The sequence below is a fragment of the Pempheris klunzingeri genome, chromosome 22 (assembly GCF_042242105.1).
Source record: "Pempheris klunzingeri isolate RE-2024b chromosome 22, fPemKlu1.hap1, whole genome shotgun sequence".
NCBI classification, from domain to species: domain Eukaryota; kingdom Metazoa; phylum Chordata; class Actinopteri; order Acropomatiformes; family Pempheridae; genus Pempheris; species Pempheris klunzingeri.
In genome coordinates this window covers 7,860,462-7,931,991 of record NC_092033.1, presented here as the reverse complement: position 1 = coordinate 7,931,991, position 71,530 = coordinate 7,860,462, and the positions used below count along the sequence as shown (strand labels likewise).

At 40.7% G+C, this 71,530-nt stretch overlaps 3 protein-coding genes across 5 annotated transcripts in view; 2 read left to right on the top strand and 1 right to left on the bottom strand.

Annotated features, from left to right (window-relative positions):
* Positions 1 to 13,895, top strand: part of wnt5b (wingless-type MMTV integration site family, member 5b) — a 37,141-nt gene extending 23,246 nt beyond the window's left edge. Inside the window, exons 2-7 of one of the 2 annotated variants that reach the window (XM_070854142.1) lie at positions 1,345 to 1,508; positions 2,696 to 2,783; positions 3,048 to 3,207; positions 6,158 to 6,450; positions 11,624 to 11,782; positions 11,883 to 13,895. In XM_070854142.1, the coding sequence (XP_070710243.1) occupies positions 1,393 to 1,508; positions 2,696 to 2,783; positions 3,048 to 3,207; positions 6,158 to 6,450; positions 11,624 to 11,782; positions 11,883 to 12,182 (1,116 nt within the window). In that variant the 5' untranslated portion in view covers positions 1,345 to 1,392 and the 3' untranslated portion in view covers positions 12,183 to 13,895. Of the gene's footprint in view, positions 1 to 790; positions 1,509 to 2,695; positions 2,784 to 3,047; positions 3,208 to 6,157; positions 6,451 to 11,623; positions 11,783 to 11,882 lie in introns of those variants that run through there. The other variant, XM_070854141.1, reaches the window with a different exon arrangement.
* A 7,103-nt stretch (positions 13,896 to 20,998) lies between these two features.
* adipor2 (adiponectin receptor 2) lies at positions 20,999 to 48,375 on the top strand. The gene is made up of 9 exons (XM_070853722.1): positions 20,999 to 21,104; positions 33,749 to 33,820; positions 33,910 to 34,176; positions 42,498 to 42,677; positions 43,867 to 44,038; positions 45,104 to 45,290; positions 45,382 to 45,569; positions 45,994 to 46,187; positions 46,302 to 48,375. The coding sequence occupies exons 3-9, from the start codon at positions 34,090 to 34,092 to the stop codon at positions 46,428 to 46,430; spliced, it is 1,137 nt and encodes a 378-aa protein (XP_070709823.1). The 5' UTR covers positions 20,999 to 21,104; positions 33,749 to 33,820; positions 33,910 to 34,089; the 3' UTR covers positions 46,431 to 48,375.
* A 2,991-nt stretch (positions 48,376 to 51,366) lies between these two features.
* The window catches only part of LOC139221743 (protein PHTF2-like), a 40,610-nt gene continuing 20,446 nt past the window's right edge, over positions 51,367 to 71,530 (bottom strand). Inside the window, exons 4-21 of one of the 2 annotated variants that reach the window (XM_070853667.1) lie at positions 68,317 to 68,373; positions 63,340 to 63,409; positions 62,562 to 62,720; positions 61,667 to 61,832; positions 59,406 to 59,567; positions 57,984 to 58,212; positions 57,717 to 57,863; positions 57,447 to 57,603; positions 57,274 to 57,344; positions 56,848 to 56,976; positions 56,634 to 56,719; positions 56,351 to 56,543; positions 55,371 to 55,502; positions 55,115 to 55,201; positions 54,491 to 54,646; positions 54,274 to 54,369; positions 54,032 to 54,157; positions 51,367 to 53,726 (exon numbers count right to left, since the gene is read on the bottom strand). In XM_070853667.1, the coding sequence (XP_070709768.1) occupies positions 53,706 to 53,726; positions 54,032 to 54,157; positions 54,274 to 54,369; positions 54,491 to 54,646; positions 55,115 to 55,201; positions 55,371 to 55,502; positions 56,351 to 56,543; positions 56,634 to 56,719; positions 56,848 to 56,976; positions 57,274 to 57,344; positions 57,447 to 57,603; positions 57,717 to 57,863; positions 57,984 to 58,212; positions 59,406 to 59,567; positions 61,667 to 61,832; positions 62,562 to 62,720; positions 63,340 to 63,409; positions 68,317 to 68,373 (2,244 nt within the window). In that variant the 3' untranslated portion in view covers positions 51,367 to 53,705. The remainder of the gene's footprint in view (positions 53,727 to 54,031; positions 54,158 to 54,273; positions 54,370 to 54,490; positions 54,647 to 55,114; positions 55,202 to 55,370; positions 55,503 to 56,350; positions 56,544 to 56,633; positions 56,720 to 56,847; positions 56,977 to 57,273; positions 57,345 to 57,446; positions 57,604 to 57,716; positions 57,864 to 57,983; positions 58,213 to 59,405; positions 59,568 to 61,666; positions 61,833 to 62,561; positions 62,721 to 63,339; positions 63,410 to 68,316; positions 68,374 to 71,530) is intronic. The other variant, XM_070853668.1, reaches the window with a different exon arrangement.

Sequence of the window (71,530 nt, the reverse complement as noted above, 5' to 3'; positions counted from 1 at the left end):
GATATGAATTGAGGAGAGCTCGCTTCAACACGCCTTTTCTTTACTCCAGGACTTTTCAGGACTCCTGACCATGTGTGTGTGTGTGTGTGTGTGTGTCGGTGCGTAAATGTGTGTTGCCTTTTATTTTACGCAGACCAAAGAAGAGGGGATTAGACGATGTTGAAGCACACCTTTTATTCAAACAAATCATTCACTTCAGCTAATAAAAGGAATTTCACCCCCCATCGGTCAACTCTCAGTGTCTCTCGTCTCTCTATGTGGCCCAAACTCATTCCTCTACACGATTATATTTTGCTCTTTCCTACTATAAAACACTATCCTGTCCAGATTCTTCCAACTTTAGTGATTGTTTGTTTAAACAGTAATATAATACAGAAATCTTTCTTTTAAGAGGATCTCTAGTGATCACTGGTCAGATAGAAATGATGAAGAACGTTTTGTTTAGAAAGCTTTTATCAGATGCAGTAATCTGAGAGTAAAAACTACAAAAAATACAGTGAGTAATTTCCCATCATCCACCACGTCTTAATTGCTTGTTGCCCACTTCGTTCATGTCCAAAACATCTGAACGCAGCATCACAGGTGCTTCCAGTCAGCATTCAAAGCTGACTGTGCGTCCAGTACCCAATGCATGGCCAAGGAGGAGTGGGCATGAGGGACGGGGGTGGGGGTGGGATAGGGTGGGGGTCTGAGGTGAAGTGGGGGTGAGAGGAGGAGGAGTGTAGACGAGAGAGAGAGAGAGGGAGAGAGATGTGGAGTGACTGTGAGGGGACAAGAGGGGAAAGGAACAGTCGCTTTTCCGTTCAATTAGCGTTTTAATCTCCTTGTTAATCTTTCCTCAAAACAACAGCGAGACCACACTCTTCACATTTGTTTCATTTATCTCCTTTCAGAGTCAAAGGTAGAGGGAGAGATCGCCTCGCACTTTCCGTAAAACTGATACCAAACCATTTTACGCACGACTTTGAATTGGAGTTTTAACCAGTAAACTGGATTCACATTATTTGTCAGGCAGACTTTTTGGGAAAATGCTGCTGTAATTTCAGATCAGCTATCGACTCTCATTCAGAGAGAAACTGCCAGGAAACTACATTTTCATGGTTGACTTTTTTTCAGCATATTTTTGAATGGCAGATTTGTTTCATACTTCTAAGTGCTAGAGGCTGGAAGGAAAGGGGAGGGAGAGGTTAGAGGACAAGTGGACTAAGAAAACAGATTAGGAAAACTGGACCAAAGCCCAGGACACGCGTGAGTTGGACTCGAGCTCAGGGGTTTGCGTCCAGACCCACAGACCCAACAGGACTGAGCAGGAGCTCTCCTCATTTTCTGCCCATGTCTCGACAGCAGAGCACTTTCCCCAGCAGCGGCTGTGTGGCGGTGACGCGGCGGACCATGGACAACAGGCCTGTCCGGAGACGGCGCACCGGTGCCTTGCGACATCTGCTGCTGGCAGCCGCCTTCCTCGCCTGCAGCTCCCAACTGCTGCTGGTGGATGCCAACTCGTGGTGGTGAGTAGCTGAATGATGGTGGTGTGTTGCATTTCGAAAGATGTGTTCAGGGGTTTGGTGGCGGATGAAAAGTATGAACTCCATTAACTGGGAGAGCAGCTGTCCTACACCACTGTTGACAGATTTTTTTCTTTTTAAAGTTTTAGAGGTTATGGTCTACCTTTTGTATCTGACCCTTAAAAGTCTTTCCAGAAGTCAACTTTCTCATCATATCTTTTTGCTATTTAAGAGATGGCAAATGGGGAAAAAAATGTGAACTAGACTTTGTGTTGCCTCTTGTGTCCATGTGTGTGTTTTGGGGGGTGATGCTCCGGTCTTGAGCACTAACGGTGAATGGAACAAATGTGAGGTCTCTGTCACAATATTTACCCTGGCTGAGCCCCAAATGGCACTGCATGGAGGCCTGCTGCTGTGTCTATAGGACCGTCAATTAGCCACACTTGTTCTTGACTTACAGGACTACTCTGCCACAGTGCTGTGGCAGAGGGTATGTGCAGGTTAGTGGATGCTCGAGGAGGTCAGTCAGTTTATGTAGAATCTGGATAGGATTTGAGTTTGTAGTGCAGTTAAGTGTTATGATAATATTCTCTGCTGCAAAGTCAGTTAGTACAATCAACACTAAAAAAATACAACCAAACTGTGAAATAGGAATGTTTACTTTTTACTTTCACCTATATTTATATATATATATATATATTTGTATTTATTCCTCCAGCGTAAATACCCCTACCCCCCGTGCACTATTGCACTATTTTCATCTTTGCACATTCTGTCTTTTTGCACCTTTTCGTTGTTTTTGCACTGTCCATGAGAGCTGCTGTTTTTATTTCAATTTCGTTGTGCTTCGTGCTCAATGACAAGTAAAAGAATTCTGATTCTGATTCTGAATTCTGATTCTGAAAGGGTTAAGAGTCAGAGTCATGTTTAGTGTGTGTGTGGGCACACACAACAGGGAGAGTGGCTGCAGTGATGAACAGCAGGAGAGTCTAGAAGATCATTTATCTACACTTTATAGGCCAGTTGGACTAATAAACTTGTGTCTGAACTTTGTCCTCTGCAGCACCAACCTCCTCTCAGAGAGACAGAATCGTAGATCACAGAAACCCTGTCTGTGCCAGTTATCTTTAAGACTAACAGATAGAGTTTATTGGTTTAAATTTAGACTTAATATGGCCTCTGTTGCCCAGGTCACTGGCTCTGACCCCGATCCAGCGGCCAGAGATGTACATCATTGGAGCTCAACCTCTCTGCAGCCAGCTGTCTGGTCTCTCCCAGGTAAGTTCCTGTCTGCCTGCTATACACTTATTTTCATACATTACAAATGTGTTAAACATATCTCTAATTCATTCTCCGATTCAGTTATGGTAAGAGTGAGAGTAGGACCTTATTTTTTATTTCTTTTATTTGTGATCTTTCGACAAGTTCCTCTTCAGACTCACAGGAAACAGGCAAATAAAGGAGAATTTCCCCACAGGGACCATTAAAGCATCAACCCGTTAATGTGCTCGTCTCTGCTAATCTCTCCTGTGCGGTCTGCAGGGCCAGAGGAAGCTGTGCCAGCTGTACCAGGACCACATGATCTACATCGGAGACGGAGCCAAGACAGGCATCAAGGAGTGCCAGTACCAGTTCAGACAGAGGAGGTGGAACTGCAGCACCGTGGACAACACATCAGTGTTTGGTCGGGTCATGCAGATTGGTGAGTTTGCTTCTGTCTTAAACTTTCTGTCAATCGATTTGAGAGTGTCGGCAGGCTCCGGACCTGTGTTTTGAAGGTTTTTTTTGTGCCTTTAAGAGGACTTTTCCCTCCAATTCTATGTGTGATAGCAGACAGTTCCATATCCTGCAGTAGTTTTACTATGATTGCACTGTGATTATTAACACAAGTGTACGGACAGCTTAGGCAGATCAGGGTGTTGAATATTTGACAGAACAGAAGGGGTCATTTGAGGTCAGTTAAATAACAGGCTGAAATAATAATACTGTAGCACTGAATCATTGTTTACACAAGAATATAAACTGAACAGTAGCCCAAAATCAAAAGTATAACAGAGTATTGGTTGAGACACTCTTGGTCCAATAAATGAAGGTTCAGGGTGATCATGCTTGTTTTTTTTTGACAAGGTCGTGAAAAGATCTTTCGTGTTTTTCCCCTTAAAGCCCATCATTACTATATTCAGGGTGCCTATGTGGTCTAAGCATGATCCAACATTTCCCTGCTGTGTGTTAGGTATAGTTTGTACAGTTTAAAGTATTGTTATTTATGGGTACTTTTGGTATTTAGTAACTTTTTTTCTATAGTTTTTCCAAGTATGCGAAACTCTTCACACCACCCATTAGTCTATAGGATTAGGTAAAGGAAACAAATACCTCACGATGACTACAACATTTCTTATTATTCTTATTCACTGTAGCATTCATAAGATGTCAGGTGTTAATTTTTCTCTAAACGTTACCAAGAAAAGTGGCTTTGCTTTGCGAAGAGACGCGCAGTCTTTACGCCTGAAACCAACCCACTCCTCGCTTTACGCATGCGCAACGACAGGGAGAAGTTTCTCAAACAGTGAGCAGCACAGAGAGGCGAAGCAGTCATCAAGAGCAAAAAAAAAAAAAAAAATCTATATGCAGTAATTTCAGTAAGGCTCAGATCCTGGATCAGTTTCATGCGCGTCTAATGCCCAGCAGGCGATGTGGGAAACCGCTCATCAACAAGTAAGTGTCAAATCCGCTGCGGGCAGCCAGACGAGGTGTTTGCTGGCCTTTCTCTGTCTCCGTCCCTCTCTGCCTGTCTCTCTATTGACAGTCAGTCTATCTCCGCGTTTATACGGAGGTGTTAGTCGGTCCATTGTCCTGCGGCTCCTCTTTTGAAATGCGCTGATGAGCTGACACCGAGCCGGCAGATCCGGACCTGCTATTTGAAGTCTGGGCTCCGCAGTCTCATAAACCACTCGGCCTCTCTCTCTCTCTCTGTCTCTGTGCCCTGCTGCATAATGTACGAGCATCCTGACCGGGACTCCGCTCCTAAAACTGAATAAAGAGCTCACACGCCTCGGCTTTGTATGCATACCTGCCTGCCTGTCTGACTGGAAGGTGTTGATTCCACACTGAAGTCATCCTATGATATACTATAGAGCGACACTACAGGCTACAAATAACACGGCAAAGCACCATTTATGTTAGATGTAGATTTCAATCCCCTAACTTTGTAATATTACTGGCCACCTATAAGATGAAACCAGTACAACCCAAGTACAGTAATATATCAAAAAATTAAGTATAACATGCTCTAAGAAATACATAAATAGGAACAGTAGCATAAAATAATAAGGATGACAGTATTTATTCATTTGTCATCAAGTTATTTGAACATTAATGAACAGAAAGAAAACATATTCATCTGTTGTCCCTGGCTAGATGTTTAAAAACCACTAAAGAATAGAATAAAACAATGCACTAGCCTGACACATGTGACAAAGTACCTTTAAATCTGATGAAAATATCATCAGTCAGCAGAGACTCACTGGTGACAAGGTGCTGTTACAGAAATATTAAAGTGACAAAGTTAAAAAATATGAGGACATGGCCTCTATAATGTCAATATTTAAAATTAACAGTTTTCTCTTGTGGCATTACAGGATGATCAGAATAGAGATAGAAGATATGATTATGAATAAGGACATTTAAGGAGACATTTCAGCCTATATAAAGTTAAAAGCTTGAGTTTACTAAAATCTCACTGAGGTCTTTGTAAATTCAGTCGCAACCAGAAATACAATGACGCTCTTTGCTGTTCACATGTAAATGTTCAGTTTCAGAGCACTTAACCTCCTACCTGTCAGGCCATCGTCACCGGCCTTTTTTCTTCTGAATGGTTTGTGTATTAATGCGGAGGATAGACATGCAGGCTGTGTTGCGTATTCCACTAAGAAAAAAACATTTTTACTTTTTTACTATTAATAATTCAGCTTTCATCAGTTTTAATAGGGACAGATAAGTTGGTAGAAAGTAGTTCCCAAAAGAACTGTTGACACAGAGTAGCATTAGCATTATTTCTGGAAACTGTTGCTGGATTTTTCAAACGAGTGAGAAAATGTGTTTTTTAATTCTAATCTAACCCTTTAACTTTAGGGTTGAGTAGCCAGAAAACCTGGGTACTGGGACCGAAAGGCCAAATAATACATGCTATGTTTACTTCAGTGAATGCTGCACATGTATCATGGATCACTGGGCTGGTATTTAAGGTTGTTGAGTTTAACCAGGTACAGAGTTAGAGCCTAAAATCACAGCTATTGTCTATTGTTAGGTCAAGTGGGTGTGGGGCTGTGTGTGTGTGTGTGTGTGTGTGTGTGTGTGTGTGTGTGTGTGTGTGTGTGTGTGTGTGTGTGTGTGTGTGTGTGTGTGTGTGTGTGTGTGTGTGTGTGTGTGTGTGTGTGTGTGTTGGGGGGGTTAACCTGAGTAGTTACCATGTTTCCTGTCAGTGAACACACACCCTAAATAAAAAACATGATGACCACGATGACAAAACATAGCACAATGTGAGTGTTCAGTGCTATCTATGAGCTTTAGATATCAGTGGATACACTAGTCTAAGTGTCTCCTAATATGTACATTTATTTAATGCTGAAATCTGTCTCTATTCTGTCCGTCAGGCTCCAGGGAAACAGCCTTCACTTACTCCATAAGCGCGGCCGGAGTGGTCAACGCCATCAGCCGGGCGTGCCGCGAGGGCGAGCTCTCCACCTGTGGCTGCAGCCGTGCCGCTCGTCCCCGAGACCTGCCGCGCGATTGGCTGTGGGGCGGCTGTGGCGACAATGTGCACTATGGCTACCGATTTGCCCGGGAGTTTGTGGACGCCAGGGAGAGAGAGAAGAATTACCCACGTGGTTCTGCTGAGCACGCCCGAACACTGATGAACTTGCAGAATAATGAAGCAGGGAGACAGGTACAGGAGACCAAGTGTGTTGTTGATAAAGATTCAGAATGAAACGTGTATCTATTCCTCTTAACCCCACTCTCTTCTCTATATATATATCCATGAGTCTGGAAGGAATGTGTGTGTGAGTCAAGGTGGCCCCCGATTGCCTGACCTGGTAGTATTTGTGAGTGTGTGTGCCTAAGTTATTTATTGGGAGGGTCCAAATGGTATAACTGCTAACGCCCTTGGAGTCTGGCTAGGTCGCCAGGTCAATGCACATTCCAGTGAAGTAACACACTCACAAACACACAGACACACAGAAGCTCATACACACATATGTATACACATGCATACAATAGACAATAACACACGTAATGATTAAAATGATTAGATTTCAAAGGTGAATGTTAGTAAAAGTGTACAAGAAGAAGAAATAGGCCGACAGATGGACGGACGGATGGATTGATAAATGATTGATGAATGAATCTGGTATATTTTGTCAAACTAGTGTGCTCGTGTTTCACAGGTTTTTTTGCTCACTCTGATCTGGTATCAGAGCTGAAGTTATTTCGAAATGCTTTCAGGTGGGGAGAAAAAAATGCACTTTAAGAAACCTTTCATCTTCAACTGGGCCGCACATGCACATACACGCACATACACACACATACACGCACATACACACACATACACACACATACACGCACATACACACACATACACGCACATACACACACATACACACCTTCCTCGTAAAAGGTCCATTTGCCCATTCTAGTACACTCTGGATCAGGAGAATGTGTTTATCTTCAGTTAGAGGAGCTTTGTTTAAGCTGTTTGTAAGACAAAGACGCTGTGTGTGTGTGTGTGTGTGTGTGTGTGTGTGTGTGTGTGTGAGTATGAGAGTCTGTGTGTGTGTGTGTGTGAGTGTGAGAGTCTGTGTGTGTGTGTGTGTCCTCGTCTCTGCTCCATTTGATTTGTGTGAGAGACAGTGAGCCTGGTTTTGTACGAGTGTATCAGGGGTCAAAGGTGAGGGTCTGGAGAGGTTGTGTTTCTGCTGAGGGTCCCATTGGGGCTATAGGAGAGTGTATGAGGGAGATTGTATTAACACACACAAACACACACAGTTCCTCTGCCTTTCTGTAACATACACACTCTTTTGAATGACTTTTCCTCCTCTCCACTGTTTGATCCCTGGCTTTCATTGTTGTCTGTCCATCGAAACGGAAGAGAGGAGAAGAGAGAGATGAAAAGGAGGACAGCGAGCGAGAGGAAGACAGTTTCTCTCGTCCTCTTTATCCCGTCTTCTCTCTTTTTCTCTCTTCTTTCTTTCGTGGACACGCTGGTTTGTCCTAAGCGGGATTTGTCTTGCTTGGTTGAACAAGGCAAACCGCAGGGCTTTTGTAGAGGTGACAGGGGTGTGCTGCTCGCTGTGTGTGTGTGTGTGTGTGTGTGTGTGTGTGTGTGTGTGTGTGTGTGTGTGTATGTGTGTGTGTGTGTGTGTGTGTGTGTGTGTGTGTGTGTGTGTGTGCGCGCGCACAAGCTCAGCTTCATTTCATTTGTGTGGAAGGCGGATAACGTGGTCGTCTGTGTGAGTCTGTGTGTACAAACGTCTGGAGACAGAGACGCAGGGTGAGGGATGGATCTCCGTCACACTCCCCCGACTCTCAAAGACCTACACACACACGCGCGCGCACACACACAGCCACCTAGGTCCACTGTCTCCGTTCCACACAAATCAAACGAGGCAGGCCTTGTCACATAGAGACCAAAACAACTAAATGTTCATTCCCTGTCTAAAGGCAATAACAGGCCACTGTGGTGCCACCTCTGCTCAGAAAACCAAAGTAAACTTTCAAATGTATCTGTTAACTCTCAATCGATTGTAAAATACGTCATAACAAAAGAGAGACATTTTATGTATGTTTGGATCCAAAGAAAAAAACAAGAATGTGTCACTGTGAGCACTTATCTCTGCTTTGGTCCTCAGTACTGAAATATCAGTACTGTTTTAAACCCAAACATTGTGCAAGCACACTCACATTTTTAATTCTGATCAAGAATAAATGCACAAAACATACTATAGGTCTATGTTGTAATAGTATAGCTTCAATTAATCATGGCTCAAGCACACAGGCTATTTATAAAGCAATGTCATACGCTGTGCGACATCCATTTGCTTCCTCTTTCAAGCTAATTAAAAGGATGTTAAAGAGAAACATCTAATCAGCAGTTTGTTCCAATGCAGTGCTGTCATGCAGCTTTCATTTGATTTACAATCAGATGCAGGTCTGTACAAAACCAAAAAAGTTTCAGTCAACACACCACAACAAATAGTCTTTCTTTAGTCTTTCTCTGTAATGCAGTCGGCTGACAAAGTGTTATCACATGTCCTCATAAGGACAGAGGAACTGTAAGAGAATATCAAAGCCATGTCAATTTAATCTGTAGAGCCCAAAGTCACAAATTTGCCTCAAAGGGTTTCACAGTCTGCGCAGGGTACGGACCCACAGTTCAGATAATTAAAAACTCCCAAAAGAATTCTTTAACAGAAAACTCAGGGAGAGCAACAGAGGAGGGACAAGCGATATATGTTGTGCATATAGAGTAGAAAGAAATAACCAAGTAAAATGACAACATGGAGAAGTGGTATGAGATTTTAAGGCAGACAGATTTAAAAATGAGTTCCTTTGTTTGTGTGGATGTTGCTGAAAAGTTCAACACCTGCATTTACCACACTGAAGCTGCACTAATGAACAACAGTAGAGCACTAGCTGGACAAATAAACAGCAATTTATTTATTTGTATTTATTTGTAACAACAAGAGGATCAGGCAGGAAAGTGTGTCCTTGCTATCTCTCTATCTTTACGCATTCGCTCATTCAATGCTTATCCTCTCACAAAGGGTGGGCTATTTTCTCTATTTCTGCCCCAGTCTTACACCAACTCCACACACACACACACACACACACACACACACACACGGCTCCTAACCCCTAACCCTGTCTGAGCAGGACCTATTGTGCCTGACACAGAGACCGTATCTCCACCACGGATGACTGGCCGTGTGTGTGTGTGTGTGTCAGTATGTGTGTGTGTGTGTGTGTGTGTGTGTGTGTCAGTATGTGTGTGTGTGTGTGTGTGTGTGTGTGTGTCTCAGTGTGTTTTCATCAGGTCCAGTGTCACTGCGCCCAGTAGGCACGACCCACCAAATAGCTCAGCATGATGCTGGACACACACAGACAGATACCGTATATGCACGTTTTGATTTGGCAGCTTGTAGTGATGATAATAACAATAATCATTATCATCGTCATCATAATGAGCTGCTGGCATGTGTTGTAAATTAAAAATAAAGGTACGGAAACCATAAGTAAGTCCAGGACTTTTAACAAGACCAGTTAAAAGTTAAGAAAAGTTAAGAAATAGATCTGCATCAGGCTGTTGTCTTCCCCTGATTTCCCAGCAAGGAGTCATAAAATATAAGGATGTCATCCTGGTGATGTATCTATGAAACTAATCCTGAACTTCCCACTAACTCCTCTCTCACAATAGAGAGGTACAAATAGAAATACACTGCTAAAGAGCAGTTTAAGGATTTCAGAAAGCTACACTTTTTATTTTCCATTTTACTCCACCACAAACCCTCAAAATAAGGCTGCTGCCTTCACAAAATGTCATTGTCCCCTGCTCTCCGTATGAGGGGGTCACGGGGGTCGAATGACAGGATTGGAGGGTGCCGAGTGCTATGCCTGCTGGGTAGTAAAGTAGAGGACAGGAGAGCAGGAGGGCGGAGGTTGGGGTCAGGGGTGTTTGGGATGCAGGGGTTAACAGAGGTGAGAAGGTAATTGAGATCAGGCTACATGAGGACACAGGGCGGTGGGCTTCATTTGTGTGAGGAGAAAAATAGGAATCACATATAATGAATGTGTTGATCGTTTATAACATGAAGCATCACACAACTTAGCAGCATGTGGTATGATTTATGGGTGTTTGGAGGAAGGGTGTGCTATGTGACTAGTTTATTGAATGCTGCTGAACTGACCTCCATGGGTGAAGGGCTCCCCCTAAAGTTCACTGCTGCTACGACCATAAATCTTGTACTTCCTGTTCTTGAAAAACAATCTACGTTATGTTGAGACGTAGCCAAACAATTTGCAAATTCATTTTGCAAAGAAACTGTGAAAATGCATGAAGATAATGGGGCTAAGACCCGACTATATAGAGATACAAATAGTATTTTGTCAGAAAATTATTGCAAGATTTTGCAGCATCTATACCAGGGAATTATGTTTACATTCATATTTTTAGACATTTAGCCAACACTCTGTGATTCCACTGTTAAACTAAACTGTTAATCTGTCGTCTCATAGTTTTCTCACACCTATTCTTCAAAATGACTTCTTTCAAAGTAGGAACTGTGTGGGAAACTGGATTTACAATAGAGCCACGTTTCCTCTGGTTAGTAGTAGACCCTCTATTCTCAGTCAGCTGTTTGTTTTAGTTTGGTGGAGTAGTACTGACAGCAGTCTTTTCTTTGTTTGTCTTTGCTTTGCGTTTTTTCCCTTTTGGTGATGTACATTTTAACAGGAGGACAAAACGCCCTCCTGTTAAAATAATGACAGATGACGCAAGACAGGAATATCTCTGGATTTATTGCTGTTTAAAGCTAATTTTGGAGAAACGGCCCTCAGGAGTTGCAGCAGTGCGTGGATAAGTGCACAGCTGGCAGATGTGGATCTATATGTAGTGCCCTTTCCATTTAAATTTGCAGCAGTAGCCTTAACTATAAGTTTATAAATCTATATTAAATCCTTTATGTTAAATCTAAGCATATATCTTTCATTCTGTACCACTTGGCTAAGAAGTTGATAGGAGGGAGTGTTTGCACATGTTCACCACTAGATGGTAGCAGCATAGTAACAAATATAGTAGCTCTTCAGCACAACATGCAAGTTTCAGACTGTAAAAGAGGTCTTGAGCTACCAGCCCAGAGGTCTACCATTTTATATTTCTAGTCTTTTTACTTTTCAATAATCATTTGAAAATTGAAGCAAAAAGTTTTTATTTCATATGTAACATTCAGCAAGCTAAACCAAACACTTAAGCTAACACTAAAACATCTCTTTCTAAACTGAAATTGAGTGTAAGTAAACCACATCTCTCTAACGTCTCTGTATTTCTCTCTCTCTCTCTCCACCAGGCGGTCTACAACCTCGCAAACGTAGCCTGCAAGTGCCACGGCGTCTCAGGTTCTTGCAGCCTGAAGACCTGTTGGCTCCAGCTGGCCGATTTCAGGCGTGTTGGAGAGTTCCTGAAGGAGAAATATGACAGTGCAGCTGCAATGCGCATCGGACGCAAGGTATTGAACTCAGATCCATCTTGTCTGCGGTGTCAGGAAGAAAACAGTGATTACAAGAATAATCCTAACTCTTACACCAACTGACTCTCTCCACTTTCAGGGCAAGCTGGAGCTGGTAGACAAGCGCTTCAACACACCAACCCCGGGCGACCTGGTCTACATCGACCCCAGCCCGGACTACTGCCTCCGTAATGAGACCACAGGCTCACTGGGCACGCAGGGCCGCCTCTGCAACAAAACCTCAGAGGGCATGGACGGCTGCGAGCTCATGTGCTGCGGCAGAGGATACGACCAGTTCAAGACCTACAAGCACGAGCGCTGCCACTGCAAGTTCCACTGGTGCTGTTACGTCAAGTGCAAGCGCTGTACGACGCTCGTGGACCAGTTTGTGTGTAAATAGCATGCTGATGGATGAAAGGGGGTGATAAAGGAGGAGAGGTAGAGAAGATAAAGAGGGAGGAGGTGACGGGGAGTTGGAGAGTGAAGGATGGACGTGAGCAAGGTGAATTTTCAGGGTTCTGTTCAGGATGAGATAAGACACACAAGTTCCATTTTCTGACCAGCTTCCTTCTCTCCTCCATCAACAAATCAGCTTTTCACAATGGTGCGGCCATTTTTCAGCACAACTATGGATAGATAGATGTCGAGGAAGAACGGATGGAAGGGAAGATAGGAAGCAAAGAGGAATGGGATTTCTTGCATGCTTCTTCAGAGAACTCTGACTTTCATTTTTCAACGGAGATTCCTGTTTCTCACCACTCCATCATCACTTTCTGCTGTCCTGCATAACATCCTGATCACAACCCTGAAGGAAGGAAGGATGAAAAGAAGGAAGGACAAACACAATGAGTGAACAAAGAAAGACATCAAGGCTAAATGGACCTAGAAAGTGGAACAACTGGATCCTAAAAAGGGGGACACATATGACTGGTGTGATAAAAGATATGAGAGAGAGATATGAGAATAAATATATAATTAAATAATAAATAAACATACAACTCTGATTGTTATTTAAAGAGACTCAAACAAACATAAGGCACAATCTGGACCCTGAAGACTCTGTTCATGTGTTCAGGAATCAAATCGTCAGAGTCCTTTTGGAGTTTGAAGCCATGTGAGAGCTGAACGGTGTCGCCGTGTCTCTTTGAAAGAACTTTTAACCCTTTAACCCTGCAAGAGTAAATCACGCATACATGACGTGTGCTGACGTTGCTCAGACACATTTGCAATACATGCAGAGACTGAAACAGACATATTAGAGCGAGTAGAAAAGAAATTACTGGGGGTGGAAAACAGAAAGGGGTGAATGGAGAGAAAAGGGAAAAAATGAATCCAGGAGCCACACAGCTGACTGGGAAACTCATGCACAGGAATTTCCAGCTGTAGGTTTCTGTTTTAAAATGCAATAAAATGCATTAAAAACACTTAATGTTCAATTAAAAAAGGACTAGAGACCTACAGGAGACACACTGTCCATTTGTCTCAGTGTAACTGCTGCTGTTAGAGCAGATTTCCAGCACCTGTGAGCTGACAAGAGTGTCTGTGCAGGTTAATGAGGCACGCTGGTTTCCACCATCTTGACACCTCTTATGTTTAAACAAGCAGCTCCGTGTCCTTCACCTGACAGTGAAGTGAGCAAAAGCTCCATTAGTGAGATTAATGTGCTGCATCGGCCTTAATGAACCCGCACTAAGAGACACGTTCACTGTGAGTGGACCTCTTCATCTCATGCTGTTATGCAACTTGTTAAGTCAACAAAAAGCCCTGTGGTGTCGATTTGGCAGTTTTGCCACAAATTTAACATTTTCTAATACTGTTATACCATGATTTTTGCAAGTTGTATGGGTTGGGTTGAGAATATTTTAAGTGTATAATGTAATCCAATCGCTGAAGAGGACAAAGTGGACAGAAGAGGACTGAACATGCTGTGGGAAATGAATGTGCGAGCTTGGAAAAACAGAGAGGACTGCAATTTATTATGAGCTACTTAAAAAAAAAGTAGTAGATCAGAAAAAAGGTATATTTTATTATTGTTTTTAATTTTCTGTTTTCTATGTTTTTCATACATGAGTATTATTGTGTATTCTTTTGATAAACTAGTCTTCGACAATGAGGCTTTGTTCTCTTTTTGAGTCTGCTGCAGTTCTTCTGAAACAAATCTGATCCAGGCTGGCTGACACTTTCACTCTGTTCCCGACATGACAACTACAGATGCGTCTTTGTCATGTAGGAGATGTTTTGGAAAACGATGCTGCAATTTCTAAATAGGGAAGTAATGCAGCACAAGATACTGAATTACAGCAGTGCCATTCACAACGATGATGCCAAAATAATAGAATATGGAATAAAACCTTTACAATGAATATAAAAGTAGCTGAAACTAACTTAAATGGCCTCATTTGAAGAAATATACTAAGTAATGTTAGACTGGAGCACCGGCTAAATGTCTGGCCTTTTTATTACACTAATTATAGTTTTTAATCAAGTAATTTGTAATGTACACTATTTTTATATGGAGTAAACTTTCAAGGAATTCAATATCTTATAATAAACATCTTTAGATGAAGTAACAGTGATGGCAGAATCAACTGAGTGTGTTAAATAGCTTCATATGTGCTGCGAGGAATACATGACACCGTCACATCAAAACGCTCTAACGAAACTGGCAGGAATTAAATTCTCATTATAGCCATGAAAACTGAGTTTTGTGTCTTTTATTGGTGTTACAAGGCCTCTGAATAAACATGTCAGTAACACTATCACTGAAAACCACAGTGAAACTTTAGAGATGTTCATAATAATATATTTTAGGTGGCTAAAATTCACTTAATCTGGAGATAATTTGTCTGGTCTTCTAAATGTTTTCACATAAAAAAGGAACGGTTCCATATTGATTAAGGCTCAGTGTTATCAAATTGGACCAAATACTATCAAATAATCAGAACAATCAGATCTAAGTTCAGTGGAATTTCAATGGATTTTATTTTTTTTCATGGAATTTTGAATTAAGTTCTTTATGCATGACCACAATTAGCATTTTTCCATAATCCCAAATCTAGCATTCATCTTTTACATTTATATTTAAATTCTTTGGCAGAAAAGTGCAGATTTGCAGCTCTAATGACACTTAGTAAAAACGTATCTATATGTATCCATATTGATCACAGCAGTATTACAATCATACTGACGAGCAGATGACGAGGATGTTTTCATGTTTCATTCTACATCACAATGTGTTTATATGTATGTATTGTTTTCTCGCATAAAAAAGTAAAATGTCATGTATGTTGGTAAAGTTGTTTGCAGTCTTCTTGCACTTAAGGATTTAAAATTGCCTTCTTCGTTTTATGATTACTCCTGCTTGTTCTCGCCATTCTGCCTGATTCCACCTTTATCCCTGAGACCTTTGATCCCTTTAGATGGACAACTTCAGACAACCCTCTTGACCTCTCATCTGCTCCGTGGCTGCTTTTAACTCTCTGCGTTTGTGTTTCACACTGAACTCTCATGTGGTTGCTTTATAATTATATGCAGTGTGGCTGCATCTCTACAACTTTATAAAAACACTCCAACAGCTTTGCTGAACAACTTCTAACAAGTGCAACCTCTGAAATGTCAAGCGCACAGTCATGTCTAAGCAGGTCTGTACGTTGACCTAACTAACAATCCCATTACTTTTAGCTGCTCACAGCTAATTGGATTAGACCACTGACCAGAGCGGCATGACCGACCTACAGTACTGTCTGTGTGTAATCCTCCTCACCTGATACAGGACTCTGTGTGTGTGTGTGTGTGTGTGTGTGTGTGTGTGTGTGTTTAATGTTTTTCTCATCACAGACAAAAGTGCTGCTGATTCCCACAAAGACTAGTACTGATGTGTTGGTCAATTTAAATTGATGGTTTGATGGTTTGCGTATTGATGATTTGCGTATGTGTCTGATAGTGTCATGATGTGTGTGTGCGTGTGTGTATTTGTTGAAGATTAGGCCGGTGAAAGTGTAGCCCGGTGGTTTCTCTAATCCTTTTCACCTGACAGCCATCTGCTGCTGTGATGCTGCTAATTTGATTGTGCTCATCTCCAAAACAAACAAACAAACAAACAAACAAAAAAGCAGGTTGTCTCTCGTTTATGAGGCCTTTTTTGCTTTTACAAGAATGTTTCAGGTTTCTGTTCTTATGCGTTTAGACAAGTTTTCTTTACAGTTTTCCCTCGAACTGGTGGATGTGGTACTGTTGGGGCAAGAAAGTTGGCTCTTACATTGGGGTTTTGCTGACTCAGCCATCACTCTCTATGCAGCTTTTGTGCCTTAAGTCAGTCATGTTCATTTTCATTTCACTCTCAGAGGCAAAGAAAATGCAGTTAATGCAGCATTACTTAGGAAAAGTGTTTGGGGGGAATAAGATCCCTTACTCTTTCTGATTCAAGCCCAAGTCCCTGAGGGGACATTTATTACTGAGAAAAATTCAGATTTATTTGTTCATTTTGTTTCATCCACCACTATCACCTTGGAGTGTTACCGCTGTCTCCTCTGGTGATCTGCAGCTGTCCTGCAGCTTGGAGTCCAGTATAAACATTTCCCTTATCTTCTTCTCTACAGCTTTGGCTCTTGGCTCTTCCTGGAGACATGGCTAAGCAGCCGAGTGGGACGAAACATGTAGCTGCCGGGCTTTTTAAAAGGCAAAAAAGTCTTTCTACATGTCTTCACACAAACTGGCTTGAACTATCAGCACGGTGTTAAAGGATGGCATTAATGAGCCAAGCCAAGCCAAGCCAGCCAAGTCCTGAGATCTGACCCTCTAGTCCTTGCCTGCAGAAGCTTTTAGTGTTTCCCAGCTGTGTAATTATGTAGCCAAACCTGCTTATTGGCATGAACTGTTGTGCTGCAAGAATGTCTCATGCAGTTTATCTTAACACCTTTTTCTCATGTCCTTGCTGCCTTTGAGATCATTCCTCTTAAACCTGTTCTCTACAATGTGGGGCAGGGGAAGAAGAGACCAGCAGGGGGAAACCGCCAAGGATGGAGACCATTCTTGATGAATACAACATTAAAATGGAGAAATGTCTGCATATGAAATGAAATGAAGCTTCAGTTATACAGAACAAGCTGTTTCCCAGAAGCAGTCTTATTCAGTGTAAAAATCTGTAAGGATGTCAGCAGGATACAGCAGATATTACTGACTATATTTCACAATGCTGTCTCACAGCGACAAAGCTGCTTTTGATCATTTTACTAGCTGTAGCTGTACATAATGCTAGAGGCAAACTGTACAAAGGGAGCCTGTATGTACTGTATGTAGTGAGTGAGTGAGAGTGTATGCTCTGTGTGTGTGTGTGCGTAGATTAGCCAGCAGCTGTTATAGTTAAGACATCCGTAGGCAAACTCTCTGATCTGGATTAGCTGAGGTGACACAACCTCATTTTTTCTCCTTCACACACACATACACATGCATACACACAGATTTACAGTATATATATATATATATATATATGGTCATATTCTGTTGCTGTGTCATCCTCTCTCTTTCTGTCTTTTTCAGTTTTCTCTTCTTCAAACACACACAGAGCTCAAAGACCAAGTCAAACACAAACCCTCATCCACTTATCTGTAAGCTCATTCATCCATGTGCTTTCTACAAGCTCTGGCTGAGGCAGAATAGACTGCTCAGTCCCGCTGAACCAGAATATCTCATCTTCTTGGGATGCTACTGTAGATTCTCACATTACTGCCACTTTTTCCATCCTAATTAAACCAGTTCAATCTATTAACAGGCCCTCAATCAGTCAAACAAACAAGACGAGTTCAGGACAGCAACGGTGAAACTAGAAATAGAATTATCAACACCTGAATGCATGCAAAGAGTCCAGGTATCTCCAGGTGTCATCAAATCATTTCTGAACCACCACACACAGATAGGGTTTTTATGCATTATGTAATAATCGCAACATGATTAACAGTTTACAAGGTGTTCTTCTCTGTGCAACAACTCTGCTTAACTGAATGCAGACGACAGTTATGATAAAACTTTCCATGATCTGTTTTAATGAGAAACTGAGGGCCTGGTGTGTGAAACTATTTATGTCACATGCTGTTCTCCTCAGTCACACCCTGTTCGCGCACGCACGCACGCGTGTGTGTGTGTGTTAGAGCAGGGTGTTAGTGACCATATGTGGCATCACGTGTGCTCCACTCAGGTGTGTTTTCCATTTTTCCATGGATGTCTTGGACCTTAAAATAGTCTTGAGATGTGTTTAGTTTCTGTGAAGACATGTTAGAGTTCCTGGTTACATTAACATTTCGCTAACAATCAAAACAGTGTGGTATAACAGTGTTTTAGACCCTTAGCTGACACTGTTGCCCTACACTGACAGCAAAACTGACAGCAACACTTCTGATTGATATTTTCTTAAAACAAATATACATCTGAGCAGGTGTGGTCCATCTGTTGTGACTTGTGGAAGGTCTTTGGACGTCAGCATCCCAGCAACACACACAATCTCTATAACACACATCACTGCCAGCTAATGGAAAGTCGTGTGTAATTTGAAGGAAATTATATAAATTGATGACAAAGAATTATGCAGCCTGTTGATATACTTCTTTATTGTTATTTTCAGTTTAAATATTTTGAGGTTTTACTGTGGTCATTTTCACTGTAAGTAATTTTAAATACTTGCAAATGCTGATGACATTCTTTCTCAGTCCTGTGTTTAAATGAGACATCAGAAATTGTGTGTACAGTATAAAAATGTGGCAATAGAGATATTCCAGCATTTAATATCTTTATTTATTTGCTTTATTTCTTCAGAAAGAACAAAGGGAGAAACACATATATTGTACACACAACACTGATTGAATCTTTAACATTTCTAAGTCCAGCCGAGACTAAAATAATTTCCATGGTAATAAAGCAGTCGAGTCTGTTTTGTTGCTCCAGTTGGTACAGCAGCAACAGATTATCTAAATGGCCTCATTACCCAAGGAGGAGGTTGCACACGTCCCCACATGCATACAGATAAAGCAACAGTTAAACAAAGAAACAGTTAAACACTGGATTTGTAAAGTGAACATGGTGCAATCAGAAATCAAGGTTATGCAAACAAATGGCCTAGCTTTGGAGCTGAAGTCTTCCCTGTGTTTATAGATCACTTGCTAAATAATGCTGATCATCTTAACACAGAGACAAAACAAGTCTCAAACTCGACATGTTCAAATTTAAAGAATTGGATTTAACAGATTTTACACATGACATTTTATAAACAAATGGTGCTCTTTGATGACATTTGAAATTTGAAATCATGGATATGCTGAGAAGTCACAGTGACCACACCGCATTGGTATTTTGTTTCCTTTTTCAATATCTGGCCAACTCACTCTGTATCATCTGCTTTTTCCAAGAGGAAAAACAGATAACTGAGGCAGAGTGCTAGAACAGACGATTTTAAAGAAACCATCCGTTCTTTATCCTGTGGTTTCAGATGTGCATCCTGTGGAAACACACCAGCAGTACCAGACAAGATTAAAATCACATCACATTATGTGTCTGTGTACACTTGGCAGATAACTCTAAACACATATCAGTCAAAGTGTGAAAAACATCAATTATTTGAAGCATGAGGGTAGACTTTGTCAGAAAGAAGGGCAGATGGAGATGAACCCTACGCTAGCAAGTCAAAAAAAAAAACTCAGGCTCAGTCAATAAAGCTGTGTTGAGTAAATATGGAGTTATGTAAAAATCAATGTTATGTATCCAAGTACCCAAAAAAATACTGTAAACCTTGTTTTGTAAATGTGGTGAGTGACTAGGGCAGTCACACCCAGTTTCCTTCAAAGGTTAGTAATATAACTACACTTTGTACTTTGTATCTTAGAAAGTTATGTTCAGATTTCTCTCCATAAACTACATAGAATGTACTTTAAAAAAAAAGTGTAAACTCATCATTAACTCTGATAATTCTTATCAATCAGGTAAGATATGATAAAGTCAAAGGTCAGAGTACTGTAACGTCATCCTGGCCAACCGTCTCAGCAGTGACATAATCACCTGTATGCACACAGCAATGTAAACAAGGTTTTGAACATTTTTTTAGATGGTATTTGTGGTCCCTCTCGTCACCTGAAAACAAACAGACATTCATAGGGAAAGTTACTGAACTTGTTCAGTGGCGAGAGTGTGGACCTGTTCAACCAGACCGATGAAACTGTTCCGAACTGTGCCGGGTGGAGCAACATACCCAGCTGGCAGAGCCTTGCATCACAATAAATCCATTTGCACCTTCATGCAATCAGTGTTAACCATAATTGGTTATATGTGTGTGCATGCTTGTGTGTTCTGGCATTGCTCACTCATGGATGTGTAGGCCTATGTTGTGATTTGCTGAGGTAACTTTTGTCTCACTGCATAGCCCCATCTCAGAAATGAGGGTGGAGTTCACACCACCCGCACCTGTTTTACTTGAATTGCATTGCTGCCCATGACATGTGTTGAGGAATTAAGACCTGTGCGCAAGAATTACTGACAAAAATGACTAATAATGCCATTATTATGGCTACAGAATAACTTCTTGTTTGCTTATCAACAATTTTGGTGATCAATTAATCATTTCAGTCATGTATGAAGCAGAAAATCAACAAATATTTGTTCATTTCAGCGTGTCAAATGTCAGTATTTGCTTTATTTTTTTTACCATTATTAATAGAATAACTGCATTTTTTGACTATTGGATGAAACAAGCAATTTGAAGACACTCTTTAATCACAAAAATATTTTTGTTTGTGACTCAACCTGTTTTATACACTCCAGGCAAGTGGGTCTGTGGCTAACCAAACATTTTTGAAAGTTGCTCAATTTCCACATGGCAGCTACTTGCCAAACAAGTTTCTAAAGACAGACTGCTGAATACACAACATTTAAAGTTAAACAGAGCAGCGCACTTCACATCATAGTTCACAACTTAACAAGTGCATTTATTTATTTATTTCAGCTCGGAAACACAGCTAAGTCCACTCATTTTACACGCTTTTCTGCCAAAGTGGTTAAAAACTACAAGTACGTTACTCAGCACCTACAATTTCTCTTCCTGTTCCTGGTCGTCACCCATGAGTCATTTTTCTCTTCGCTGAGCGATCTGATTGGCTGCCTGCTGCTCATGCGAGCGGCGTCACGCAGTGATTGCCTCCCTCCGACGTCGCCGAGTCCAGTCTGGTCCAGAGTCAGTCAGTGGACCGTTCAGAGCCGACAGGAGCGGAGCGGCGAGCACAACTCTCTGTCAACTGTGCTACACTACCCAGAGGACGGATTCCTCTTCAGACATCACGACCAGGTGAATAATACAACTAACAGTGGCCACTATTGGTTGTTGTGAGTGTTGTTCTGTCTTGTTTAAGACTTTCCTAGCGCGCCTCTCTGAATGTAACCTGCCAGCTAGCAGCTTTGCTATCCAGCTAATTCTGGCTGTCAAAACAACAGAGAGGAGCATAATCTGCTAGCCAGCAAGAAAACATAGCCGTGCTCGCTCTTTACGAGGCATTATCGCTCACAAGGAGGCAGGATATATTTTGTTTAAAGGCAGATCGGTCATTGTGGTAAGCTGTCAAAATAAACACAAGCTCTATTAAAGAGTTTATTTAGCTTCTTTTGGATGTAGCAGCTGTTGTTAGCGGACTAGCCAGCTCGCTAGCTCGGTGTAAACAAACCATCATCATAGTATGTCGGTGAGCTGCAGTGTGCTTCTTGCTCTACCTTTGACAGCACAGCTCGGGTCAAACGTAAGGTGAACCATTTTTACAACAGCTTAAGGTCAAACAAGTAGAAGCGCTCCTTTGTGTGTCGCTTGTGCTGGAAGTAAGCGAATTGTCGCTGTCAACAAGAAGGGAGTGTGGCAGGAGTTTTGGGTTTCTTTGTCTTGCCTGCTCGCCAGTGTTGTGTTGACTGTGTCTGACTTCAGAGCCTTGTTGTAATGAGGCAAAAATTTTGCTGCTATTTTGCGAACTCTCTTTTCGCACGGAGTGGTTGAGAAAGCCAATATCATCTTATTAGCACCATGATAGAAGTAGCTGAAGTAAAAGCTAATATTTAATCACTTGATTGTCCTGTTTTGGCTCAGCTTAAGTCATCTTGTTTTTTAAGACATGTTTTGATATCTAGCTATGTTATGAGTTTTCAGATCAAGACTGTACTATATTACTATACTGCTTTCTGTGAAACCTGCACTTTGGGTTATGCAGTAATAAGCCTTTATGTTGCACATCTTTCACACAATAGTATTTGTTTTTAGTGAGTGTAGTTGCACTGAGAAAAAAGCTGTTCAGCCTTAACCAGCCAATTTTCACTTCCTTACCAAATGAATATGATGCACATACAGTGCTGCATGTATGCCCATCCCATTTCAGTGTTCTTCTGAAAGCTCAGTTTGCCACAAAGCATGAGGTCATCTCATAAATATTTTATGGGCTGGTCAGCTGATAGCCTATTCGTCTTAAACCAAAACTTCATATCTACAGAAACACTCCCGGCCGTCCCCTAGCTTGAGATTAGCCCATGGATATTTCATGGAGCAGCGTCTTAGCTGGTATTTGTGTTGAAACCCATTTTTTGCATTTTTAATCTGTACCCCCTCCATGAAGTTTGAACCTTTGGGGCTTCACCGTGTCATGTTTTTCCCCAAGTGCAGGTTTGCTCCAATGAGTTTTAACATGCATCAGATAGAAACTTAAAACCGAAAATCTGTAGATATAATTACACATTCTCGTCTCTGCAGTTGCACTCATGCATATCAATTTACTTCCTTGTCAAAGCCCATATAGGGATGCAAAAACAGACCCACAGTACCCACAGTACCTCAGTAAGTTTACCACATGGAGTTAATTTATCTGAGATTCATCTAAAAAAATTGTAGTAATTTCCTGTTGGAAGATAATGATTTTTGGAATTATACAAAAAATGAACTTCCTTTGCTTGAGCTGATGTGTCTCTCCTTTTTAGACATGGCTATTGAGCAATACGTCATATTTTTCTTACTGGAAGTACAACTCTCGAGAGAATTTAACGTATAATGAAGTCAGTCTTTGACAGTGTGCCAGGCAGGAGAGCAGCTAAACATAGCTTCTAAGAATAGTGGAGAACTGTCAGTATAAAATTGATTGATCATAAGACAGAATAGCTGCCGCTCTCTTTCTTTTATATTCCTCCTCACGTGTCTGTCTGTGCTTTCTGTCCTTTTTTCAAAACAAAGCTCTGTGTGTGTGTGCGATGTCCAAAACAAAAAGAACTAAACACACCTTTCTCTGCTTCATGTTGTTGCCTAAATGAACATGTACACACATTCGCAATTCGCAATACGCCCAGTTAAATAAGCCTTTCCCTAGTTAATTACTTTGTCTATGGGCACAGTAAGCATCTTACACCCTAAATACAGAGTGAGAGCAGAATTACAGAAAGAATCATTTTGTTTCCTGTGTATTATAGAAAACGTATGCATGCTAAGTCCAGCAGCTTTTGTACATGCATGTTAGTTTGAAAATGTCTCGCTGTAAATTTGTGCATTGATTGGCAGACATGGGTGTGTGTGTGTGTGTGGATTAATGTCTGTTATCAAATTCATCACAAGCATAAGTAGCACAGGATGCCCTGCCTTTATTCACATCACAACAGTAAGAATTCCTTCTTGGAAAATGTTTGAAATGATGGCACTCAAAAAGACTTATACTAAACATACCCTGACTCAATGTGTCTTCACTAAAAGCACCAACTCAGTTTCCCATCTTGGGAAAATGCAGAAAAAAAACTGATATTTTGGGACCAATATCTTAATATAGTCAGGAAGTTTAGGGGACCTGTTTGTGTCCTAAAGTGACCCACCTTTGGATTCCCACCCGGTGCCTGAAAACCACTGCATTAGGCTGCACTGTGTTCACCATCAGGGCCAACGGTGCACTGACCTTGGTTGTGGTCTGTTTCTGCTCTATGTTCAGTTGGTTGGTAGTTGAGCGCCATTTAATGACAAAGAACGGTGCCTTTGAACATCTTTGGTAATTCGGTACTCTTTTTGTATTGTGTAGTGGGTGTTCAGGAACATTTAACACATTTCCCAGGACAATTTTAAATGCTCAGGGATTCTCTGCTTTAGTTAAGTGGGGTTAAGACTTACATTAGAGAGACAATGACAAACTCAGCAACTGTATATCAGATCGATTTTTCAGCCTTCACCACCCACAAACTGAAGAGCTGAGAGTTGATAACTTGGTAGAAAGTAGCAGGCAGTGCCAACCTGCTACATGGATGTTTTATGTGGATTTTTCTTATTTTGCACATGATGGTCTATGACGTCGTGTCTGTGTGGAAAGCTTATGATTATTGGAGCACTTCTCTCTTCTGGAGGCCAAAGCAGGTCATCTTTTTATTTGTTGGTGGACATGTTTTGGCTCCAGCTCTTCTCAATAAATGCCAAATACTTTTAATCTTTTTATTTTTTTACAGTAATACGTGCTATTTTGGGTGAGCCACTGATTAAAAAAAGGGTTAAAAAGTGGTGCGGTAAAGATGACCCGCTAAACCGTTTGTGTGGATGTTTGGTTAGAGTCCGTGAGAGCTTGGGTGGTGTTTTTTTTAAAATGTGTGTCACACAGGTTGTGTGTTTTCTGTTTCATTTCCTCTGGCGAAGGACACCTGAACATCACCTAACATATGTCATCATATTTTGCTCTCGTCTTCTAATAAAATCAGGAATGACTCAGGCCCAGGATTTTATGGGACATGTTGTAATTGGAATAATTTTATGTTGATATATTCTACCTTACGCCATGGTTGTCAAGTGTGTGTGTTTATACATATTGTAGTAACTGTGCTACGTGGCTGTCTGCTTGCATGGACTGTGAATGAGAGAACAAGGCTGTGTGTGTGTGTGTGCGTGTGTGTGTGTGTGTGTGTGTGTGTGTGTGTGTGTGTGTGTGTGGGGTTCACTTCACACTGGTTCTCTTTGTTTATCTCTCCATCATAAGACTGCTGGCAAACACATCAGTAACTGACTGCTGTACCAGGACTGAGTGGTCACCAGGGGACACACACTTACACAGACAACCTAGATATTATGCAGTGTAGTGAGAAAATCCTAATATAAAAATTCTACATTAAGTCAGATTATTTTCTTGATATTATTTTGGTTTTTATTACTCAGTTGGTCGATGTTTGTTAAAAAGGCAGCTAGTTTTGATGTAGAACAATATGCTAAACTGGCTTGCAAATCTATACAATCTGAACATCATTCATTTCCTTATGAAGTAAAGCCAACCAATGTGAAGGCTAAAGCAAACACTTTGACTGACTAGTTGTACTGACTAGCTTTCTGGTGTAGCTGCATGGACAGAGAGAATCAAAGGTGTGTTTTCAGTAATATCATGGTACTGTGGGTGTGTATGCGTGTGGTTATGTTTAAGTGCAGGTCTCAGTGCGACCACATGGTCCCAGTGAACAGTGAAATGCAGTCATGTGGTCTCCAACAGCAGGTTTAGATCATTGTAAAGCCATCCTAAATACAAAGGGAGGCCTACTCACCAGCCCCATACCACGGGAACACACACAGCATAAAGCGCAGTAAAGTGAGCTGCACCACCAAATGACTAATGCAGTTATTTGGAAAGAAAATGTCATGTCCAACTCGTCATCGGATACAAGGCCACCTTAGGTAACAAAACACTAACATTTCATCAACCATTTATTTCAGTTATTTTCATTGATTGTTATACGTAAGGTCCTGTTTTGATTTGATATTAAACATCCAATAATACATTAAACTTACATTTTAATTATTTTCTCTTCCTAAGATAAAAAGGTTTGAGGTCATGTCAGTTCAAAGGCTGATAATGTGCAGGAATTTGTAGGGACAAAACCACTGGGACACAAATGGAAAAAAATTAGAAATAAGTCACAGAGGTCAATAGTATCTGTCCTTCTACCCGAGTAAGCAAGATCAGGGTCTTACGATATTGACAATAAGAAGGAAAGAGTCTTGACAAACATTCATCATCACTGCAAACCCACACTCACCCAGCAGGTCAGGATTCAGCCAGCTTCGCCCATGTTGCTTAAAGTGCAGTGTGTGAAATGTGTGTGTCACAGGACGCCGTTATCTTATATAATGTGTTTGTGGCTTTTGGACTGACGCTAAGGTCAGAGTGTTGTAGGCTCAATAAGCCCAGCTGTTGTCTTTGAGTTGTGAAAACTTTGAGTAAAAGAAGAGATGGAGATCAGTAAACCGGTTTTGGTGGATTTTAAACTGGCAGGCACGAGTAACTTGTTTTAACTGGTCACTGCCGCGGGCGTCTGTTGAACCTGAAAAACCAGGTGTGAGTTAAGAAAAAAGAAAAGCTCAAAGTCACTGCTTGGCTAGATCTCTGATTTAGATGTAATCATTATAGTTTAAATAACACAGAGTAAACATGCATTCAGCTTGATAAACTAACTATAACTTCTAATATAAGCTATCTGCTGCTGAAAGGTCTTATGTATGCGCTGCTTCGCTGGCTGACACAGAGTTTGTTTGGTGACTCCCTCGCTCTCCCTTCCCTCTTTCTGTGAGTGTGTTTGACAGAGAGAGTAATGACATAGCAGGTGACAGGCTGCAGGCCATATCTGATGAAGTGACTCACACAGTAAGCACACATTGTAGGGAAAAAGGCACGCTGCTTGACAGCCACTAGCATTCACAACACAAGAACGAGGAACCGACGCTGGAAGAGGTTGAATAAGAAGTGGATAAGCATCTTACACTTAGTGTCAAAAGCCTGTATTTGAGCATTTTTAGTGAAATCCCATGCAGTGTGGTCTTTATAATGTGAACCAAACAGCCTAAAACTAAAAATAGAAAATATAAGAGGAATAGGTTTGACTTTTCATGCTCCATCTTACAAATGAGATTCCTGTTACAGCCAGCAGTGTTGCAGCAATTGTTTTAGCTTCCTTTCTAGCACACCTGTCTTGAATAAAGCACTAAGAGCCCCCGTAAAAGCTGGCAGTTACTAGGTGCCTAAGTACAGATATTTGGCTGAATGTGTATTAAAGTGTCCACTTTGAAGTACCGTTTATCTGCTTGAAATTAAGTGAAATGCTAAAACTTGGGCATTAAAATAGAATAGTAGATTTTTGTAAAACATGCCTCTCATTCTTTCACCCCTCTCTCATTCCTTCCTCCACAATTCTTCATCAACTGCTCATGTTATCTCTGTCCATATTTCTCTTTCTGATCAGGTTACGAAGCATCGTCCACCATGTCTTCATGTGTGATAATGGCTGTTAATTCTTCCAGTATATGGACCGAGCTTGTGCCGTTTGAACTTTGCCCTACATTTGTGAAGGAAGACTCCTTCAGTGTCTGACTTACAACTTAGTGTGTCTTTACACGAACACCCAAACACTCATGCAGCTCCCATGCGAAGCTGCATGTCACAGCCAGACGATGGCAGGCTTAGTGAGTCTTGTCTTCTGTTGTTCCTTGTTTTTGCATCATTGCATCTCATGTTCTTTCTCCTTTTAGCTTGCAGAAGTAATGCTGTCACCCACTTCTGTCCACTGCCTTCGTCTGCAGTGAACTTCCTCATGACACACAGTATTTGCCTCATATTAAGGCATCATTCGCCTGCCAAAGCCCCCATCTTTTATTACACATAATTTATACACTAAGTGATATACGTGGGATTTTATAGCGCAGTCACAGCCATGACAGATGGACCCTTTAACCTGATGTGGGTCCCCAGTGCACAGTTAAAGAGCCAAAAGTGTGTACTACTACTTCTTTTTCATCTCTTTTCCACTTTTACAACTGCTGCCGAGATTCACCACACGCTCTTTCCCTTGAGGAAAAAAAACTAGAGTACAAATCAATTCCATTGACATTTCTTTTCAGTTTTCAGTCAATGTCATTTTCTTGCTTTCCTCAGTCTTTTTCTTTTTCCACCCGAGTTCCTGTTCGGTTTGTCTGTTGGTTGTCAGGATTGATTTTTGGAGCCACGTCTTCATGGCTGTAGAGTGAGTGACAAGGACTGCTTTGGAGTGAAGTCAGCTGCCTTGTGCTTGTGTGTGCGTGCGTTTGACAGAGTGTGAGACAAAGAGAAAGATGGTGTTGGTGAGCATGAGGGAATGCTGGACACATGCTCATGCCTATGTGGAATAGTGCACATGGATAAATGACCTTGTGTGTGTAGAATATTAGCATGACAACCTTAGCATTTTGATATGTATATAGTTACCACTAACCTCAAAGTACAGTTTAGGGTCAGAATAAATTTGTACATGACAAGATAGCACTCTCATCCTTGTCTGTTGAATATGAAGCTGCAGCCTGCTAGCTTAGTTTAAGATATGAACGGAAAACGAAACGAAACAGCACCTTAAAGGTACAATATGTAAAATCTACCCAGAATTTTAGTTGAAAACATAAAAACGAAAAAAATCAACTAACAGAAAAGGCATTATTGGTATTATGTTCAATACATCATGCTATCTATCTAGCTAGCTACAACTTTAATTTCATTGGGCAACTTTGTACTGTAAAATGACAAACTGTAAAAAAGACAATTCAGTGTGAATCTGTTGTAAACTAATCGGCTACTGCTCTAGGTTCATATTACCATTTAAGTGTAAGAGTGGTCTTCTTGGTGAGCAAATAAGCATATTTTTAAAAACGTCGGATAGGTAATCATGTCTGTCACTTAGGCCTGTAAGTAGAGATTGTCATTCAGTAGCACAAGTAACCTCCCTCCTGCTGTTTTGTTAAAAGTTTTTTTCAAGTTTTAAATGGCTTTAGATTCACTGCATCCCACAAAGAGCGTGCAGCGACACGCAGAGCAGATAAGATGTGTTACATTACAATAAATAAAGATGAACATACATTAACACAAACACAAATGGGCCTGTTTGTTTGACCTCATTTTGTAACATCACACAACCTCAACCGATTTCACTGAGATCAAGGGTCATGTCATTGACCTCAATATTTAAAGATCAATATTTTCCCCTGTGTTATGAAAAAATACCTAAGATTTTAAAATTGCCAACTCACAATATGCCAGCACAGCCTGCAAGACGTGTGCACGCACTCACAGTATTGCTGGTATTAACCCCTGGGTCAGATCAATACGGTCAATATGAAAAATCCCATAGGATCCATAGTTAAAGGATGATAGTTTTTTGATGGCATTGCTGTTGCAGCCTCAGAGCTGGGTCATGATGTCAAAATAATAAAATATTAAAATTTAAAAGAAGAACTCAGGTAGTGTGTTGAAAGACTATAAATCACTGTATTGCTGACAGCACACAAGCGTGATTATTCCATCTGTTGGCTACTGAGCAGTTTCATTAGCCAAGTGTTGCTCAAGGGCACACCAACAGAGATGCTAAGTGAGGAGACAGTGTTGGTTAATCTCTTTCCTCTTGACCCAAGTTTACCCAGCAGGTCACAAGCCTGGTTCCCTCACACTGCTTTCTGTTTTTGATCCCCTGTGTCCTGTCTCTCTGTCTCTTCTTGGGGTTAAAAGTGTCACTGTGGGGCAGTTTGATGCTATTTTCTAAGTTGCTGCAACAGAGCAGATGGTAAACTTGTCTCTGCGATTGGTTTGTTTCATGGAGGCTGAGTGTGAAGAATAATTGAATCTCATACAGGGACTTTAATAAGGGGGAAAAAATAAGGGTGTATACGACAGTCGCAAGGCTTTTATGAGCCAAGAAAATTGGGATCATACAGTTACCCTGCATGAAACATCTAGATGAGTCATTTCACATCCTGTTATCGACAGACATAATGTGTCAGCTGTTCTCTCAGAACTAAAACTTCAACATGGGAAGCTGGCTTGGACCCTGTCTAGTCCCATTTGGTTTGGGTGTGCGAATCTGCGTTTTTTTCTTCATCTTTTTTTCTCTGTATTTTTTGTCCCATCATAGTGTTTTTATCCCAATACGGGGTCGGTCTGCTGTGCGCCGTCTGCTCTGCTACTGTTTTCATCCAGCTAGACCTTGAAGGCATTGCCAGTGAGTGTGTGTGTTTTTGACTTTAGAGGAGCACTGATTAATCAAGCAGCTATTGTCAGAGAGATGGAAGAATCAAAACATGTTAAACTCTTCTCCACTACGCTTTGCTTTAATTATCTCACCAGGTGTTTTTAGCTATTGCGCCTCCATCAGGGTGTTGTCTGAGGTTGTTTCTGGTTTCCGTGTTTACAGGGTGAAAAATAGCAAAAAAAAACCCACGTAAAATCACAAAACTGACACAATAAAGTAGTCACCCAATGGTAAGAAAATGATGGAAAGTTTTTTTGTTTTTTTTTTCTCCACTGCTTCCAGGCTCTTATCAGCCCCACACAGAACAAAACTTCTCAGCTATTTCAATAGTTAGGAGAGCTGTTTGTTCTTGTGTGGCAATCAGGCCAGAAGACTGTTATCTTGGGAATCGACTACAGCTGCAAATAAAACCCATCAAAAGTACTTTATTCCTCTTAGTCCCTAGTTAATAAGGAACCCGGCATGAAATCTCACTTTTCATCATGACAGAAAATGGGTGCATTTCCTCAAAAATAGCGTCAATGTAATTTTCAAAAATAGTCTATTCGGGGGAGAAAGAGGCGGGATGGAAAACGTAGAGATTGATTGGACAATCTGTGGTTGTAGAAGTGTTAGATTTCGATTAGGGAACCTGCCCACAGGCCAGTCATCTCAGTTCAGCTCCAGTAGTCCTTTGTCTCATCGAGAAAAGAAGTACTGTGTGTTGGTCGATGTCACAGAGTTTTGAAACACTCCTATGGATCTTTTAATGATTTTCTCTGTCCTTTTCTTTTTGTCTCTGTTTCTTCTCCCCTATTTTTTTAGCATAGTAATGTTCTTGTGTGATGTTTCTTCCCTGGCAGGGTTTCCACAGACCCTTAAAAAGTCTTCAAGTCTTAAATTAAATTTAGAATTTAATGTCATAAAATCTATTACACTGTCTTTTTTTATTCATGGTTGGTCTTAAAATTTTGACGTGATGCCTAGTTGCATGAGAAATATCTCCCCACAGGATTAGGGATGGGAATCGAGATCTGGTTCCAAATTCGTGGGAATTGTATGCCTTCAAGCTTGTCAATTCCTTTTATCTGTTCTGACATGCTTTTCTGACAGTTGCACATTACAAAATAATGATATCAAACTCATGCGTCTACGCTGCTGACAGGAAGAAATGGTCCAAAGTGTGGCTTCACTTCACCAAGAAAAATGACAAAATTGCTTGTTGTCTGTAAAATAATAATTTCAAGTGAGGGTGGAAACACCAGAAGTGTTTGTAGGCATACAGTCATGTTTTTCTACAGAAGAAATGTCAATTTCATCATTCAGTTTTATATTTGTTTTCCAAGTTGTATCCTTTTATGATAAGAGGCGTTGTAATTTATTTTAACATGTTCAAATGTTATTAGGCAGACATGGTGCTCCCACAGTCTCGGAGGTAGTCAAACAGTTGTGTTGGTGCTGAAAACCTGCATGAGGCCACTTTTTTTCCCACTCAGAAAATTGATCAGGAATCAGTGAGGGAATTGATAAAGAACCGGACCAATAACCGGACTGCATAATAGCATTGGTATCTATAAATGGTTATCAATTCCCATCCATACACAGGATTCACTTTTTAAACATGGTTTGGGCTTCACTCCAACTTTTTCTTTGTCTTGTAATGTTTTGATTGGTTCTCCACAGGAAGAACACAACTCTCTGTCCCCTAGAAGAAAGGTTATGTGTAGTTCAGCATATTATACGAATGAGTTACCTTGTCCTTTACTTTAGATCCATTGCAGCTCTTTTGCTCCCTAGATGCTCACTATTACAAATTATTTGTTTGCCAGTCTGTGTGTGTGTATGTTTACAAGTACGTGCTCAGGTGTGTATGTGCATGCCTCTGTGTTGTTTTTTTCCTTTTCAGTGTGTAATCCCCTAATGTACGTTCGTGGGGGCACAGGGGGTAGTTTAAATGAAGTGGTCCAGTGCTCAGGGGTATTTTCACATTGACTTGCCCCTCTGGAGAGCTGTGTGTGTGTTTTGAGATGGTGAGACACTTAGAGAGAAAAGCGATCTCAGCAGTGCAAGACATGCTGATATGAATGTGCAGCTGCAGTTCTCATCATTTAGGGAACATTAATGCTTCTGTCGTGAGAGTGTTTGGAAACAAGCTGCTGTAAAAACACAGAGATTGAGATACGAATGGGTCTAGGTCAGGTACACGTGAGCATATTCATCTTCTCGAACGGCTGCACAAGGATAGAAAAGTAAATCATCCAAAGCGAGCTATTTCAGTTGGCCTCTTTTATATATAAAAGTATAACCGAGTTCAGGCTGTGGTTTAGGTTCTCACATGTTTAGCAATAACACCTGCACACTTTAGTTTCTGTTGCCATCGTGAGAATTTCCTCCAAATGTTAAAAATATTTATGTCTAAGTTTATGGCTCTGTAATGGACATGCTGCAACCATTCAATCTATACTTATATTTTCATACTGTTGGTGAGCATTTCACATAGCTGGTGCTGAATATGACTTTTCTAGTTGTACCTGAATTTATGTGATATTTAAGCAGTTGTGTGACTTCCATAGTGACTCAGTTTGATTTTAGTGGTCTTTAACACTGTTCAACAAACTGGAATTTTAAATTTAAATTTAAATTTTCAATGATGTGATATTGCGTTATTTTTCCCTGGAGAGCAGAATAAAAACGGTGTATAGAAGCAGTGAAAAGGTTCGAGAAAGATGAGGTGAAAAAGGATTGTAGAAGTTCTCAGCTGGGAACGTGTCTACTTCCTGTGTGTGAATCTCTTGTTTCTGTCCTTGACACCTCTTGTCGCTAAGCAACTCACCATGACAGCAAGTTGGCAGTTCCTAATTGGCTGCCAGTGTTAGTGGATCCAGTAAAAGGCCTTGATACAATGGGTAACTTCTTTTTTTTTTTTAAGTGACAGGGATAAAGAAGTAACTAACATCATCTTTACCTGTAATGCAGAACTGTTTTCAATGAACGAAAAGCAGTGAGGACAGTGGTGTAGCTGCAGGGTAGTTTCTTCTTCGTGTGTGCATACTACTAAATTAGGCCTTCACCAGCATTTGATTGCTCAGGTTTAAAGCCATGTTACTTAACACATAACACTTATTGGTTATATTGTTCGCCTGTATTTTTATTGTTTACTACCACAGAGTATTATTTTATAATAAATTTTTTATCATTACTGTTGGGGCCTGTGTCCTGTCTGTTTATGTCTGAGCACCAGCGACTTTTTCCGATTGTTCCTAATGAGGAGAGAGTGCAGGTGTTTTGTCAAGGCGCTCGTCTTTTTTTTCAGAGCACTTCTAGTTGAAAATCTTTGAACTTTTCAGAACAGCATTTGCGTCGTCACCAGTGCGTTTTCTGGCAACCAGTCATATGTTAGATCGGGGTAAAAAGGTGGCCCATTTGTGTGAGCAGATCGGCCGGACACTGAACTAACGAGGCAGTGATATTCAGGGTATTGTTGTCTCCGTCGGATCATGTCGTGCACCCATATTGCTCAAAGGCTACCAGACTGAGTGATGACAGCGGGGACATTTAGCTCATCTGTACGAAGTATGAGAGCAAGCATCTTCCTGTTGGTGCTCATAGTGAAACAATAGTGTCAAACAGATAAACAGTGGTGTTCAAAGTGGTGATATGTTGTCGTAGAAGTGAAAAACCATGTGCAGCTGTTCTTTTCTCTCTTCTCTGTGCTTTTCTGACAAAAGAAAAAGCTCTACATAGAAATGGGCCCTAATGTTTTAGAAATATGGTGTTTTAACAGTTATAATATTTTAGTTCCTTCTTTTGTTTTGTATTTGTTTTGTTTTGATTGGGTTTCATGTATTTTATTTTAATTTCACATTAAGAATAAACAAAATCATGGTGACTGATGAATCTCCTTCCTGCCATCTCCTCCTTCTCTCTGTCTCCCTCCAGCTTTGTCCCATAAAGTCCTGAGTGAAGATATCAGTCCACTCCAAACACTTCAGCCTTCTCAGTGGAGTCCAGGTTGGTCACCATATAGTTTCATCTTTTTCTGCCCACATCTGCTCCTAGTTTTGTCCTCTTTAACGTCCACCCATTCCTCTTCTGATCAGGTTTGGTCTCATCTGGATTTAGTCATCGTCATCCATTAATTCTTCTGTCTGCGGAGGCCGGTCCAGCGTTTCAAGCTGGACGGAGGAGAGACGAGCGGGGCCGAGGGCCCGGCCTTCGTGCTGCGACACAGAACTTCAAACCTCATTGAACACACGACAGATAGCACGCCTACAGATCCCATGAGTCCCCGGGAGAAAGGAGACACACCCACCTCAGGTCCTTCAACTAGTCACCTCAGCACCTCAGAGTGCCCCTCACACAACGGGGTGAGTGTCCAACACGCATACACTCAAACACATGCTGCCGTCTGGTTGGTTCAGAGCCATGTGGCGTGGTATGGGTCGACCGGTCACACAATAAAGCTAACCCCCAAAACACACGCCCTCGCATTGATAATTAATTAGGTGTTGTTAGAAGGGAAGTATCGAATTCTGTAACAGGTGCTGACCAGCCGAATCTTTCTGTAGCATAACATAAGAATAAAAACAAGCTGTATACTGGAGTTTTTGTGTATGACAGGAATGGGAACAGCTTTTATCTTTTTACATCAGTCTCTGTAAAGCAGCTTTTGATACACACGTACACACAGGCGAGGAATAATCTACAGTGAACCATTCATTATTGCAGAACGAACCCTGACAGGATGAATCAAGACATTGTCCCACTTATTACACGGATTTGTACTAAAGAAATCCACAATTTGACACAAAATTCGGACTTAAACGATTATCTTGCTCCCGTTGTAGCAACAGTATGTTATACAGAAATAACAGACCGTAGAATGCCGTAATTGACCAATCAGAATTGAGTATTCAACAAAGTCATGTAACAAAATATTGTAGATGTGAGTCAAACACTGAACAAACCCAGACTTATTTATTACAGACTGTAATTAGTCGTGTGGTTTAATCACTTGTCCACAGTCTGCTGCCTTTGTGTGTGTAAACAACAGGTTTTAGCACCACTTGCCCTTTGAGGAGCTAATGTTTCCACAGATCAAAAAGTAGATTAAAAACAGTTAATTAAACATTAGAAGATAATTTTACCTCACTTTGAGAAGGAGATTTAGATTTAAAGTTGGTTTAAGGCTTTGGGACAACATGTCCCCACTGCATGGTGGTGTTCAGCTCTGCTTTAATTTTCCTGATGGGTGAATTATCCTCAGAGCCTTGAGCATAAAACATGGAAACATAAATACATGAAGTATGCAAAACCCAGTTCAAAAGTGCAAGAGTCATAAAGTGACACACCAGTGAACAGAGCAGTGCAATGTACTGTAAAACAGGCATGAAAACTTGTGAACTTGTTTATATAACAGTACATGCGATAGAAAGAGCACAAGATGCGTCATTACCAGAATACAAGATGAGTTCAGTTCACCAAAGACGTGTAGATAAAAGTTAAAAATGAACACAAACTTAATACACTCTCCTGCTATAATTAAGCAGTTGGATATGCAGTGCCTTGCTCAGGGGCAGTAAGGAGAATAGAGCGTTGTCTAATCAGTCTCTCAGGTTTTACCAGCAGCTTCTTGGAATTTGATTTTGCACTGCCTGTTTCCCAAGCTTTTCAACTTCCGCCACTTCAACTTATTATCGACATCCTCACCACCTCCAAGGCTTTTCAGACTTGACGATGAGTCATTCTCTGCTGTAGTAATTAACAGTGCATTATGATGGAGTTGGCACATCCTCGCCTGATGTTCAGCTTTAGTTGCACTCCAAGTCTAAAGTGATGCGGATATTGAATGTGTGCAAGATTCCCCTAAAAATAGACCTGTTATGTCTATAGACAGACGGCTTCCTGGAAGGAGAGCAAACACATTACCAAAAATCTGTGTTTAGCATCCCATGAAGGCAACCGATTGAACTGATCAAACACTTGTTGGACTCTTGTGTTCCCCTCTGACTGTGTGTATGCAGACAAAGCCCTGTAGTTCAGTGTGAAAGTCGATCAGCGTAGGGCCGTTGAGCTGACACACAATAGTGTTCGTGTGTGCATTTGTGTCTGCTTCTGTGTGGTTGTGTGCAGCCTTTTCACCTGCTGTAACACAACACTGATACCTGAGAGGACACTCAGGAGGGGGGGGCATGCCCCAAGCAGTGAGGGCAGGCTGTCTTAACACCCCACAGGCTGCCCTTTATTCAGCATTTTGAATAGGTGTCAGCGTGAGTGTCGAGATGTGTGCGGTAGAGCTTTGGGGTTGGTATCACACTTCCATCAGACTGAATGGTCTATTCTTTGTCTATAAATTGTACTTTAAAAGCTTCAAGGGTGATTTCTTTCTTTTCAAAACTGTTATTTTTTGCTGAAAAACACAAATGTTTCCTGTTTTTCTAACCTTTTTGAACTTGTCCCATGAGATTCTGGTATTTGCGTGTCTTCCTGATCACACCCGACAGTCACAAAAAATAATTTCCTAACAATAGCCGTTAACCTGCCAACATCCTCAGCCAAATACTTTAGGTTGAATTATTTGATGTGGAAATTCGATGCTTAGAATTGTTTTAAACAGACAATTAAACTGAAGACGTTCCCTGATGATGCCTCTAACGCTTTAAAACACTGTGGTTCTCAGTTTGTACCTGCATTGGTAATCCATAGGTGCCAAGCTTTCAGTGTCATTAAAGTTCAATTGAGTGTCTTTTACAGATAGTTTAATTCAATTTAGGTAATTAACACTTTTTAGATGGTATTAGCTGTTAGGCGAGTTACTGTCAATTGGAAGTTTGTGCTAATGCAACTAATGAAAATGAGATTATCAGGAGAGCAGAGAAAAGATCCTGCTGAGAACTAACGATAGAACCCAGAGAACCCAATGAAGTCTGATAATGTTTTCCCGTCTTTTAAAGGAGTTTAACCAGAGAATGAGTAGACTACTGTGTTCTTGTTTTTTTACACAAAACCTCACAGAGACAACAGATACTTCTCGGTCAACATGCACTTGAACTCTGAAACAAATACCTACTGTACACTCAGATCAATGAGAACAGAACGTATGCCGTGGTGTTTTATTAAACGCCAACATCAACAACAAAACAAGGGAAATACCAACAAACAGTGAACAAATACCAGTGAACAATGCTTAGGATTTTGGACCTTTGCACATCCTCTCTTTCTGACAAAAGGTTTTTATCGCTTTCGTGCATCAACGCTGAGTCGCAGGTGGATCTGACATCCAGTTTCACTTCCTCCCATTGTAGCTCTCATCTATGATCACAATCCCACAGTTATTTTAACAGCTCAATTATCGCAGTGCAGTAAACCCTCAGACATTGGAGGGACAAAAAATCTGAACTTGCAGGACTGAAAAAATGTTTATGGTATTAGTTCATACATCACACTGAATGTTCAAAATATTACAGACATTTCTCAGGTATTGATGGGCAGGTATTGATGGGCAGCTAATAGCATGCTATTTGCATGAACCACATCTTAAAGAGAATTACATTTATTTGCTTTCTTGCTTGGAGTTAGATGATCACTTTCATGTCTATACTGTCAATACAAGGTCGAACTGGTTGCTGGCTGGTTACCTGGCAAATGGTTTAGACTGGCCAAGGAGCACTCCGACACCGATTTTTGTACGGATTAAAAAAATATGTTACAATGCGTTGATTAGAGAGCTTTATGCTGCTAGGCACATTTTGATACCCTTCGACAAAGCCAAGCTAGCTCTTTACACCCTTCTACACTAAGCTAAGCTAAAAGCCTCATATTTTATTTGTATATACGTAATAAAGGAAATCATTAAGGGATAGCTGAGTTTACATGGTTTTAAGTAGCAGATAGTTGTAGTCAGAGGTAACACCATACCAGCACAATTCAAATATCCCTCAGAAAGCAGCTAAGATCACATGTTCCAAGTGCTTTTAAAATTTCCAACTTTGTAATTGATACCTAGCCCCAATTTGACATCCATTCTATCCTATCCACTGACGCAATTAAAAAAACAAGACTACTTTGAACTGTCTTTAAACAATGGAGATCCTTGATTTAAGCCCTCCGACTGTGCACAGTTTGATAAAAATCTGTGTTACTTTGTTGCCACGCTAATGCAGATTTTCATGCCCTCCTCATGGTCACGGGCATGAACAGAGAGAACAGTTTGTCTTGTGGCAGCTTGAGCTCAGTGTCTGTTTTTTAGAGGCTGGCATGTGCGTGTATTTGGAACATACTGTCTGTTTTTTTTGAGGGTCTTGGCATCTTTTCCAGATTGTTATTGTCCCAAGAGTGTCCCAAGAGAGCATTGTGCGTGTGTGAGTCACATGTCAAATCTCTCTGCCTGTGCTGTGCAGGGGTTACAGTGTACAAGGGTGAGCTCTTCCCTCTTTGGTCCATCATCGGCTCAGACTCTGCTGTCATTGGTCAGTAGAGTTTTAGCTTTATTCTTGTTGGCTGGGAGCAGCCTCCTGGGTCACACCCTCTATCAAACTGCCAGCACGTGACTTTGTTTAGAGACTAAAGTTCCATGTTTCTCTGCAGGTCAGAGATTTTTCCCCAAATGTCTCTCCACCCTTCTCACTTCCTTCTCAAACTTAGCTTCCGCTTGCGGACTGTAGAGCTCAGCAGAGCCAATTAGACCAGAGGATTCCTCATAACACACACACACGCACACAGTGTTTCAGGTGTGTGTGAACCGCCATTAGTCAGGTGAAAGTCATTAGCCAGGTCTACATACAGAATGGTTAATGAGTCTGAGGGGAGCTGGATATATGTTTTTTTGTGCAAGTGTCCGAGGAAGAGGGAGAGATTGGTCTTTAGGGGCTTTTAAGAAAAACTGCCTCATTTAATGCCGAGCAGGCCGCTGTCTCAGGGGATTTCCTTGTTCCTCTCTTGTTCTCATGTCTGTATATCATCCAAGACCAGTTGCTTGATTCCTACGTGAATGAAAAGTGTTGAAAGTCTCTGTGCTGTTGTTATTCCTGACTTTGTCCCGGAAACGCACTCTTTCCTGGTACTTTCATGTCTACAACGAAATTCACAAGTCCCAACAAAACATGTGCTGTGAAATAATGGAGATATCAAAATAAATATTGATTAAATTATCCAACTTGTCCTCTTCCAGGCTTTTGAGACAAAATTAGAAAACTTACAACACATCAGAATCAATTGTTCCTATGTTTTGGTCATCTGTGCACCAGAATATTTGAGCCATTAATTGTAAATTGATAAATGAAATAAAGTGATTAATTTGTATAATCTTCGTATTCCATTTCTCTTACAGATGACCCTTTTAAAAAAAAAACAGATTCATCAAAATAACTGAGTCATGTAATCGTGCTGTCTTAGGGTGTGCCTGCAACGCTTTGATAAGGATAGTGACCCTCTTTATCAGACACACTCTACCAAGGCATCCACACATGCTAGCATACATACCGAAAATACTGTGTTTATGTAGTTATTTTAATTATGATTGATTATAATATTATAATCTGATAATCAGTTGATCATTTATGTTGTTTCTAGACAAAAATCCAACATTTACTGGTTTAGCTGGTTTCTGAGTTTTGAAGTGTTGGGTGGACAAAATGAGTTGAATTTTGATAAGTCAGAAATTGTGATGGGCATTTTTCATTTTCTGACATTTAATAGCCAAATTATTAATTGATTAATTGAGGAAATAATAAGTAGATGAGTGAATAACAATAACAGTAATTGATTGCACCTATTTGTGCAGCAGTTAATCTAAAGGGGTGGGGTATTAAAGTCATTACAGCCATATGAGTTTACATGTCTAAAGCAGATATGGACAATGTGAGTAATCTTTGTATTTAAGTACTTAATGAGATTCCCCCAGATGTTTACTTTGGTAAAAACTAGCTGAACATGTTATCAAATCTGTTCAAATCCTTCTCTGGAGTTGTAAAGAATTCCCTCAGGTGTTTCCAGGGAAGTCCTTTCCGAGAAAAATGGGAACAGCACTTTTCTGAAGTACGACAACAACCAAGATGATGAAACCCAACGCATGTGACTGTGGCTCTGTGTCAGACGAGCAGCCAGCCTGGCTGCGCTGACCCCCAGACTGTTTTAGTCATACATGATGAGCTGTCACATAGTGAGCTCCCAGAGCTGAGGATGGACACTTCCCAGTGGGATGGGATCATATCCTTAACTACACACACTTTCACACAGAGCGAAATTTGACTCCACAACCTTGGCCGTGTCGGAGCCCGGGCTAGCTGAGGTGGAGTCACGTGTAGCAGACTTCTGCATTCGTCCGCTTAGTGTGTGTATGTGTGAGTGCCTGAACGTAAGCACATTAGTGTGTGAGGGATAGCCCACGTTTCCAAGAACCTAACGTACCTCCCTCCCACAGCCCTCCTGTCTGTATCTTCTCTTTAAGTTGTTTCTAGATCTGATTACAGCAGCTTCAGCTGAGCAGTTGGCAGTGAAGCCCTCTGCATCACCTGCCGCTAAACCTCAACACGGCGGCTTTCACAGTCTGGATTGAGTTTAGTGCAGCCGAACAGATGTTTCACAGGAGAAAAGTGGTTTCATCTCCGTCTCCCAAGCTGGCAGCTGGTCACTGTCAGCTTTTTTCTTTTTCTCCACAAAAATATCTGCATACACCCACAGCTTCCTCTTTCCAGCTCAACACTCCATTTCACATGGCAGAACTGCAGTCAAATGCTAATTAAAAGACACTCAACACCCATATTAAGCACAGATATTGTTGAGATCAAGGCAGATCAAAGAAATCTTTGTGGAAGAACTGTTTCCTCAACTACATGTTGTCGCTGTTCTGTGAAAACCATGGTTCTTCTTAAATTGTGGGTAATATAGACACCAAGGTTTGTGTGTAATAAAAGCGTGATACAGTGCGACAATACTCTAGCCAAACATTTGTAGTGGTTCAGTAAAAAGGTAATTTCTAGATCATAAATCACTGGCACGCACAGGTTGCAGGCTAAATGCGTCCCATTCATCTCTGCCTCTCTCTCCCGATCTACGTTGCTCTCTTTCTTTGTGCTGTATGTGTTGAATAAGGTGGTGTGTGTTTGACACACTGTCCCATATTTCAGTCTGTCCTGAAAGTATTTACTGTATTTTGCTGCCATCCAGTTGCCCTTTGTGTGAAATAGCTGTGGGTACGTTATGGGCATCTGAGTGCGTCAGCGTGCTTCATTTAGCCGAATATCATCTGTGCATGTATGAGTGTGTGTGTGTGTGTGTGTGTGTGAATGTGCTGGCTTCGATTCAGGGATGGCATATTGAGAACACTTAGAGGACACCCTGTTGTCCCCATGCACACGCACACACACATAGAGTATTCACACCGTTCAAGAATAACCTCAACATCCACAATGAGACCAGCAGCATCTGGATTTAAGCCTCCACCTACATAACATGCATGCATGGACACACATGAGAGGCTTTTATATGTTTGACACACACACACACACACACAAAGACTGCAGAGTACACGTGACTACTTGGCAGTCACCCAGATCCCCTCTGCTCACATAGTATACTCACACACAATCACCAGCGTTCACCCTCACACACACTCACACCTACAACTGATGTGAGGTGTCACCTTTATTTCGGCTTTGAAGCAGCGGATTTATGAGAACATTATTTACAGTGGCACGTCTCCAGGTCTGATTGAAACCATGTGTGTCTCTGTCTCTCTTCCTATACACAGCAGCAGACTGAGATTCATCCTCATGCATGATTAAGCGCAGTCTTCACACTCATAAGCAGACACACACACACAGACAGATGTAAGACTAACAAAGTCAGACTTTAGAAACCTGAAAGCGCTCACTGCCTACAGACTTTGACTATGCAAGTCGTGTAAATGTCTACACAAGAGATGTCCTGGTCAACACACTCAGACACTCACACACACACAAGCATGGACCATGCCGTTGGAGTGTATTTTGCTGGTGGGTCTTTAAAAATGGGTTAGTCATGCATTATATATACAACAGGACTTTTTCTCTCTCTCTCTCTCTCTCTCTCTCTCTCTCTCTCTCTCTGTCTCTCTCTTTCTGCAGTTCTGTTGTTTTCTTGTCTGTCTCGCTGCTTTTTGTTTTTAATTTTCTCACTCTTGTCTCTCTTTTTCTCACCTCCCCATCTTTTTTTCTCTTGCTCACCTCCAGCAAAACGTGTAGTGTGTGTGTGTGTGGTGAAGATTGTGTGTCTGTATTATGCATTAAAGAAATGTATATTTTACGTTAAATGTATTTTTTTGCGTGCCGGCACATTATCAATTTTGTCCACCTGAAACCACACACACAACATCACCGTTGTTTTTTCTTTTTAAGTGTGTCAGCTCCATGTGTGGCTGTTTGTTTGTGTGGCACTTATGATGAATGACTATATTTATCATAAAGCACTACACATATTAATTCTGTCCCCAGCTGTGACAGCTATTGTGTTAGATTGAATTCACATTGGACAGACTGTGTCTACATCTGTTCAATCAAAATTTTGCTCTTTTTTTGTTAAAATACAGCCTGTGTTTGTAATGAGTCTAATAGCCTGATTTTGTTGCTTGCAGTCAGACAACAAACCCAAATCTGTGTTGTAATGACTCTTAATTGACCTTTGTGAATGTATCTGTTTCTCTTCTCCTCAGAGTGTCCCGGAGTGCGACGAGGAGAGAAGAATAAACGAAGAGGATGACAGAGGAGAAGAAGGAGAGGAGAAAGAGGAAGAGGAAGAGGGCGAGAGGAGCAGTGATGAAGGTTTCATGGGAATGACTCCGCTGCTGCAGGCTCACCACGCCATGGAGAGGATGGAGGAGTTTGTACACAAGGTAATGTACACACAGTATAGACACACACACACACAGTATAGACACACACACACACACGTGCATGTGTATTAGCTTGTGTTAAAATGAGACATATCGCCTCTTCATTCTGCCCCTTAACTTATCTATACAGACGTTTTGTTGAGCCTCTCCTTTAATTCCAACACCCACTCAATTTGTTAATCTTCCCAAGAGCGAAGTTTGTTTTACTGAAGTGCTTTAACGACAACATTCGATAACACCGCATCGTAAAAGAGACCAATAAACCATAAAACCGCAATGCAAACTAAGTATTGTGTCCTAAACAAACTTCACAGGCCAGGTGCTTCATTTTTTATTTTTTTATGTTCTTATCTCTCATACAGAACATGTTTCATGAGCCAAATTGGAAAATGTCCAAAATACATCGCAGTGGCTAACAGGAATCCACCAGTTTACTAGTGATAAAAGGTTTTTTTACGGTTTAGTTTGAGAGTGCAGAATTCATAAAATCCAGCACATTACTGTTTTTTTTATTCTTCTCCAATTTACTTTGCCAGAAACTGTCAGAACATGGTGTATGAATTTGATAGATGTCAAAACAGAATCTGTGAAGTTCGTGTCCTGAAAGCGTTTGCCCAGTCAAATATGTGTCGTTGTCATTTTGAAATGAGCATGAGCAAGTAGGCTGATGTTAAGAGTTGGAATGTCTGCTTGTAAGACGACACGGCTGGAACTTGGACTCATGTGAGCTGACATCAGCTTGGACTTACTTTCACACACACACACACACACTGAGATTCTGCTGAAATTGCAGCCAGCAGGTTGCAAATTAGGAGAATTAATCACTGGAGAGAAACTGTCAAAGGATTATTTCTCTCGCTCCTCTCCATCATGGTGTTTTGCCATATCGGGCTTCAGTTTATTTATTTACATCAGTTGACCCCGATACTGCTCGTTTGACACTGACACCTACACGACACTCGTGATCACACACTCGTGATCACACACTGTACTCCTCTCTTGCACACAAACATACACCCTATTTAAGGAAACAACCAGCTGCTGCCCATAAAGGAAATCTGATTAGGGTCATTTTTTCACTAACTTGATCATCCATTCTCTCCAGCTTGTTTTTCTAAACTTGAATGTTTCTGTCTTGAATGCTTGAAACTTGAATGTTTCTGTCGGTGTCCTTTCACTAACCGATCAGGTGTGGGAGGGCCGGTGGCGCGTCATACCTCACGACGTGCTCCCTGATTGGCTGAAGGACAACGACTTCCTGCTCCACGGCCACAGGCCACCCATGCCTTCATTTCGCGCCTGCTTCAAGAGTATCTTCAGAATCCACACAGAGACAGGAAACATCTGGACACACCTGCTAGGTAGCATACACACACACACACACACACACACACACACACTGATGCTCTTTTACAAAATAAATATAAGAATAATGAACAAAAAAAGTAATGAAAGAAGTTAGTACTTTGGGGTTTGTTTCTCTGTTCCTGCCTCTGTTCTTCGCTTGCTCTTCTTTTATCCTTTAGTTAATCTTCATTAAACCAGACAAGTGAGATAAAAAAAATCTCATGTAAAATTTCACATTGGCAAGCAGCAAAATCAGATTCATTAACTTCTAAAATATCAAGAGCTGAGCTGAGCTGGGGACTTGTGTAAGAAAACAAGGTCCTCAAATCCAACAAATTCCAGGGCATTACTGTTGATTTTGGCTGAGCGCCGTACAATGGGTTGGATTTGTGTTTTGCCAAACTTTGGTTCAATTGTTTGCTGTTTCTACGCTTTGTTTAAAGGCCCCACATTCTGCTCATTTTCAAAACACTCATACACTGTGGTCTTACTACAATGGGTTTACAGGGTTTAATGTTCAAAAAACACGTAATGTTTCTCAGACAGACGGGGCTGCTCTTTAGGAACGCTTATAGAAGAACACAACAGTTTATGTGCTTTGCTTTCGCCTCCGACGTCTTCGTGCTACCAGGAGCTGAAAAACAATAGAGGACAGCGAGGAAGATTCAGGAGGTTTTCTTTTGCTGGGACAATCGACCTGCTGAAGGGCCGGAGGCCACATGTCTGACATATCTCCAAATGACATCATTTAGGGAGCCAAATGTAAACAGGGCGTTCTGCTGTAAACAGCAAGATTTCTGTTGAAAAGACGTTAAAAAGTGCATATTTCACAATATTTTTAAGTCAAAACATTTTTTTTCTACTATAACTGCTTAAGAAAAGTGTTTTCTGACTTGAAAACAGCTGTCTGAGTTCTGCTCCCACCTAGTGGTCAAATAGAGACACTGCACCTAAATGCCTTTGTGTTTAGTTCAAGGTGATGCTGCATCTACTGAACACATGGTGACAATGTTTGCAGTTATTTGTCTTGATGAATGATTAATTTTCTCTCTTCCATCCCTCTTCTTCTCTCCCCGCAGGCTGTTTGTTTTTTCTCTGTCTGGGTCTGATGTACATGTTCAGGCCCAACATGTCGTTCGTGGCTCCGGTCCAGGAGAAGGTAGTTATCGGGATGTTTTTCCTAGGAGCCATCCTCTGCCTGTCCTTCTCCTGGCTCTTCCACACAGTCTACTGCCACTCTGAGGGCGTCTCCAGAGTCTTCTCCAAGTAAGACACACGTGGAAAAAAAGTCCCTAAAGCTCATTGGTCATGTGATAGTGTTAAACGCTCTTTAATCATCCTCTCTGCGTGTTTCCAGGTTGGACTACAGTGGGATAGCCTTCCTGATCATGGGCTCCTTCGTCCCCTGGCTGTACTACTCCTTCTACTGCTCCCCTCAGCCCTGCTTCATCTACCTGATAGTGGTTTGCATACTGGGACTGGCCGCCATCACCGTCTCCCAGTGCGACTTCTTCGCCACGCCGCAGTACAGAGGAGTCAGAGCAGGTAGAGTGAGACAGTGACGTGTTCAGTAACATGTCCCAACAGCAGCGACACATCAGTTTGCCATGTTTTCTGTTGGACTGTCCTAACTAGCCGCGAGCATAATTTTTTTTGAAAGCGCTGTAATATACGAGGAACTACTGATCTGAGTTATCCTCGTGCCTCCTCATTTCACTACAAAATCAGTCATTGAACAAAGCAGTGTAATCAATTTAAGTATTCATTTTCTATTCATCTTTATTTTTTTCTTTAGAGTGTGTAAAGTGAATGCAGATTGTTCATTGTGATAAAACCTTTAAGTGTCCTCGTCTACAGTTCTTAGCACTACGCTGCATTTCCAGCCTTTTCAGCATGCTTTGGTTTTCGGCCCCCCGCCAAGTGGCCAAAGTGTTCACTACCCCTCTTCTCTCCCTCTGCTTGTGTTCAGGAGTGTTTGTGGGTCTGGGTCTGAGCGGTGTGGTCCCCACCCTGCACTTCGTCATCAGCGAGGGTCTGATCAAAGCGACCACCATGGGCCAGATGGGCTGGCTGCTGCTCATGGCGACACTTTACATCACCGGAGCCTGCCTGTACGCCGCTCGCATCCCTGAGAGGTTCTTCCCCGGAAAGTGTGACATCTGGGTAAATGACTGACGGATATTAAAGCAGTAGCACTTTCTCCCTCACATTCTTCACTCCGTATCTCTCTCGCACACATTTAATTTGCTCTCTTTCTCTCCGCTCTGTCTCTCCTAGTTCCACTCCCACCAGTTGTTCCACATCTTGGTGGTCGCGGGGGCTTTCGTTCATTTCCACGGTGTCTCCAACCTGCAGGAGTTTCGCTACACGGCGGGAGCAGGCTGCGCGGAGGATGGCACCCTCTAACACACACACACACACACACACACACACACACACATACACACACTGACTCACTCAACTCATTCACCCACACACACTTTATGGGGAGGCGCTGGTTCTAATAATGTGCACAGGATTACACACACATAAAACCATGCGCAAACACACGCTCTCCCTCCAGACCGAAGACCGAAGTGGCATGTCTGGTGTGTGTCTGTGTGCGTAATGCAGAGGACAGCCTCCCAGGGGACACTATTAAAACAGAACGACAAAGGGTTGTAGTCCTCTGTCTGTCTGTCTGTCTGTCTCTGTCTGTCTGTCTGTCTGTCTGTCTGTCTGGCTCTGTCGCTACAAAAACACTTCCAGGATATTTTATGAACCAGTTTTTGAGAATCTGCCGTTTTCCAGGAAGTATCTCCGTTGGTTTTGGGGGGGAGGGGTCAGCGAGGCATTCAAAACCTCCCTTCAGTATTCCTACACTTTCTTCTGTGTTGAGTTCTGACTTTTAAGAGTTTAATGGTTTGATATGAAACGAAAGCGTAATTGTGGCTTTAAAAATTTTTTGAAATTTGGGGTGTTTTTTTTGCTGAATGCTGCTTTTCAAGTCACACTTGAGATCATTCAAATATGAAAAAAAGAAAAAAGAATTGAGTGGAAAATGGATTTCTTCCATGAGTGTGAAGGCAGCAGGGGGAGATGTTGGGAACCGGGGCGGGCAGGGGGTTAATAGTCACTTTTAAAGTAAAAAATAAAAAATAAAAAAAAACTTTTCCATGTAAATAAGATTTCTAAATTTTGGGTTATAGATTTGTATGAAATATATATAAAAAAGCAAAAAAATGTTATAATGACAAGAATAAATAAATATGTTAGATGATAAATGAATTGAAGGGGAGGATGAAACTATAACGCAGTCTTAGGAAGCGCTTCAAACAACTTCATGTCTGTATATGCAAGGACGAGGAGGAAATATGAGGCACAACGTCTGAATCTTATCAAACAAACGGCCCGCCGGTTACCGTGACAACTCTGAGTCACTTTTCTGACCATTGATCATTCGTACTCAAAACCAAAACCTAAAGTCTTAAACTACAACATATGAAAGAGCTTATCCAGCTTATTTGTAGTCTTTTTTTTCTCCTAAATATCTGAAGATAAAACTAATTTGCCGTGTCACCACTCTAGGTTTATTCTTTCATATAACACGCCCTCAACTGATTTGTTACAACACATAAAGGACGACCTAAAGATATTTTTATAAACAAGGCCCCGTATGAAGAAATGTCACTTTGGTAAAGCTGCAGTATTATTACAGCTGGTCGTAGTCTTCCTCCTCTGTGACGCTTTATAAGATTCACCTCCACAGAACAAGCGTTACTCTGTCTGAAAACACGCTTTCTCTTTTTGATTGGGTTGTATTTTGATTGATCCACTGCTGGTTTTGGTATTATTATTATTGTCATTATTATTATTATTATTATTATTATTAATGCAAGCTTTAATTTTTCTTTTTTTCTGTTGTATTATGTTTCACGTGCTTCTCTAATTAGCCAGAGATCATGTGAGGTGAGAGGTCACCCCACGAGCAGCACGTCTCCTCCAAACATCAGATAAAGACGACTTTAAGGGACTTTGAGATTAAAACAAGGTGAACTTTTTAAAAATCTGTTTTCTGGCAATACCAAAATCTCACACCTGCACAATGGAACTTCTACTATTATGAACTGTACGTCGACATCTGAAATAAGTTTGCCAGCTTCCATGTGATGGCGGCTTTATCTGAACCGGTAATTGAATTACACACTGTTTTTCTTTTTTCTGTTTTTATTTTATCTAGTTTGTATTAATTTATTTCTCTTGGTTGAAGCGCATTTTGTCCGTTGAAGCACACCGTTCTGATGGGAGTGTTTGATTGCAATAGACCTTTATATCTGCTGTATTGTTCTAATAAAAAAGGTTTTTTGAATCAGTCGGTCTGTCTCATTGGTGTTTAGTGTGAGTACCTGATTTAAGAAGCTGTATGTTGTTCCTCTGATTACCACTAAAAAGTTACTGTTTGTAAAAGTAACGCAAAAGTAACTTTTCTAAAGCAACTAAAAGTTACTTTATTATTAAAATTCTATATGTAATATAACCTTTTTAAAAAAGATTCCCATAAAATTATTCATAAACAACAAAAGAACTGAACTCCAACATGGACGGATGTAGTTCATGTCCAGGTAACTACGAAGTCACTTATTGTAGAAGAACTAAAAAGTAACTATTTTTGAAAGTAACTGGTTAATTTCAGAAAAATAAAAAAGTAACTATTTTCAAAAGTAACTAAAAAATTACCTTTTGAAAAGTAACTAGAAATTGAACATTTTTAAAAGTAAATGGAAAGTAACTTTTTTTAAGTGTAACTAAAAAGTAACTTTTTTAAGTGTAACTAAAAAAGTAACTTTTTTAGCAAAGTAACTAAAAAAGTAACTAAATTTGCAAAGTAACTAAAAAAGTAACGAAATTTGCAAAGTAACTAAAATTACTTTTTTAGTTACTTTGCCAAAAAAGTTACTTTTTTAGTTACTTTGCAAATTTAGTTAAATTTAGCAAATTTAGCTAAAAAAGTTACTTTTTTAGTTACTTTGCAAATTTAGTTACTTTTTAAGTTACTTTGTCAAAAAAGTTACTTTTTAGTAACTTTACCAAAAACGTTACTTTACTAGCTTCATGAATCACTGCTGCGGATCGTCAGCCACTCGTCATGTTTTCCAACGGCACCACACTGCTAATTTATTAGTCACAGTCCTGTTGTCAGCACTAGAGCTGCTGTTAGTATGTTGGCTGTACCCTGTTTGTTTTCTCTCTCTGTCCAACCTCCACCCAACACGGACCCTGACAGAAAGCCGCCCACATCTGAGCCTGGTCCTGTTCGAGGTTTCTTCCTGCCACTGTTGCCTAATAATTATATTATCTGATGCTGCTCATGTGGGGATTCTTGAATCCTTAATTTTGAACTCTCTTAATTAAAGAGTTTGGTCTAGACCTGCTCTTTATGCCTTGAGATAGCGCTGTTAGGAATTGGCGCAATATGGATGAAGATTGATTGATAGATTGATAAGTATCAATCTACACTTTGTAGTTACCTGGACATGGACTACATCCGTCCATAAAAAGGAACTTTTGCCAGAAAACTTTTTTGGCAAGTAACTAAAAAAATTAACTGAATTTGCAAAGTAACTGAGAAATTAACTTTTCTGGCAAAGTAACTAAAAAAGTAACTAAATTTGCAAAGTAACTAAAAAAGTAACTTTTTTAGCAAAGTAACTAAAAAAGTAACGAAATTTGCAAAGTAACTAAAATTACTTTTTTAGTTACTTTGCCAAAAAAGTTACTTTTTTAGTTACTTTGCAAATTTAGTTACTTTTTTAGTTACTTTGCTAAAAAGTTACTTTTTTAGTTACTTTGCAAATTTAGTTACTTTTTCAGTTACTTTGTCAAAAAAGTTACTTTTTAGTAACTTTACCAAAAACGTTACTTTCTTCTTCTTTAAAGCTTCATGAATCACTGCTGCGGATCGTCAGCCACTCGTCATGTTTTTCAACGGCACCACACTGCTAATTTATTAGTCACATTCCTGTTGTCAGCACTAGAGCTGCTGTTAGTATGTTGGCTGTACCCTGTTTGTTTTCTCTCTCCGTCCAACCTCCACCCAACACGGACCCTGACAGAAAGCCGCCCACATCTGAGCCTGGTCCTGTTCGAGGTTTCTTCCTGCCACTGTTGCCTAATGATTATATTATCTGATGCTGCTCATGTGGGGATTCTTGAATCCTTAATTTTGAACTCTCTTAATTAAAGAGTTTGGTCTAGACCTGCTCTTTATGCCTTGAGATAGCGCTGTTAGGAATTGGCGCAATATGGATGAAGATTGATTGATAGATTGATAAGTATCAATCTACACTTTGTAGTTACCTGGACATGGACTACATCCGTCTATAAAAAGGAACTTTTGCCAGAAAACTTTTTTGGCAAGTAACTAAAAAAATAAACTGAATTTGCAAAGTAACTAAAAAAGTAACTGAATTTGCAAAATAACTGAGAAATTAACTTTTCTGGCAAAGTAACTAAAAAAGTAACTAAATTTGCAAAGTAACTAAAAAAGTAACTTTTTTAGCAAAGTAACTAAAAAAGTAACGAAATTTGCAAAGTAACTAAAATTACTTTTTTAGTTACTTTGCCAAAAAAGTTACTTTTTTAGTTACTTTGCAAATTTAGTTACTTTTTTAGTTACTTTGCCAAAAAAGTTACTTTTTTAGTTACTTTGCAAATTCAGTTACTTTTTTAGTTACTTTGCTAAAAAAGTTACTTTTTTAGTTACTTTGCAAATTTAGTTACTTTTTAAGTTACTTTTTAGTAACTTTACCAAAAACGTTACTTTCTTCTTCTTTTTAGCTTCATGAATCACTGCTGCGGATCGTCAGCCACTCGTCATGTTTTCCAACGGCACCACACTGCTAATTTATTAGTCACATTCCTGTTGTCAGCACTAGAGCTGCTGTTAGTATGTTGGCTGTACCCTGTTTGTTTTCTCAGAAAGCCGCCCACATCTGAGCCTGGTCCCGTTCGAGGTTTCTTCCTGCCACTGATAACTCTGTTAGGAATTGCGCTATATAAATAAATAAAATACATTTTAGTTCAAAAAGTCTTTTTAAAAAATCTTTTTAGTTACACTTAAAAATAGTTACCTTCTATTTACTTTTAAAGTTTAATTTTTAGTTACTTTTCAAATGGTAATTTTTGTTACTTTTGTTATTTTTCTGAAATTAACCAGTTACTTTCAAAAATAGTTACTTTGTTACTTTTCAAAAAAAAAAAAACTTATTTACTTTCAAAAATAGTTTGAATTTCAAAAAGTAACTAAAAAGTAACTACATTTGCAAAGTAACTAAAAAAGTAATTAAATAAGACAAACAGTGAGTGAGTCAGCCATTTCTTTTTATTTTTCTTACAAAATGTTGACCTTGCGGACAGAATAGTTCACAAAAAAACCTAAATCTAAATCTTCAGACTCTTTGAAAACAGAAAATCACAACATTGAGTCCTTCAGCTAGATTCACGTTCATCCATACATGTCAAGCTTCTTTGTTCCTTAAAAACAGTAAAACGAGAGAAACAACCTTTATAAACGAAAGATAAAAGAGCAAAAAGAAAACAAAAATACAGCTTAAAGTATTTCCAAAGGGAAACAAATAGACCTTAAAGCATTATGCTGCAAATAAATTCTTTTTCCAGCAGACAAACAAGAACAAACAGTAATCAAGCACTTTGGTCTTCCTCCTCGAACACACTGATGAAGATGATTATGCTAGCATTTCCATGAATGAAGTTAGTTTCATTAACACCTTGTGTCAAGCTGACGGTGTTTTCTGTGGGCGTGATAACTTCACGTACCGTGTAGGATTATTTCACAGAGAGACGTGAATTGTCGACACACGTTTATCTAAATTCAGAGCGAACATTCGCTTGGACAGCACACACCTGTGACTGTGACAAGCAGGTGAGGTACAAAAAAAACTTGACATTGACACAAGATGTAACTTATTTTTCTTCCATTTTAAATCTGTTTTTAAAGTGCAAATCTTCACCCACATCCACGCCTGTTTTAACTGCAGTGTTCAGAAATCTGTGACAGGCAGACGTTAAATGTTATCTAATTTTATACAAAAAGATCCACTGGATCTCTAAACTGGACTGACGGGGCTGTCTGATCCTGACTGACACAAACCGACCAATCAGACGGTCTAAAAACGGTTCGATATGCAGGACACAGATCTGACACAGTGTTCGGCTACACTGCAACACAGCCACTGTACTAGAAGATTCCTCTAAAATGTCACTTTTTTTGTCAGGACTGCTCCAAAAAGCCAAATTTAGTTAACATAGTGTTCTTCATGAAAATTAACACATTGTTGCTCTAAAAATCATTTATTTATTTATTATTTTTTAGAATGGAGCTACTTCTAGACTGGACTCTCCCATATTCACCATTGTAGACCAGTCAGACACTCAATAGTTTACACTAGAGTCAAAAGTACGCTGATATTGTGGACACTAACACCAACTAGAAAATGTGACCCACTGCATTATGGGATTGTGAGCAGAGGGTTTGTGTAGGAAGAAGGTTCTTCTTGCAGGGAATAGGCAAGTGTCCTAATCTTCTCGTAACAGAAGTAGCTTGAACCAAATCTCATTCATTTTCTGCACATTTTAACGGACGTTGTACAAAATTGTCCTGAACCAGAGAGGACGCGTTAGTACCAACACACGTATTGCTGGAAATACTGTCAGACCCACAGATACAAGTTGTAAAATTAAAACTTACACAAAAAAAAATAAAAAATACTAAAAGGGATGTTTTGATTTTATGAGACTGAGGTGTAAATGTCACCTCCACGTTCTGTTATTTCCATTAACTGGATGATTGTTACTTTGCAGTGCTGATGTCGTCCGGCTTTTCACCTTTTCCCGGCGAGAACGTAACACTGGGACAATATTTTCATATAAATCAACTACGCTGTTAAATCCATTAACAGATGTGCTCGTATGATCGGGGAGCAGAGGTTAATTTTCAGGAACTGAGATTCTGAGAACTAAAAAAAGACACCTTTACTTTCTTATTTGTCACATATCAGGAATTACACCAAATTTATTGTTAATTTTAGTGCAGTTTCTGCACCACCTCTGTGGTTTAAAGCATTTACTGTCCCCTCAAGGAAATGTTTCAATGGACTCATTGGACTATGTATTTTTAAAACGAGTTTTAAAGTCGTAACAGAGTTTGAAGTTTTGTTTTGAGACTCACTCAACATATAAATAATAAGAACTTTCAGTCGAAGCCAATAAAACACAAAAATTACAATAAAAAGATTTTTGCCCCATGGTCAGCTTAATAATTAGCCTTCAGATTTGTGAACTGAACTGTCGCAAATGCAGCTGAGAACCTAAACCATCACGTTAAACATAATAACTTATGCTTGTAATAATACTAACACTTGTTGTAGACAGGTAAAATATAGCATCGTGTTTGTGTTGCAGAACACAAAAATGAAACAAACTACAATTCAAATAAACCCTAAGTACAAACACTGAGTGGGTAAATAAATAGCTTGTGAATTGCACAAAGTGGGAACGTTGAAGGTCAAAGCACTCGGATATGTCGAGACCAACGTTCAGTCGACCGTTAAATCGATCAGTCAGACGAGCGTTCAGTGAGTCGGTCAGTGAGAGTGAAGGTCGACGCCGTCCCTCCGTCCACTGTCACGATTTGATCTTCCACAGCTGTGAGCAGGACGACAGAAACAGGATTAAAACACAAATCTTCAGCTTCACCATAATGTAAAATTATACTCTAATCTGAGTAAAGGAGGCTCTGATCTGACAACATGATGAGTCTTTTGTATTTTTGATACTTGCAAAGTACCTGTTACCTGTTACAGTCCAGTTTCTTTAGCACTGTAGCTACTTGCTGGCACTAATCGCTCACATTATAGACAGAGGGCTTCCTAACGTTTCAACCAAATGATGACATGTAAAACGGCATAATGATACCCAGAAACCTCACTGTCTCACACACACACACTCACCTTCAGGTTAAATCCTAACAGGTCGGATATGACTCCCGACACGGCGGACAGGATGACCACCTGGGTGATGTTGTAGAGCAGAGGGTTCATGGTCAGACCGTACAGCCTGAAAGGAGCGTCCAACTCCTGGAGAGAGAAAGAGAGACATTATGAAGCAGGTTTATAAATTCATTAAAAAAAAGACTGAGTGCAGATTCTGGAGCAGCCACAGCTGTTGGATTAGAGTTTTAAAGGAGTCGTACCTTCAGTAGTTTGGTAGCCAGTTTTAAGACATTGTTGACCAGCGTCAGCTCCTCTTTCTTGTTTGGCTTCTTCTCCATCTTCAGATACAGGTTGATCTGTCAAACACAAAATGGATCAATGTCAGTGTTGAAGATATGTCTGCTGTGTAGTTATTGTCCGTGTGTGTGTGTGTGTGTGTGTGTGTGTGTGTGTGTGTGTGTGTGTGTGTGTGTGTACCTGTTCAGTGAGCAGTATGGAGGTGTTACTGTACTTCTTGCTGGTCTCTGAGCCCAGAGTGACGAACCTGAGCAGGAACAGGGACAGACTGGAGCACCAGATCACCAGCTCCCAGTTATAGTGACACTCCAGGAACGTTTCATGGACGTGGAGCAACTACAGGAGGAGAGAAAAATGCATCGATCAGGCTTATGTTGCTTTTTATTCGTTTTCAGGCGTCAAGACTTTCTGATGGTCTTGACAACCAGGATGTTGAGAATTTGAAAACAAGTGATTTTGGCGCCACCGAGTGGTAACATGAAAAAAGACACTGAGGGGACAGCAGTGCATCATGGGGTTCTGAGATGACTGGGCGTGAAACAACAATGCTCCACTCTTCACTGAGATTTCAAGAAAGACCATAATAATTACGTAAAAACTCAGTAAACTGTGGCTTTATGAGTAAAAATGCATCAAAAATGAACGATGCTTAATCAACACTGCTCAGCTTAAGTTTCTTCTACAAATCTAAATGCCAGTGAACATTGTTCAGAGTAGAGACCACAAAGATAACCGGATTATTGTGATCGCACTCAAAGAACATCACAGCTGTAACGTTTTGATGAACTGACTCTCAGAAGTTACCTGAGCACAGCAGATGAAGACGACAGACAGCGTGAGCAGGAAGGCGGACGACACGATCACATCCACTGAACGCTGAGGACCCCGTCTCTGCGAGTGCAACAGTTACTGTGTCAGTAAATCCATTACATTATTATTGTTCATTATCATTGTGAGTGTGTCCAAAACGAACGGACACATTTGTAAATATTAATTTTGAAAAGGGAAGTGATGTCACAGATGAATGCAGCTATAGTGTAAATATCATCAGTGAGGTCACCTTGAGGTAGGAGCGTAGCGACAGCCACATCTTGATGTTCTGAACTTTCTTCAGTCTAAAATGGGGCACTTCGGACTTCCTGGCTCTGCGGGCTGAAGTCAGGTGACCAAACAGCTTGGCGAACAGTAGCCTCTGAAACACACATATGAACGTAAACAGATAAATAAAGGGGAGTTAAATACTGCAGAGGTTCACACTTAAGTATCAAACAATGTTTCATGCTTAAAGGCTAATTGTTCTTAAACCTGGGCCCAAGTTTTACATAGTTTGGGCAACAAATGACTGGTTGGTACGGTGAACAGGCTGTAATCCTTCACAGCAACTATGCCCAATCAAATTATGTCCACTAAAACTACTTGTAATTAACAGGCACTATTCAACCCCACCGGACTCCATTGATAAAAATAGTAATTTTACCTTGCAGAAATGGGAGTGGTTGGTCTACTGCTGCCTCAATCAGTTATTTTGTTTGTTTTATTGTGCGTCACAAAAATATTGTGTTGGATCCGGACAACCGCTTTAAAGCACCAAAGTCACACAATAACTCAAATAAACTACCTGACTGAGACAGAAGTAGGCCATTAAATTGACTGTTTTTGTCAATAGCTTTGTCAGTGGCTTTGACTCTGCAACATAACGGCTGTTTCTAGCCAAAACAAAGAATCTCTGCAGGTCTCTGCAGGGCCTCTTTTTATAATGTTGTCAGACACTTTGAATAAAAATCTGAGCCTGTCAGTGGAAAAAACAAGCACTTTTAGTGAACATACTTTGATCGGGTGAAATGCACGAAAGGACTGTGTTGTGGCAATGGTAGCTTGTTTGTTCTTGGCTGCTGGCAGAGGCCATCTACAGACCAGTGCCAAAACTTGTTGTACCTACCAGTCACTTCAAACCCAAAATATGTAAAAATATGACCAAGGTTTAAAAATATCTTCCAGCGACTCCATTAAAAATAATTATTCAGAATTTCAGAGGCTCACCTGTTTGTAGGTTCTCTCTGCTACGCTGAGCAGGAAGAAGAAGAGCCATATAAGGCAAACGCGCACCAGGAAGCTGAGTGTGACCATGGTGATGACCAATGCATCTGATCCAGACCCGCCTCCCAGTGCCACAGAGATCAGCTCATTGGCTGAGAGTGTGGTCAGCTGGTCCAAGTCACGGTACTGAGCCAGCCTGCAGGAGAGGGACAAAAACATATGTGAGTAAAGTTATTTTACCCCTAGGCTTCACGTGTTGGGAGATGTTATGTTACACCAGCAGTACCTGTATGCAAAAGGCGTAAGGCCGAGACTCACTGCAACCAGGTTCCCAAAGACCTGGTAACCAATACCAGGAGTGTAGAGGTTCACCTGGGGGCCGGGGAGGAAGAGGGGGAAAAAAGTAATGTGGTTACTACATTAGTTTTTTAATCCTTCAACCCTTCTCTGACATGTTGGAAGAATAAACATGAAAAGTATGCATTGATTTAGTAACTCACTCTGTTCATGATCATGCCGCTGATCTCCAGGACGGACATGTCGGCCTTCTTGCACTCGTTTCCCTCCCACACTATGGCGCTCACTCTCTCCAGCCCGGGATTGGAGCTGTGCAGCCAGGGAACGTGACCCTGATGACAGGAACATATACACCACAACATCTCTGTTATTATTGACCTGCACGTTTACTGCAACCACCAAAAAATAACCTTTTTAGAGGTTTCAGTGGCCTTCTTTAGTGTGGGGCAGGTCATGGATACAAATTGAATATAGTTATTTAGATGCTGTTGAAATAACAGTTATATGTAACCTAGATGTGAAAAAAATCCCTCACTTTTCAGTCAAATTAAGGCCAGTTTTTATTTAGATTTCTATAAATATTTAGAACTGCTAATCATCAAAACTTTATTTAATAAGGGTTCACAGACCTGATGGAAAGGGTCGTCTCTGTATTCCTTTTTAGCAGGCGGACAGACGGGCGTCCCTCCTCCTTCTCCCTCTGTGAAGGAAACGTGTCGCGGTATTAGTTTCGATACAAACTCCCACAGATTATCTGCACAGGCTTAGCTGTATGCATTTGGTGTTGCTCTGTTCTTCGGACCTGTCTCTGAGGTGCAGGATGATCTGCACTCTGCACAGTGCAGGAAGTCTTCCCACATCAGGTCCTCTGTCTCGGACTCGTGCCGGGTGCTCTCCGAGTCCTGAGTCCTCAGACTAGAACATCTGGAGCTGCAGCTGGTGCCGGACTTGGGGACGTCCTGACACACACCGAAGAGTGGATTGTTAATTTGTAAAAAAAAATAAAAATGACATCTAAGTCCCCTTTAGTCATTCATTTTTCTGACATGAACTGATTGACCTGTGTGTTTACCTCCACAGCGTAGTGTTTCTTGTAGTGATGTGTATTCTTGCGGTTTCTGAGTGTACAGTCACTGTTCATTCTTTCAACTCCCCTGCGGAGGGCGCTGTAGGACGCCTCATGGTCCTCCTCACTGGACGCCTCATCTGATGCTGGCTCCTAAAACACACACACACACACACACACACACACACACACGTCAGCCAAATCCCGGAGAAATGCACATTTTGTAGTGGTTAACAGTCAAACAGTACTTCTGTCTGTGGTCTGATGCATCACCTTATTGCTGCTTGCCAGCATCAGTCCCGTGCTGCGGGGTGCATGAGTGTGTGCGGGCTGGATGTGAGAGTTCCAGCACGTCTCGTCAGCCCTGTTTAGCGAATCACATCGCTGCTCGTGGAGCTGGAGCCCCTCCTCGCTGCTGCGATTGGTCACCCGGCCGTCCAGCGACACGTAGCCGTTGTCTGTCTCTGTCGACTTGTCGATGGACAGCTTGGACTTCTTTGACCTGAAGGAGGAAGGGAGGAGGGTGGAGTAGGGGGTGATCGGCAGAAAAAGATGGACATGTATAGGATCGAGACAGACAGATATTTAGATAGAAGCACTGCAGGGTGGTGAGTTTACCAGTAATGAAGTTCAGGCTCAGAAGCAGACATGCAACAGGATGCATTTAACACAACACTGTGGAACATTCATACTAAATGAAAGCCAATATTGGGGAGAGACTGTTGCATAAAACACTTAAAAAGTCAATGAGTGTATGAATTAGGGATCACAGCACTGAGCATCAAGTCTTGTACCTTGTGTAATTGGTCACCTAAGTTGCATTTGATTTGATCACAAATAGGAACTCTAAATAAAGTTTAAAAAAAGTAAACAAGTAAGTAAATGAGAGGATTAATGAATGGATCACTGAGTAAAACTATGACAGGGGTGGAAGTGTCTTGTAATGAGTGCTGAAGTGAGTGTGGCACATAATCAATAAGTGAAGCACCCAAATCAAGAGTTATTTAGTGTTCAGAGACGTTCCACACTGTTGCAGTCTGCTGAAAGCTGGTCAAAGTAGGAGCACAAGGCTAACGTTATGATAAAATTCTAATCATATACTTCAAATTGTTTCAAAGAGGAAAAGATTTATCTTGAAAATCTTTCTGGTGGTTGATTAATTGGTAGATTTTCTTTTTTTTTATCTTGGTAAAAATGAATGCCCCATGCTTCTTTTGAACACAGCTCAGTCAGCAGGTCATGCACTTCAAAATCAGCTGCAAAATCCCTCCTGTCTTCACTGAAAACACTGGTGCCAAACAACAAAGATCGCTTTGGTTGCTTTTAAGTTAGCACAAGGATCAGCAGTTGTACAGATAACAATAAACCAGCTGGGCTTAATATTGACAGTAGATGTCTGAGAAATTAACCAGCAGGTCAGATCAATGTTTTAAAATCAGACCAACATCTTTGTTAATCAGTGTGTTAACAGAGGATGCTGCAGCTGATGAAGTCCAGGTTGGGTCTGAGCCGAGGCTGGGATTCAGTTCATTTCAACTCATTTTGTCTTTTGATATATTTACAGATTTGGATTTTACTGAATTTACCATGAAAATAATTGTTTCCAATCCATTTTGGATCCTCTTGTGGACTGAACCCCAGCAGTGGCTTTGTACATCATCTAGTTTTAGGAAGGTGGGAAACGAAAATACACACCCAGCTTTACAGATATCATGCCAGAAATCTTGGAAGAGAGCGCCCAGGCTGTATGTGGTGCTGGCTGAGTGGGAGTGTGGCGCCCCCTCCTGTGTGTTATCGGTAGTGCTAGACCCGTCGCCTTCCCTATGCACCTCCATCTGAGATGCCTTCCTCAACTTCCTTCAGTTTGGAAAGAATAGAGGGTGGAGAGAGACTTAGAGCGGATGTGGAGACTAAGAAGACTTGAAACTACAGCGGTGTGTCCATCGGGAACCTGGCTCCATTTTCTTATTGAAGTACATTTTTCATGTGCTTGCTACCAGTTAAAAATAGATTTTAACTTGTGCAGAAGCGAGAAACAGTGCCATGTTTCAAAGAGCAGCACTGACAACTAAAACTCAGACACCCGCTGGACACAGAGGCTGACACAGTTAAAATCCTACCAAAAAAATCCTCTTTTAGGTTGATATTCTGCAAAAGTAGATATTTCCTTTAAAATTTTCAAAACTTTAAACGTGAGTTAAATCTAATAGCCTTCCAACATTACCCAGAGAAAATGAAATCTAAAGACACAATCAGGGGTGACTAACAGATTTTCAGTGATGATCACTGACTATTCATATCAAAGACATTAAATTATGAGTAACAATCAAGACACTTAAGTATGCCCATGTTTTATAAAATCTAATCAGGTAAACAAGGGTGAAGCCCATGTCCCAGATTTTAAGACGCGATTAGGAAGCATCACATTTTAACCTTTATCCTTAAGTTCAATGTCGACTTTTGCAGGTTATTAATGAAAAAGTTGGATTTTTTTTTAAAGATTTGGTCATAAATATAGGACATATAGAGGAGGGGTGAAGGACAGGACTTTGGTGTTTTGGTTTCCAATTAAAAGGAAGAATAAAGAGGATGTTCTTAAAGGCCCTCATCTATTACTGGTCAAAGAATAAACTACATTATTTGCTGCTTTTGAATCATGAGATGGAAATGACTGTCGTAAAAAAAAAAAAGTGCTGCTAGTAAATCTGGTCTGTGACTTCAAGGCATGTTAGCAGGTAAACAAATATCAGTAAAATTTTACTTTAAAACAGTGGTAACCAAACAGGTATTTTCAAGTGTCAGTAGCCCTTTTCATGTTTTGTAAAGTGGCCTGCCAGCAGATGATATATGCATGTCCTGCCCTAGAGAATGATTTTGCATGGTTTCTATGGGGTGAAATGTCTATAAGAAAGAGAAAGACAGATACAGAAAGATGTACAAAGGACCAGAAACAACTTGTACCCTTTTCATGGTTTTTCCTTAATTGTCCTTGAACTAAAAGAGACCTCGCTGCCCCAACCTCAAAAACCTCCAAAAACCCTTTCCAAAACTGTGGCATGGTACAATTTTCTTTCCGAGAGTCTGAAAATTGTTTTTACATCATTATGCCCCAGAAACAGCAGCCACACTCTGTCAAGCTTTACACCAGAGAGAAAATCACAAACTGCAAGTCTAACAACTGCAAAACACACCAAGTAAAGCAAGCTACTTTCTACTTTCACACACCTGAATAACATTTGCTTTTAACAGCTGACATTAGATTTATCATGGAGAAATTTCCTCATGACACAAATGCTTTACGATAAATATTTCATGACTTATTATCAAACAAAAGACTTTAAGAATCCACCTCGTAGGAATAAAAAATGCCTAATTTTCTGCCTGGAAAGGAGTAAAAATGCCATCTATATAAAATACAAATATCCTATAAAGAATCAAATAAATAACAGTCAGAAATACATACATTTAGAAAGATTAAAAAAAACTAAATTAAGTCTCAAAGCTGTGGAGAGTCTGGTGGGTGTTGAAAACTGTCTAAAAATATCTCCATGATAAACATGCTTCTATTCAGTTTGACTTTTTTTAGTAGAAGAAGCTGACTGAGTGCAGCAGAGAGCACAAAGTGAGGACAAATGCAATCCAGGAGCAAAATATGAATTCATTGATTTGTTTCTTCCTCCATCTGTTTCTTGTTATCTCCATTTCCAACGTCTTTATCAGTTCCAGAGTCACACTCCAGAGGGACCTTCTGAGTGCAGTGAGCTCTAATGTTTTCATATTCTTTCATCATGTGTATTAATTATCTATTCCTGCTTCTCATTTTCTGTCCTTTGCTTCATTGCTCCATTCCTTCTCCTCCTCTCTTTCCATTTCATTTTCTGCACTATTTTCCCCAAACAGAATTCATAGTTTATCTCTTTTTCTTCAATTCCCTCTTTTCTTTTCCCAGTCGTTACCTGCGTCTCTTCCCCCCGCTGCTAGAGGCGGGCTTCGGGGTCCTGGTGGAGACGATCTGACAGTGGACGGTGCCCAGCAGCAACATGAGCCAGATGGCTCCGAACACCTCGGTGGCCGGTATCCCATGAGGCTGAGGGATGGTCACGTACAGGAGTGCTGCTGCCACTGCAGGATAGAGGGTTGTTTATTGTTTAAACCTGCACAACACCAAACTCTGCTTCACAAGGTCAAAATGAGCTCTGTTTTGACCTGACGAGAATCCAACTGGGATTGGAATATTGTTCATTTGTGTGTTGGAGGCAGTGTGCAGACGTTACTGGTTTCAGTTTTATGGATTTCCAATAGTCTTTTACCTACATGTGATGTGTATATAACTACGATCCCTCTATGACGAATGATGTCAAAAATCTATTTGTTGCAGATCCAAATATTTCTCCAAGAGGTCTGGATCTCCAAAAACCTCTGATGAGGATTTGAGTTACCTTTACTGTAGTATTAAATCAAAGAGAGGGTGTGTGTGTGTTTTTATGCTGTCTGCGGGGGAAGTGAGCAGGAAGGGTGCAGGGTTGGAGAGACAGATGAAAACAAAAATATCAGCCTGTTTTTGTCAGGGCTGAAAAGGGCATCGTGATGTAGGTGGTGGAAAACACTGTTCAGTGGTCTTGAAAGTGTTTGTGCAGCTCTGTGGGCGGGAGTAGCCTTTGAGTACTGAGATATTGTGGACCACATGTGTGTTCTAAAGAAAAACAGCACGCCAGACACGCATCTCGCTGAGGAACAGTTCAACCTTAATACTCCATTAACTGTATGACCTATTTCTCATGTTTAATGACACAGACTTTGGTGCGCAGTTTTGGAGAAATTTGGTGTTTCCAATACATCAAACACACACACCTTGCAGCAGATAGAGAGCCAGCAGTAAGAGGAAAATGGCTCGAGAGGTGACCTGGATCCACCAGCGATAAAAGAACGGGAAGAAGACGACTCTGACGATGCCTTTCCTGGTCAGTGACGTCCACGGACTCTCTGGTTTGGCCTTAGCAAACGCCGAACCTGCGAAAGGAACAGAGTAAATACACATTCACACACTTAAATTAAGTAATTAAGCGAAATGACTCTGTGGTGAGCAGAAAAGCGCATCATTTAATACATCCTGGAGTCACATTACGGCAGTGTATTTCTTTTTATCTTTTGCACCTTCCTTCTGACACCTCTTCCTTCCTTTCAGTCCAGCGGATCTTTCTCTTCCTCCATCTCCCTCTTTCTGTTGATCTAATCTCTTCCTGTGTTACTTTCTTGATTATCTACATGTCTTCCCGTGCGATGAAATAACAGTGAGGGTAAATTTGACTGATGTGATGAATAATTGAAAATGTGATGAATATGAGACAGATACGAAGAGATGAGAGCGCAGATAGAGAGATGAAGACAGAAAGAGTGAGGATTAACGGTGACAGGAGGTTGGCACGGCGATGCTGGTATCTCGTGTTCATTTGTGTGTGTTTTATGTTAAGCAGACGATGTGTGTCTATGTGGTTTTAGCTTTAGAAAGACAGTCTGGAAACTAATCTAATTAGCTCGATGGAAAGGAAGTTTGCACACGCACGCACGCACGCACGCACGCACACACACACGCACACACGCACACACACACACACACGTGTTTTCTCACCTCTAACCAAGTCCACGTCTATAAGGTCTGGTTTGACATGTCCTGTCTTCTTTGGCTTGTTCCTCAAGCCCTGCAGGGGGAGACAGAGAGACACAGAGTCAGTGCCACGCAAAGAAGCACAGAGAGAAATTATTAAAATAACATGTTCACACACAAGTCTACAGCAGCTCAACTACTGGAGGCTTCTCGTGCACTTTATGCCTTCATAAACACACACACAGTCAGTGTTTGAGGAGGCACACCGTGCATTCAGGCTCACACGGCTACTGGATCTATTCTCTATCTCACTGCAAGTGCATCTACTCACATCCACTGGATTCAACTAGACATTTTCAGGCCGATCTGGAAAACATATTTCTACACTTTGATGCATTTAGATAGTCTAAATATCGAGTCTCTTTTGCTGCTTTGCACTCATGAAAGGACTCCGAGGATAGAGGGAAAACAACAAAACGTGCCTGAAGACCGCTCAGTCCTTTAAAGCAGCTTCGTTATTTCAAAATGTGTTTTATGACCGTCATTCATCCCAGCAAGGTTTACTGTTGTAGCTTTAAAGTTGGTGGCTTATGCAGTTCATGACTTGGGAATAACGCTCCCCTGTGGCACGCTGACTTCCTGTAACAGGCAGTCACTTCCTTCTATGATGCATACACTTCATCTGTGTGCGTGTGCGAGTGTGAGACAGCTCTTTCAGCTGTGAAAACAAACTGTAATGAAACTTTACGAGTGACTGTAAATTCTGAAATTCGCATGTGTGTGTGTTGCATGACAGCCGTTCTGTGGGAGTGATAACAGGGAGAGTAAATACAACTTTTAAAAAGGTGTGTGTGTGTGTGTGTGTGTGTGTGTGTGATCAAGTACAACAGTGTGCAGGTTACTATGGTGAGCAGCCTGACAATAGTTTGGTTTTAATGGTTTCATATCAATGCCTCAGGGTAAACACAGAGCTGTGTGTACATGTGAGCAGCAGAGAGTTTCCCGTCCAAACCATTTGTCTCTATTGCGTGTAAAGGTGCAAAGGTGAGGTTGAATGGAAAAATAAATACATTTTACACAAAGCACTTGGTTAATGATGGTGTTTTATTGTTATGTTAAGCTGTACTGCTGCTAAAATGATTGTATTTCATGTTTTATTCTTGTGATTCCTTTTACATTTTTGAGACTTTAATAAAAACTTTAGTTAAGTTTAGCATCTTTAGTTAAATGAATCGCTAGTAAATGAAAAGCTGTTATTGATTACTTCGGTATCAATATTTCAAACAATACCCTGACCTACTGGAAGGTTTTCATTATGAGTGCAATCCTAACAATCTCAACATGTCCTTTCAAATGCAATACGTTGCATTTCAGGGTATTAAAAAGTGCTGTAAAATGAAACACTAAGCTGTCCACTTGAATCTGATTGGCTCCTGTTAATATTTACATACAGGCCATTCAATTCCTGCCTTATCAGTAAATGGTCTGATACAGAGGCTTGATCGAGGCCCTTATCTTTAAATAGCACGACGAACGAGCTAATACGCTGTGTGTGTGTGTGTGTGTGTGTGTGTCCATGCAGGGCTAAAAGAAGCCGATCAATAGCTTCCCTTTGGCAGCAGATTTACCGCAGCACGAAAGTCCTTCACAATCACCTCACTTGGCCACAGCTCTTATCTCTGTGCTATTCATAGTCTCTTATCTTTCTAAGCTAGTTTTCCCTCCAGTTACAAGTTATGATTGTTGCCTCTGTGACTGATTGGTCTAACATGGAGGAATTCCAGTCATTCATTTGAATGGTAAGTGAAAGTTTTCAAGAGAAAACAGCTAATCTTTGCTCTTTATAGTCTTTATAAAAGGCTGCTTTTCGTGTCGCTTTTGATTTATGCATATTTTGCTGTTGCATTCCTATAATGATACATATTTAAATGTATTTTAATAGTGGAATTTGAACCAAAAACTCAGCAGAGTATATTGCAGTTTCTTGTTTGAACCAGCAGGTGGAAACTGGTTTTCCTCTGCAGAGCTTTACTCTGTTTTCCCCAGAAGGATCACTGATAAACTCACACACACAACTGTGTCAAACTGGGAGCTTAGTTTGTTTGAAAAGTTCATTTTAAATATGCTCTACTTCTGTGAACGTAATCATTTAAACTCTAGTGATTTTCTAATTGCCACCTCTTATATTCGATATTTTGTTTAGGTTCCTTATCAAACTTGCAAAACAGCAGAATTCATGATGTATGTGAGTAAGGAATTTAACTGCTGTAGTGTATCATGTATTCATACCATGCTCAGATAAACTCAGTGCTACAAACCAAACCAATAACATGACACAAGAAGAGCCAAGGTCACAGCGATGTGTTTGTGTGTGTGTGTGTGTATGTGGACTTTGAGCTCATTAAAGAGAGTGACTCTCACCTCTCTGTTTACAGGACAAGAGGTACAGTAAGAGGGAAGGAGGGAGGCAGAAGAAGAGGAGGGACAGAAAGTGGAAAGCGCTTATAAAAGCCCAATGACATGTAGATGTACACAGTTTTTATCTTCTGTCTCTATCATTAACTTAATGACTTTATCTATTTTCACTATCAGGGTCTTGAACCCCACTTTGGGAACACTGGATACGAGAGAATCTGTCATAAAACCTGAGAAGGGAGGATGAAGGTGTCCTCTTTAAGGGTCAAAGGTGAAAGGTCACAGCCAACAGGTGAAGAGGTTCTAATTACCACAGCTCTGGACTAAGAGGGAGTCGCTTCGAAGCATGCACACACACAAGCTGCACTGTCCCATTAACCTCTGATTTAAACACACAAAGGGGCATCATGAAGCAACTATAGTGCACCCTACTCAACACTGCATACTAAAGAGCCAAGCAGCTATCACCAGTCTTTGCTGTAAAGTGGAACTGCACAGATTTTACACATTAAAGTCGGTTTAGACATCTGTAACCCACTCCTCAGCTGTGCTTAAGGCTGGCAGATTGATATTACATTAGCTGTTACTAACACATCCGAATCTCTGACCGAACTTTCTGAGGTTGAGTTGCATTGTTGGTGATGTAGACATCAGGTTTTGACAAAGAGGATTGTGTGAAACAATTTTTTAAACTTGGCATTTCAATGCAATGAAAATGCTGCAGACGTGCTATAGACCGACTCATGTCAAAGTGCCACAAAGGCCCTTATTTTGCCATTTCTATGGCAACACCTCTCTGCAGTGTTTCCACTTCCTTCTTCTGCTTAATGGTTTGTTTATAGATTGTTTTTTATTTTATTTTACCTTTATTTAACCAGGAAGTCCCATTGAGATCAGAAATCTCTTTTACAGTTTGGAATATCCTACTACTAGGGCGCTGCAAAAAGCCCAAAACACAAGGTTGTGAGTGACTTCCTGCATGCTTTCATGCATGGTTTCTTATGTCTGAGCAGTTATCACCATCAATTTTTATGTTTGTTCTCTTTCCTTCCTCTGTTAGAGACATATTCTGCACATTCTCAGGGTCATATTTGTATTTGATGGTCCTACTACTACTATGTTTACATGCTGTAATGTTCAAAATGCACATTATTGTTCTCATCCTGTCATACTACATCCTGCTCTGTTCAGCCTCTTTCTGAACTCTCCATTTTAGTATCTCCTCTGCCATCTCCGAAGGGGAAACATACTAGATGAGCAGCATACTAACGCTGAGCAAGGTCATATGAGTGATAAGTGTGACATCACAAGCGGGGGCCAACACTAAATAGAGCGTTTTTACTCATATTTACTGAAAGATGATGCAGAAGAAACAGAGAGAGGATGATCTTTTCTCATAGTTTGAGGGTTTGTAGACACACTGGGGACACATATTTATGTTTAAAAGACATTAAAAAGTGCATTTCTCATAATATGTCCCCTTTAATTGATATCGATCTTAACTCATTTATATTACTTATTCTATACTTTTCCCATATCATTTTTTTGTTTAAATTGTTCTGTTGTCTAATTAAATGCCTTATGTAGTTTAGCACTTATGGAAAAAAAAGCCATTAAAAAAAAACATGTAGGATTCAACAGAATAAAACAAAGACAGTGAAGGCGGTTGATTTCGAGCTGAACGAGGAAACTCTAGGGCAATTACGCACATTTCGGTAGTGAACTAGATGCTGGGAACGTGATGTCTACTCCCAGAGGAACATACAGCACCGACTAGTCCCAGAAATACAGCTATGACCCTGACACACTTCATGTTGTAGAAGCAGTTTTGTCTTCTGTTAATCTTTGATCTGAGCTGACCTTCAACAAGTCCGTGTCACATTTTTTCTGTCTGCTAAGAGTAAAAGATGACCAAAGTTTCAGCCACGCGCTACCTTGAGCCACCCTGATCACGTGACTCGTGCTAATCCAGCTGTTTAGGCCACAGCATAAAGCAATGTGAGGAAACAACTTCTTCCTGCAGCCAATCACTAACCAGTGTTTCTGCGGTGTGAACGCAGCATGGGGTTAATAAACACACCAAGATTTGACGTGGCAACTGAACTGAGCAATCAAAACAACCAATCACAGTCTAGCAGTCTACAGCGTGAGTGAGCAGACGTGCACTGTGAGGGGCAACAAGAGGGACATCCTCGCCGCTGTATACTCACCAGAGAAATAAACTGTAGAGGAGGAGGAGAAAAAGTAGGGGTGGAGATGGAGATGGAGATGGAGAGAGGAGAAATGGGCAGGTGACACCCAGCCAGGAGGGCAGAGATGAAAGAGTTAAAAGAAAACACTGGAAAAGCACTGGCAGCATGGAAAGAGACAGTAAAATTAGAGTAAAAGGAAGCGGAGGAGAGGAAGATGGAGCAGTGACAGTCAAAGATAATGACTTGACAAAGGGGAAAATAAATAGAGGAAAAGGAGAGACAATTAGAATAAGCAGAGCATAGAAAGAAAACACAAACAGGAAAACAAAAGTGCCAGCGGAGAAATGACAGAAACATGGAGGTGTGGAGCAAACAAACAATGAATCAAACATACCTTTATTTCTCTCTGCTCCACTGATTTCTCCCAAATCTGTTGGTCATAGGCGCCAATCTGGAAACAAACAGAGAGACATATGGAGAGAAGAGCCTCAGTAAACAGAAAGCAAGCACAAGGTTTTAGCTTTTTCTAAACTCTTGCACACACCATCTTCTTGGTGTTTGCAGAAAGAGGATTAATGATCCAAACCACAATGAAAAAGAACTTTTCTTGGATTCACTTCCCTTCAATAACATTCATACTGCTGAGCAGCGACTATAGTGCACAGAACAATGTTTTTCCCTCAGTGGATCTTTCACATTCACTAAAATAGTCATTGATTTCCTTCCTTGAAATCACAGTGAACTGCCCCTTCATTTTCTTGGCTGTATCATTATCCTCATTTAAAGCCAGATTAAATCCCCACAACAACCAATTGTCAGGTTCACGAAGGGTTTACAGAAACAGATCATTATACAGTGTTTTTGTTGTGTGTGGGAGTTTCAGGCTCTTGCCTCACAGTTGGCGCTGTCATGATCTCAGAAAACACATTTTTACAACTGCAACCTGGATAAATGTGAATGTGAGCCGTTAAATGCAGGGTGGTGAATCTTGTAGAAGTAAATTGGGATTTTAAAAGCTTAAAACCTCATTTTCTGAACCCTAGTTCTTAAAAAAAAACTGTGATTGATCCCTTAAACGCAGTTTTCTTCTTTAACAGTCTTCCTATGTTGCTTTAAAATTGTCATAACAAAAATAACAATTGACAATATTAGGTATTTTGTATAAACCTGCCATAAGCAGTCACTTAAAGTTAAATATTCAATTCAACACTCCATGTTTTTATGGTGCAACTATTGTAGATGTATACTATTATGTCTTGTATTTTTGGCATCTGTTTTAAAAAAAGAATATAATACATGAATAGAAACAAGATACAAAATAACAGAATAAACTGGGTCACCTTAACACTTAGTAAACCCACGCCTATCATGCATGAAGCTGTGTGTTCAGCATTACTTTACCATGCAGAAGTTATTGAGGACATATTTAAACATCTTTGTAATTGAAAATAAAGTTCTCTTCAGTGGATTTCAACAGCGTTTGGCTGCATGACGTGGAGTTGAAAAGGTTAATATACTGTAACACCAAACCCTCAAACAAGTATATTTAGTATGTGGCTTCTTTCACCGCCAGCTCTCCCTTGTTTGCTCTTTAACGCTCAGTCTTTACTTTTTCTTTCTTGTGTCTGAAGTGGAGTAAAGGACCTGTGAAACTGGTCCAAGAAGGTTCAACTGGAGGGCAGTTTACAAGAAACCTTTCTACAGGCAGTATTTATCAATGTCTCACTCACACACACAGTACCAGTGGTAATTGTCACAAAGTACACTGGGATCAATAAACCTGCACTATGTGTGTGTGTGTGTGTGTGTGTGTGTGTGTGTGTGTCTGCGTGCGTGTGGAGGAGAAAGTGCTTGTAAGTGAGTACGGTGGAGTGGTCAATACACATTCATGTATATCTCTGATGAACGACAGAGATGATGGACAGAAAGACAAACAGACAGCGATACGGCGTGCTGTTACAAGACAGATTTGTACCTCATCCAGTTATCTGACCTGAGGACACACATACAAACAAAACAAACACACTCCAAGGTCAAACTGTTCTAATTTCACCCTGCCAGAGCTGCCCGTTTCCCATTTCCCCTTCTTTTTAATCCGCCACACTTAGCAGACAAAACTCAGCTTTGACTGTTGGAAGCAAAGGAGAAAAAGGACGCTGGGAGGCTAAAGTCAAACATTTTGCTTGCATTTCAAACAGTGTGTGTGTGTGTGTGTGTTTTCAAAGACTTAAAAGGATAAGCTGATCATCTGAGCTCAGCAGATCAATGCATTCATGCGAGTGTGCGTCTCCAAGGCATCGAGTCTGGGTCACCCCACGAGCTCACCAGTGGAAACTCTGCATCTTTAATGAGACTTCATTAAACATGGATAGAAAGAGAGGAGGGGAGAGGTCAAAGACGAGGGAAGAACATCATACAGGGAGACAGAAAACGGATGATGATCGTAAGAGCTTATGGCAGAGAGGACGTGTCTAGTTGGTTAGAGAATGACTTTATAGATATCTTTCTTTCAATCCATGTTTTTGCTGGGTAGCATCACTTTTACCATGTTAAAAACACACCAGACATGGGTGCTTGACATGTCTCAGTGTCTACATAAAAACGGTAGAATAATAGTTTCTGAATTCAAACTTCTGGATTGTTCAAAATCAGATTATTTTAGAGGAGATTTATCAGTATTTATGTGTCGACTTTTATAGCTCTGATGACTTGTGATGCTCCCGTGTTAACCAACAGATACCAGCATGAGATGTAGGTCAGGCAGTGCCTCGCCCCACATGACTAAACCGGCTCTGAAGACGGGCTCAAACTGCACAGCTTCTCACTTCTATTTTGATCACAATATCAATACTTTGCTTTCATTTTCAAATAATGTTTTCTGCCTCAGCCTGCAGCTGTCGTGACGCAGCTGCCTCACTGTCAAACCGACGACTACTGCTTTCCACGTCAAATCAAGGCAAATCACTTCTGATTTAACAAATTTTAACATTGACAGTAAATTCTTAACCTTGAAAAATGTGCTTGGCAAAACAGTTTCACCACTTTCAAACTCAATCAGTGAGCCACCATTGAGAAGAAGTCCTCAAAGTGCTCAGAAACAGACATTTTAACATTTACAATTCAATGACAACTGAGCAAAAAGGAGATCATGTGATAAGAGTGAAAGCTCCACAGCAGCTCCGCATTACTCCTGTAGATAAACTGAAGATATTGATCAACAGTGTTACGCACTTCAAGAAAGACACGTTTCGAGAATCGAAATCAAAAGCTACAGAACAGCTGCTAAATGGGATCTTCAGGGGCACAGATAGAGTCCATCCTGCCTCCTTTTCTATGCCTTGGAGACAAAGTTAGCTACATTACATTTATATATCCATATGCACAGGAATATTATAGTTTTTAAAAAATGACACTCTCATCACAGATCTCTGTCTTCTTGTAGGTCCCATTTCCATCTATTTCTGTGACAGGAATTAACTTTGACAATAGAAACTACAGATAAGTCTTTCATGTTGTTGGCATTATTGTCCCCAAATGTACTTTTATTTGTCTTTTAATGCTGCAACAAGGCACTTTAGATTACTCCTCTGTTCATTTAGCAAAATAAA

Coding starts and splice junctions, on each gene's coding strand:
- adipor2 (XM_070853722.1), top strand. CDS start 34,090: ATGAGTCCCCGGGAGAAAGGAGACACACCCACCTCAGGTCCTTCAACT. Junction 45,570..45,993: donor GTACAGAGGAGTCAGAGCAG/GTAGAGTGAGAC, acceptor GCTTGTGTTCAG/GAGTGTTTGTGGGTCTGGGT. Junction 46,188..46,301: donor CCGGAAAGTGTGACATCTGG/GTAAATGACTGA, acceptor TGTCTCTCCTAG/TTCCACTCCCACCAGTTGTT.